The 72,089-nt window shown below is 34.1% G+C and overlaps 5 protein-coding genes and 1 long non-coding RNA gene across 7 annotated transcripts in view; all 6 read left to right on the top strand.

Moving 5' to 3' along the window:
- Window positions 1–2,015, top strand: part of LOC104089945 (uncharacterized) — a 2,066-nt gene extending 51 nt beyond the window's left edge. The window contains exon 1 of the mRNA XM_070188354.1: window positions 1–2,015. This exon is cut by the window's left edge and continues 51 nt beyond it. Within this exon, the coding sequence (XP_070044455.1) occupies window positions 287–1,540 (1,254 nt within the window). The 5' untranslated portion in view covers window positions 1–286 and the 3' untranslated portion in view covers window positions 1,541–2,015.
- Window positions 2,016–7,295: 5,280 nt separating this feature from the next.
- LOC138900799 (uncharacterized) lies at window positions 7,296–9,396 on the top strand. The gene has a single exon (XM_070188369.1). It carries the CDS (start codon window positions 7,666–7,668, stop codon window positions 8,917–8,919), a length of 1,254 nt encoding a protein of 417 aa, XP_070044470.1. The 5' UTR covers window positions 7,296–7,665; the 3' UTR covers window positions 8,920–9,396.
- A 5,283-nt stretch (window positions 9,397–14,679) lies between these two features.
- On the top strand, window positions 14,680–16,555 carry LOC138900793 (uncharacterized). The gene has a single exon (XM_070188363.1). It carries the CDS (start codon window positions 15,045–15,047, stop codon window positions 16,296–16,298), a length of 1,254 nt encoding a protein of 417 aa, XP_070044464.1. The 5' UTR covers window positions 14,680–15,044; the 3' UTR covers window positions 16,299–16,555.
- A 13,613-nt stretch (window positions 16,556–30,168) lies between these two features.
- Window positions 30,169–37,585, top strand: LOC104085045 (uncharacterized). Of its 2 annotated transcripts, none has more exons than XR_011412400.1 (2): window positions 30,169–36,775; window positions 37,303–37,585. It is a non-coding gene; the product is annotated as an uncharacterized lncRNA (long non-coding RNA). The 2 variants fall into 2 exon arrangements; XR_004503939.2 differs by having other exon boundaries at window positions 30,169–37,159.
- An 11,730-nt stretch (window positions 37,586–49,315) lies between these two features.
- Window positions 49,316–50,146, top strand: LOC138901042 (uncharacterized). Its single transcript, XM_070188769.1, has one exon. It carries the CDS (start codon window positions 49,316–49,318, stop codon window positions 50,144–50,146), a length of 831 nt encoding a protein of 276 aa, XP_070044870.1.
- A 2,751-nt stretch (window positions 50,147–52,897) lies between these two features.
- Window positions 52,898–53,356, top strand: LOC138901041 (uncharacterized). Its single transcript, XM_070188768.1, has one exon. It carries the CDS (start codon window positions 52,898–52,900, stop codon window positions 53,354–53,356), a length of 459 nt encoding a protein of 152 aa, XP_070044869.1.
- Window positions 53,357–72,089: the final 18,733 nt, after the last annotated feature.

Below are 72,089 nucleotides of genomic sequence, written 5' to 3'. Positions count from 1 at the left end.
AAAGAAAAAATAGAACATCATTGCAGATATTATTCAGGATCTTATACTGAACCACAAGAAAGATGGGAAATAAATAGAAAAGAATTATTTGCATTATATAAATGTTTATTAGCATTTGAACCATATATAGTTTATAACAGATTTATTGTAAGAACAGATAACACCCAAGTTAAATGGTGGATAACCAGAAAAGTACAAGATTCAGTTACAACAAAAGAAATACGCAGACTGGTATTAAATATATTAAATTTTACATTTACAATTGAAATAATCACTACTAACAAGAATGTTGTTGCAGATTACTTATCAAGACAAAGCTACCCAAACTGAACCAGATAATACAATGAAAAATCTACTCTTAGCTATGACTACACTTTGTAAAAAAGTGGAAAGCATAGAAGAAGAGATACAGATAATAAAGAAAACAGCTAGTGGTCAGCAGCATGACTTGAAAAATGCGGAGATAAGACGATCGGAAGTCTCTAAAATTCCAGAGCTAGAAGGTGACGTTGAGAAACACCTAAAAACTCATAACAGTTTGTTAAATGCAGTTGCAGGAAGCAGCACAGCTAGCAGTTTATCTGCAAAGAAAAAGGAAGAAATTAAACCTAGATATACAAATACAAATATGAACAATCTATTTTCAAAACCATTCATACAGAAAAATATCCAAAATACCCAGAAAGAAATATTCCTACCACCACAGATAAACACCTACAAAGAAAGCCTAAACCAAGCCAAAAAGACATACAACCATATAACCCGTACATATATAGACAACATATATAAAATACAAAACTTCCTAAACAAAAATCCAAGATCCCAAACTACCCAAAATCCAGATGAAGATTATATTACTCATTATCTAACAGGATATAATAAACTAATAGCATTACCAAATACAAATGCAAAACTAGTAGCCACTTGCTACAATTACGGATTACTAGATACAGTATATACACAGACAGGACAAGAAATAGCTACCATACCAGAAGTATACAGAGCATTTATGCAGTACAAAAGAATAACCAAAGGAACACTATTCTATATACGATTCTATTCAGCTACAGCAGAGATACTATATGAAGAAATAAAACCCATCATACAAGTTATCAAGATCGGACTTACAAGAGAAATGCTAGTACCGGAAAAAATAGAAGAACAAGAAGAAATAGAAAAAATAAATATTCCAGACTTTTATGCAAATAAAAGGATTATCGGAATATCCACTATACTAAATGAACTAGCAAACAACTACCTAAACCAGAATGCTATTTGGAGTTATTATTCAAGAGAACAGACAATGATATATTCAAACTGCAGAGAAATACGAGAACCAGATATGGAAGAATTAAGACAATGGGTCTTAAGTCTTTTGAAGCCAGAACAATCTACAACCACAAGAGCTATAAGGACAAATTTTATTTCTCCAGAATTATTAACAAGATATTGCAAGTTAATCAGTCACAAATATCCAGATCACATATGCTCAAAATGCAAAGGAGAAGATAATATTGTTCCAGACGTACAATTGGAATAAACAAGAAGAAGATTACTGAAGAAGAAGACGACAAGCTAGACGACAAAGAAATATGGCAGATAAAATAACATGAAAGATATATTAGAATCTTTTCTTTTCTTTATGTTATTTTGTTTTTTGTAAAAGTCGTAAAGTAAATAGTAAGAGTCAGTTTCATGAACAGTAAAGGTCGTTCATGAATAGTAAGAGTCAAGAGTCAGTTTCATGAACAGTAAAGGTCGTTCATGAATAGTAAGAGTCAAGAGTCAGATTCATGAACAGTAAAGGTCGTTCATGAATAGTAAAAGTCATTTTGTAATATTATAAATAAGCCTTTCGTTTATGAAATAAAACAGGCTACATCTTCAGGCCAAGGGCTTCTCTCTCCTCTCTCTTCTCTTCTCACAAGAAATACTTACAGATAAAATACTTAAAGATAAAATACAGGAAAGCTATGGAAGATAAGCAAGATATGAATCAGCAAGAAAATATGAAAGATCAACAAGAAGACACCAGGAATCTACAAAAACAGGTATGTAACACTATGAACATGACTAGCTAAACTAGTATATTCCTGATAATCTCTTACATGTAGATTATAATTATCCATCATATAATAGTACTGTTATAAAAATCATCTTAAGTAAGTTTGCCATGAAAATATGCTAAGAGTAGGTAAGCCCAGACTATGCATCCTAAGGTTGAAACCGGTAGGCAGAGAGGCCGTTTAGGGAGTAAACAAAAGTTGAAGCGCTGTTAGGGTAACTGATTGAAGCAGAAAATCATGGTAGTGACCGGAAAAGATGATTAAAATAATTTATTATAATATGATGAATAAGGATAATAGACATAGAGATTAAAAGGAATATGTTTTAGCAAATCATATGATAAGATGAACACTTATCTAATAGACGACGATATTACCTATAAAACACTTATACTTTATATACTAAAAGACATTAATAATGATGTAAGAAGAATAATCTATGAAAAAATATTAGCCTTTGAAATAACAGAAATAATAGACCAAAATTGGACAGAACTAATCATACCAGCAACAGATTTATATGAACTAGACCTATATTTTGATAGCATATAATGAATCATACATATCTACAATACTGGCAATAAACTACAGAAAATATAAATTTACTAAAAAATCTAATAGAAAATAATATAGAAGACTATCAAAGAACCCAAGATATAGAATATATAGAATATGTATTACCAACAAATGACAAATGACCAACAAATGGTATCAGAGCTATAGATTAAAAATGAACAAAGAAGAATTTGCAATAGATGAAAAAACCTATGAAAACCAAGACGGATTAAAAATAAAAATAATATTTTCAAACTTAGGCAGAAGATATAAAAAAATAGGAGACCAATTATACTTAATGATAGAAAAAGAAACAGCAAGATTAGAAGATAGCTTAACAGCTATGACAAGAATAAGTAGAGAAAATGAGAAAATTGATAAGAAAAAAGAAATTGAAATTATTAAAAAACAAGCAAGCAAAGAAATACAACAATTGGAAGAAACCAAAAATACAAAGATTATAGCATTAGAAAAAGAATTAAATATGTTAAAAGCACTATATGAAAACAAGTAAAGAGAAAAGAATAAAGAAATAGAACTAACAGATGAAATAAATAAATTTAAACAAATATTACAAACAGAAGAAACTCTCAGAATTGAAGAAATAGATAATAATATAGATGACCAAGAGTCAGAATCAAGCGAAATAAGTGAAACATATACAGAACTTTTAGATAGTATAGAAAAAACAAAAAATGTAGAAGTAAATACAGGAGATGTAAATATGGATGAAAAACCTAGTACATCAGGTGTAAAAAATTCAAAAGGATTATACCCAAATTATTATACAGCTAATTATGAACAACATGATAGATATAATACACTATGGGATAGCAGATTAAATAAAAAAATGGACACCAAAACCAATATCAGAACAATATAACTTTTTAGATTTAGATTGCGTAGCAGATATAAATAAAACAATCCAACTATGGATAGGATATGTATCTAAACAATTGGTAGATAATAAAATAGGAATGACAGAAACACCAGGATATATAGAAAGAACACTCATAGGAACGGTAAAATTATGGTTACAAAATTTAACTAGAGAAAGTGTAGATACCTTAAGAAGCAATAAAAAATTTAATGGTGAAATAGCAATAACAAATATAGAAATATTATACAAATATGAAATAGCTATAAGAAACGAATTTAGTAGCATGACTACAGAAATTGAAGAACAAAATAAGGAAAAACAAATAAATAGAAATCTAATAACAAAATTAGCAATATGTAATATGTGTTATATAGACGAATATACTTGTGCATTCAGAGAATATTATTATAAAGGAACATATAATGCAGAAGAAAGCAAAGAAATAAGAAAATTATATTTCACAAAACTACCAGAACCTTTTAATTCTAAAATAATAAAAGAATGGAATGAAGCAGGATTAGCAGATACTTTAGGAGCTAGAATAAAATTTCTACAACAATGGTTTGTACAATTATGTGAAAAATATAAAGAAGAAACAAAAATGGAAAAAATATTAATAAAAAACTTAAGATGTTGTAAAAATAAAACAGCACCACAATTTGGATGTACAGATAAATATTATAATAAAAAATGAAAAACAAAGAAATATAATAAATACAAGTCAAAATATAAAAATAAAAAACCAAGAAAAAGATATTATGTAAAAAATTATCAGAATAAAAGACCATTTAGACCAAAAAAGAAATTAACAGAATGTACTTGTTATAACTGTGAAAAATTAGGACATATAGCTAAAGACTGTAAAGCACCTAGAAACTTAAAGAAAAAACAAATAACTGAAATCATAATTGATGATGAAGAATATATGCAAATAGAATATATAGACTATGAACTAGATAGTGAAGATAGTGTATATGAAATATCAGATATAGAAGATGAAATAGGAGATGAAATAACTAAAGAAGATGATGAAACCTAATGACTGAAAAAGAAATAAAAATAATAACACGAGAAGAATATAAAGATGAAGAATCCTCAGAACAAAAGATTATATTTGATAATAGTATATTTGAACAAATAAAAGGAAAAGAATTAGACCTCAGTGTCGAAAAAATATTTGAAGTACCTACAATAAAAAATTGGTTCAAAAGACAAAGAGAAGAATACTACGTAGTTAGCCAAAAAGAACATATAATTGACTGTAAATATACAAAAGGAAAAGCCAAAATACCAATAATAAACAAAAGAATAATAAATAAAGAAATACAAGATATAAAGGAAAAAAAACCCAATTAAATATGTACACCTAGGAGGAACTGAAATATTAATAAAAGCATGTTTTAGAGAAGGAATAGATACCCCTATAGAAATATATTTAGCAGATGATAGAATAATCCAACCTATAGAAAAAAGCATAATAAGTGCAATAAAAGGAAATCTTATATACCAAAAATTTAAATTCATAATAAGTGCCAATTATTCAATAGCAATAAACGATAGGAATATAGATAAATCATTAGTATTATACTGGAAAATGTCAGGAATAGAATTAACACCTGGAAGTAAGATATTTACAGCTAGATGTAAAAACTTATACGTTTTAACAACAAAACATAAAATAGCAGCAAAAAATAAAATTAATAAAATAAAAATAGAAAATCCATTTGAAAGAATAGTTACAGTTATTGATAATAATGAATATAGTTATAAAGAAATTAACATGGAAGAACACTTAGAAATAGTAAAAGAAAGATTAAGCACATCAAGTATACCAAACCAATTAACTTATGAAACACCAACATCATCAAGGATAAGTACATCAAGAAGGGAATATATAATCCCAAAAAACTTAATAAGAAACACAAAAGAAAAAATAAATCCATACCATTACTATATAACTGGAATCATGGAACAAAGAAAATATCAAATATTAATAAATACGGGTCAAGAAGAAAATTATATCACAAGAGAATTAGTAACAGAAACTGAAATAATAACTACTGAACAACTATGCCCTGAATTACCCAAGGAATTAATAATAAATGAAGAAATAACAGAAAAAGAAATAATTATTGGAGGAATACCTTTGATAATACAATTTAAAATATATCAAGAAAACGAAAACGAAAATATTACATTAGGAATAAAATGGTTAGAAAAAGTAAAACCATACAATCTAGGAGATAAACAATTAACCATAACATACAAAGATAAGAAAATAATAATAAAAAGAACAGAAGAATGAAAATATATATACTCGCAAAAATCATAGTAGAAGGATATTATAATAGATACTATACACCAATGATAGATACAGGAGCAGAAGCTAATATATGTAAATATAATTATTTACCAACAGATAAATGGGAAAAATTAAAAACACCTATGGTAGTAACAGGATTTAATAATGAAGGTAGTATGATTAACTACAGAGCCAAGAATATAAAAATTCAAATATGGGATAAAATATTAACTATAGAAGAAATATATAACTTTGAATTCACTACAAAAGATATATTATTAGGAATGCCATTTTTAGATAAACTATACCCACATATAATAACAAGGACACACTGGTGGTTTACCACACCATGTAAAAACAAAGTAGGAGCAAAAAGAGTAAATAATAAACAAAGAAAAAATACAGAATGGATAAAAGGAAGTGAAAAAATCACACAAAAATTAGAAAATATAAGTAAAAATATAACTACTCAATTAGAAATTATTATATTTACAATAGACAAAGTAAAAATAATCCAGAATGAATTAGAAAAATTATATAATGATAACCCTCTAAAAGGTTGGAATAAACATAAAACAAAAATAAAAATAGAATTAATTGAAGAAAACAGCATAATAACACAAAAACCTTTAAAATATAACTTTGATGACTTAGCAGAATTCAAAATGCATATAAAAGAATTATTAGATAACAATTACATACAAGAAAGTAATAGTAAACATACAAGTCCAGCATTTATAGTAAATAAACATAGTGAACAAAAAAGAGGAAAAAGTAGAATGGTTATAGATTACCGAAACTTAAATGCAAAAACTAAAACATATAATTACCCAATACCTAATAAGATATTAAAAATAAGACAAATCCAAGGATATAATTACTTCAGTAAATTTGACTGTAAATCAGGATTTTACCATCTAAAACTAGAAGATGAATCTAAAAAACTAACAGCATTTACAGTACCACAAGGATTTTATGAATGGAATGTTTTACCATTTGGATATAAAAATGCACCAGGAAGATACCAACATTTTATGGATAATTATTTTAACCAACTAGAAAATTGCATAGTATATATAGATGATATATTACTATATTCAAGAACACAAGATGAACATATAAAATTATTAGAAAAATTTATACATATTATAGAAAACTCAGGTATAAGCTTAAGCAAAACCAAAGCAGAAATTATGAAGAATCAGATAGAATTTTTAGGTATACAAATAGATAAAAATGGAATAAAAATGCAAACACATATAGTACAAAAAATAATCAATCTTGATGAAAACATAGATACAAAAAAGAAATTACAATCATTTTTAGGATTAGTAAACCAAGTAAGAGAATATATACCAAAATTAGCAGAAAACCTAAAACCTCTACAGAAAAAACTAAAAAAGGATGTAGAATATGGGTTCGATGAAAAAGATAAGGAACAAATAAGGAAGATTAAAATATTGTGCAAGAAATTACCAAAATTATACTCCCAGATGAAAATAAGAAATTTACTTATATTGTAGAAACAGATTCGAGTAATCATAGTTATGGAGGAGTTCTTAAATATAAATATGATAAAGAAAAAATAGAACATCATTGCAGATATTATTCAGGATCTTATACTGAACCACAAGAAAGATGGGAAATAAATAGAAAAGAATTATTTGCATTATATAAATGTTTATTAGCATTTGAACCATATATAGTTTATAACAGATTTATTGTAAGAACAGATAACACCCAAGTTAAATGGTGGATAACCAGAAAAGTACAAGATTCAGTTACAACAAAAGAAATACGCAGACTGGTATTAAATATATTAAATTTTACATTTACAATTGAAATAATCACTACTAACAAGAATGTTGTTGCAGATTACTTATCAAGACAAAGCTACCCAAACTGAACCAGATAATACAATGGAAAATCTACTCTTAGCTATGACTACACTTTGTAAAAAAGTGGAAAGCATAGAAGAAGAGATACAGATAATAAAGAAAACAGCTAGTGGTCAGCAGCATGACTTGAAAAATGCGGAGATAAGACGATCGGAAGTCTCTAAAATTCCAGAGCTAGAAGGTGACGTTGAGAAACACCTAAAAACTCATAGCAGTTTGTTAAATGCAGTTGCAGGAAGCAGCACAGCTAGCAGTTTATCTGCAAAGAAAAAGGAAGAAATTAAACCTAGATATACAAATACAAATATGAACAATCTATTTTCAAAACCATTCATACAGAAAAATATCCAAAATACCCAGAAAGAAATATTCCTACCACCACAGATAAACACCTACAAAGAAAGCCTAAACCAAGCCAAAAAGACATACAACCATATAACCCGTACATATATAGACAACATATATAAAATACAAAACTTCCTAAACAAAAATCCAAGATCCCAAACTACCCAAAATCCAGATGAAGATTATATTACTCATTATCTAACAGGATATAATAAACTAATAGCATTACCAAATACAAATGCAAAACTAGTAGCCACTTGCTACAATTACGGATTACTAGATACAGTATATACACAGACAGGACAAGAAATAGCTACCATACCAGAAGTATACAGAGCATTTATGCAGTACAAAAGAATAACCAAAGGAACACTATTCTATATACGATTCTATTCAGCTACAGCAGAGATACTATATGAAGAAATAAAACCCATCATACAAGTTATCAAGATCGGACTTACAAGAGAAATGCTAGTACCGGAAAAAATAGAAGAACAAGAAGAAATAGAAAAAATAAATATTCCAGACTTTTATGCAAATAAAAGGATTATCGGAATATCCACTATACTAAATGAACTAGCAAACAACTACCTAAACCAGAATGCTATTTGGAGTTATTATTCAAGAGAACAGACAATGATATATTCAAACTGTAGAGAAATACGAGAACCAGATATGGAAGAATTAAGACAATGGGTCTTAAGTCTTTTGAAGCCAGAACAATCTACAACCACAAGAGCTATAAGGACAAATTTTATTTCTCCAGAATTATTAACAAGATATTGCAAGTTAATCAGTCACAAATATCCAGATCACATATGCTCAAAATGCAAAGGAGAAGATAATATTGTTCCAGACGTACAATTGGAATAAACAAGAAGAAGATTACTGAAGAAGAAGACGACAAGCTAGACGACAAAGAAATATGGCAGATAAAATAACATGAAAGATATATTAGAATCTTTTCTTTTCTTTATGTTATTTTGTTTTTTGTAAAAGTCGTAAAGTAAATAGTAAGAGTCAGTTTCATGAACAGTAAAGGTCGTTCATGAATAGTAAGAGTCAAGAGTCAGTTTCATGAACAGTAAAGGTCGTTCATGAATAGTAAGAGTCAAGAGTCAGATTCATGAACAGTAAAGGTCGTTCATGAATAGTAAAAGTCATTTTGTAATATTATAAATAAGCCTTTCGTTTATGAAATAAAACAGGCTACATCTTCAGGCCAAGGGCTTCTCTCTCCTCTCTCTTCTCTTCTCACAAGAAATACTTACAGATAAAATACTTAAAGATAAAATACAGGAAAGCTATGGAAGATAAGCAAGATATGAATCAGCAAGAAAATATGAAAGATCAACAAGAAGACACCAGGAATCTACAAAAACAGGTATGTAACACTATGAACATGACTAGCTAAACTAGTATATTCCTGATAATCTCTTACATGTAGATTATAATTATCCATCATATAATAGTACTGTTATAAAAATCATCTTAAGTAAGTTTGCCATGAAAATATGCTAAGAGTAGGTAAGCCCAGACTATGCATCCTAAGGTTGAAACCGGTAGGCAGAGAGGCCGTTTAGGGGAGTAAACAAAAGTTGAAGCGCTGTTAGGGTAACTGATTGAAGCAGAAAATCATGGTAGTGACCGGAAAAGATGATTAAAATAATTTATTATAATATGATGAATAAGGATAATAGACATAGAGATTAAAAGGAATATGTTTTAGCAAATCATATGATAAGATGAACACTTATCTAATAGACGACGATATTACCTATAAAACACTTATACTTTATATACTAAAAGACATTAATAATGATGTAAGAAGAATAATCTATGAAAAAATATTAGCCTTTGAAATAACAGAAATAATAGACCAAAATTGGACAGAACTAATCATACCAGAAACAGATTTATATGAACTAGACCTATATTTTGATAGCATATAATGAATCATACATATCTACAATACTGGCAATAAACTACAGAAAATATAAATTTACTAAAAAATCTAATAGAAAATAATATAGAAGACTATCAAAGAACCCAAGATATAGAATATATAGAATATGTATTACCAACAAATGACAAATGACCAACAAATGGTATCAGAGCTATAGATTAAAAATGAACAAAGAAGAATTTGCAATAGATGAAAAAACCTATGAAAACCAAGACGGATTAAAAATAAAAATAATATTTTCAAACTTAGGCAGAAGATATAAAAAAATAGGAGACCAATTATACTTAATGATAGAAAAAGAAACAGCAAGATTAGAAGATAGCTTAACAGCTATGACAAGAATAAGTAGAGAAAATGAGGAAATTGATAAGAAAAAAGAAATTGAAATTATTAAAAAACAAGCAAGCAAAGAAATACAACAATTGGAAGAAACCAAAAATACAAAGATTATAGCATTAGAAAAAGAATTAAATATGTTAAAAGCACTATATGAAAACAAGTAAAGAGAAAAGAATAAAGAAATAGAACTAACAGATGAAATAAATAAATTTAAACAAATATTACAAACAGAAGAAACTCTCAGAATTGAAGAAATAGATAATAATATAGATGACCAAGAGTCAGAATCAAGCGAAATAAGTGAAACATATACAGAACTTTTAGATAGTATAGAAAAAACAAAAAATGTAGAAGTAAATACAGGAGATGTAAATATGGATGAAAAACCTAGTACATCAGGTGTAAAAAATTCAAAAGGATTATACCCAAATTATTATACAGCTAATTATGAACAACATGATAGATATAATACACTATGGGATAGCAGATTAAATAAAAAATGGACACCAAAACCAATATCAGAACAATATAACTTTTTAGATTTAGATTGCGTAGCAGATATAAATAAAACAATCCAACTATGGATAGGATATGTATCTAAACAATTGGTAGATAATAAAATAGGAATGACAGAAATACCAGGATATATAGAAAGAACACTCATAGGAACGGTAAAATTATGGTTACAAAATTTAACTAGAGAAAGTGTAGATACCTTAAGAAGCAATAAAAAATTTAATGGTGAAATAGCAATAACAAATATAGAAATATTATACAAATATGAAATAGCTATAAGAAACGAATTTAGTAGCATGACTACAGAAATTGAAGAACAAAATAAGGAAAAACAAATAAATAGAAATCTAATAACAAAATTAGCAATATGTAATATGTGTTATATAGACGAATATACTTGTGCATTCAGAGAATATTATTATAAAGGAACATATAATGCAGAAGAAAGCAAAGAAATAAGAAAATTATATTTCACAAAACTACCAGAACCTTTTAATTCTAAAATAATAAAAGAATGGAATGAAGCAGGATTAGCATATACTTTAGGAGCTAGAATAAATTTTCTACAGCAATGGTTTGTACAATTATGTGAAAAATATAAAGAAGAAACAAAAATGGAAAAAATATTAATAAAAAACTTAAGATGTTGTAAAAATAAAACAGCACCACAATTTGGATGTACAGATAAATATTATAATAAAAAATGGAAAACAAAGAAATATAATAAATACAAGTCAAAATATAAAAATAAAAAACCAAGAAAAAGATATTATGTAAAAAATTATCAGAATAAAAGATCATTTAGACCAAAAAAGAAATTAACAGAATGTACTTGTTATAACTGTGGAAAATTAGGACATATAGCTAAAGACTGTAAAGCACCTAGAAACTTAAAGAAAAAACAAATAACTGAAATCATAATTGATGATGAAGAATATATGCAAATGGAATATATAGACTATGAACTAGATAGTGAAGATAGTGTATATGAAATATCAGATATAGAAGATGAAATAGGAGATGAAATAACTAAAGAAGATGATGAAACCTAATGACTGAAAAAGAAATAAAAATAATAACACGAGAAGAATATAAAGATGAAGAATCCTCAGAACAAAAGATTATATTTGATAATAGTATATTTGAACAAATAAAAGGAAAAGAATTAGACCTCAGTGTCGAAAAAATATTTGAAGTACCTACAATAAAAAATTGGTTCAAAAGACAAAGAGAAGAATACTACGTAGTTAGCCAAAAAGAACATATAATTGACTGTAAATATACAAAAGGAAAAGCCAAAATACCAATAATAAACAAAAGAATAATAAATAAAGAAATACAAGATATAAAGGAAAAAAAACCCAATTAAATATGTACACCTAGGAGGAACTGAAATATTAATAAAAGCATGTTTTAGAGAAGGAATAGATACCCCTATAGAAATATATTTAGCAGATGATAGAATAATCCAACCTATAGAAAAAAGCATAATAAGTGCAATAAAAGGAAATCTTATATACCAAAAATTTAAATTCATAATAAGTGCCAATTATTCAATAGCAATAAACGATAGAAATATAGATAAATCATTAATATTATACTGGAAAATGTCAGGAATAGAATTAACACCTGGAAGTAAGATATTTACAGCTAGATGTAAAAACTTATACGTTTTAACAACAAAACATAAAATAGCAGTAAAAAATAAAATTAATAAAATAAAAATAGAAAATCCATTTGAAAGAATAGTTACAGTTATTGATAATAATGAATATAGTTATAAAGAAATTGACATGGAAGAAGACTTAGAAATAGTAAAAGAAAGATTAAGCACATCAAGTATACCAAACCAATTAACTTATGAAACACCAACATCATCAAGGATAAGTACATCAAGAAGGGAATATATAATCCCAAAAAACTTAATAAGAAACACAAAAGAAAAAATAAATCCATACCATTACTATATAACTGGAATCATGGAACAAAGAAAATATCAAATATTAATAAATACGGGTCAAGAAGAAAATTATATCACAAGAGAATTAGTAACAGAAACTGAAATAATAACTACTGAACAACTATGCCCTGAATTACCCAAGGAATTAATAATAAATGAAGAAATAACAGAAAAAGAAATAATTATTGGAGGAATACCTTTGATAATACAATTTAAAATATATCAAGAAAACGAAAACGAAAATATTACATTAGGAATAAAATGGTTAGAAAAAGTAAAACCATACAATCTAGGAGATAAACAATTAACCATAACATACAAAGATAAGAAAATAATAATAAAAAGAACAGAAGAATGAAAATATATATACTCGCAAAAATCATAGTAGAAGGATATTATAATAGATACTATACACCAATGATAGATACAGGAGCAGAAGCTAATATATGTAAATATAATTGTTTACCAACAGATAAATGGGAAAAATTAAAAACACCTATGGTAGTAACAGGATTTAATAATGAAGGTAGTATGATTAACTACAGAGCCAAGAATATAAAAATCCAAATATGGGATAAAATATTAACTATAGAAGAAATATATAACTTTGAATTCACTACAAAAGATATATTATTAGGAATGCCATTTTTAGATAAACTATACCCACATATAATAACAAGGACACACTGGTGGTTTACCACACCATGTAAAAACAAAGTAGGAGCAAAAAGAGTAAATAATAAACAAAGAAAAAATACAGAATGGATAAAAGGAAGTGAAAAAATCACACAAAAATTAGAAAATATAAGTAAAAATATAACTACTCAATTAGAAATTATTATATTTACAATAGACAAAGTAAAAATAATCCAGAATGAATTAGAAAAATTATATAATGATAACCCTCTAAAAGGTTGGAATAAACATAAAACAAAAATAAAAATAGAATTAATTGAAGAAAACAGCATAATAACACAAAAACCTTTAAAATATAACTTTGATGACTTAGCAGAATTCAAAATGCATATAAAAGAATTATTAGATAACAATTACATACAAGAAAGTAATAGTAAACATACAAGTCCAGCATTTATAGTAAATAAACATAGTGAACAAAAAAGAGGAAAAAGTAGAATGGTTATAGATTACCGAAACTTAAATGCAAAAACTAAAACATATAATTACCCAATACCTAATAAGATATTAAAAATAAGACAAATCCAAGGATATAATTACTTCAGTAAATTTGACTGTAAATCAGGATTTTACCATCTAAAACTAGAAGATGAATCTAAAAAACTAACAGCATTTACAGTACCACAAGGATTTTATGAATTGAATGTTTTACCATTTGGATATAAAAATGCACCAGGAATATACCAACATTTTATGGATAATTATTTTAACCAACTAGAAAATTGCATAGTATATATAGATGATATATTACTATATTCAAGAACACAAGATGAACATATAAAATTATTAGAAAAATTTATACATATTATAGAAAACTCAGGTATAAGCTTAAGCAAAACCAAAGCAGAAATTATGAAGAATCAGATAGAATTTTTAGGTATACAAATAGATAAAAATGGAATAAAAATGCAAACACATATAGTACAAAAAATAATCAATCTTGATGAAAATATAGATACAAAAAAGAAATTACAATCATTTTTAGGATTAGTAAACCAAGTAAGAGAATATATACCAAAATTAGCAGAAAACCTAAAACCTCTACAGAAAAAACTAAAAAAGGATGTAGAATATGGGTTCGATGAAAAAGATAAGGAACAAATAAGGAAGATTAAAATATTGTGCAAGAAATTACCAAAATTATACTCCCAGATGAAAATAAGAAATTTACTTATATTGTAGAAACAGATTCGAGTAATCATAGTTATGGAGGAGTTCTTAAATATAAATATGATAAAGAAAAAATAGAACATCATTGCAGATATTATTCAGGATCTTATACTGAACCACAAGAAAGATGGGAAATAAATAGAAAAGAATTATTTGCATTATATAAATGTTTATTAGCATTTGAACCATATATAGTTTATAACAGATTTATTGTAAGAACAGATAACACCCAAGTTAAATGGTGGATAACCAGAAAAGTACAAGATTCAGTTACAACAAAAGAAATACGCAGACTGGTATTAAATATATTAAATTTTACATTTACAATTGAAATAATCACTACTAACAAGAATGTTGTTGCAGATTACTTATCAAGACAAAGCTACCCAAACTGAACCAGATAATACAATAGAAAATCTACTCTTAGCTATGACTACACTTTGTAAAAAAGTGGAAAGCATAGAAGAAGAGACACAGATAATAAAGAAAACAGCTAGTGGTCAGCAGCATGACTTGAAAAATGCGGAGATAAGACGATCGGAAGTCTCTAAAATTCCAGAGCTAGAAGGTGACGTTGAGAAACACCTAAAAACTCATAACAGTTTGTTAAATGCAGTTGCAGGAAGCAGCACAGCTAGCAGTTTATCTGCAAAGAAAAAGGAAGAAATTAAACCTAGATATACAAATACAAATATGAACAATCTATTTTCAAAACCATTCATACAGAAAAATATCCAAAATACCCAGAAAGAAATATTCCTACCACCACAGATAAACACCTACAAAGAAAGCCTAAACCAAGCCAAAAAGACATACAACCATATAACCCGTACATATATAGACAACATATATAAAATACAAAACTTCCTAAACAAAAATCCAAGATCCCAAACTACCCAAAATCCAGATGAAGATTATATTACTCATTATCTAACAGGATATAATAAACTAATAGCATTACCAAATACAAATGCAAAACTAGTAGCCACTTGCTACAATTACGGATTACTAGATACAGTATATACACAGACAGGACAAGAAATAGCTACCATACCAGAAGTATACAGAGCATTTATGCAGTACAAAAGAATAACCAAAGGAACACTATTCTATATACGATTCTATTCAGCTACAGCAGAGATACTATATGAAGAAATAAAACCCATCATACAAGTTATCAAGATCGGACTTACAAGAGAAATGCTAGTACCGGAAAAAATAGAAGAACAAGAAGAAATAGAAAAAATAAATATTCCAGACTTTTATGCAAATAAAAGGATTATCGGAATATCCACTATACTAAATGAACTAGCAAATAACTACCTAAACCAGAATGCTATTTGGAGTTATTATTCAAGAGAACAGACAATGATATATTCAAACTGCAGAGAAATACGAGAACCAGATATGGAAGAATTAAGACAATGGGTCTTAAGTCTTTTGAAGCCAGAACAATCTACAACCACAAGAGCTATAAGGACAAATTTTATTTCTCCAGAATTATTAACAAGATATTGCAAGTTAATCAGTCACAAATATCCAGATCACATATGCTCAAAATGCAAAGGAGAAGATAATATTGTTCCAGACGTACAATTGGAATAAACAAGAAGAAGATTACTGAAGAAGAAGACGACAAGCTAGACGACAAAGAAATATGGCAGATAAAATAACATGAAAGATATATTAGAATCTTTTCTTTTTTTTTTATGTTATTTTGTTTTTTGTAAAAGTCGTAAAGTAAATAGTAAGAGTCAGTTTCATGAACAGTAAAGGTCGTTCATGAATAGTAAGAGTCAAGAGTCAGTTTCATGAACAGTAAAGGTCATTCATGAATAGTAAGAGTCAAGAGTCAGATTCATGAACAGTAAAGGTCGTTCATGAATAGTAAAAGTTATTTTGTAATATTATAAATAAGCCTTTCGTTTATGAAATAAAACAGCCTACATCTTCAGGCCAAGGGCTTCTCTCTCCTCTCTCTTCTCTTCTCACAAGAAATACTTACAGATAAAATACTTAAAGATAAAATACAGGAAAGCTATGGAAGATAAGCAAGATATGAATCAGCAAGAAAATATGAAAGATCAACAAGAAGACACCAGAAATCTACAAAAACAGGTATGTAACACTATGAACATGACTAGCTAAACTAGTATATTCCTGATAATCTCTTACATGTAGATTATAATTATCCATCATATAATAGTACTGTTATAAAAATCATTTTAAGTAAGTTTGCCATGAAAATATGCTAAGAGTAGGTAAGCCCAGACTATGCATCCTAAGGTTGAAACCGGTAGGCAGAGAGGCCGTTTAAGGGAGTAAACAAAAGTTGAAGCGCTGTTAGGGTAACTGATTGAAGCAGAAAATCATGGTAGTGACCGGAAAAGATGATTAAAATAATTTATTATAATATGATGAATAAGGATAATAGACATAGAGATTAAAAGGAATATGTTTTAGCAAATCATATGATAAGATGAACACTTATCTAATAGACGACGATATTACCTATAAAACACTTATACTTTATATACTAAAAGACATTAATAATGATGTAAGAAGAATAATCTATGAAAAAATATTAGCCTTTGAAATAACAGAAATAATAGACCAAAATTGGACAGAACTAATCATACCAGAAACAGATTTATATGAACTAGACCTATATTTTGATAGCATATAATGAATCATACATATCTACAATACTGGCAACAAACTACAAAAAATATAAATTTACTAAAAAATCTAATAGAAAATAATATAGAAGACTATCAAAGAACCCAAGATATAGAATATATAGAATATGTATTAGAATGCATATCAGAAATAATTAGACTAATTCCACTACAAAGAGAATTTTATGAAAAAGCTTTTAGATCAGACTAACTAACAAATGAAACCAATTAACAACGAAAGGGACCCAACAAATGGTATCAGAGCTATAGATTAAAAATGAACAAAGAAGAATTTGCAATAGATGAAAAAACCTATGAAAACCAAGACGGATTAAAAATAAAAATAATATTTTCAAATTTAGGCAGAAGATATAAAAAAATAGGAGACCAATTATACTTAATGATAGAAAAAGAAACAGCAAGATTAGAAGATAGCTTAACAGCTATGACAAGAATAAGTAGAGAAAATGAGGAAATTGATAAGAAAAAAGAAATTGAAATTATTAAAAAACAAGCAAGCAAAGAAATACAACAATTGGAAGAAACTTCTTTCTGGGTATTTTGGATATTTTTCTGTATGAATGGTTTTGAAAATAGATTGTTCATATTTGTATTTGTATATCTAGGTTTAATTTCTTCCTTTTTCTTTGCAGATAAACTGCTAGCTGTGCTGCTTCCTGCAACTGCATTTAACAAACTGTTATGAGTTTTTAGGTGTTTCTCAACGTCACCTTCTAGCTCTGGAATTTTAGAGACTTCCGATCGTCTTATCTCCGCATTTTTCAAGTCATGCTGCTGACCACTAGCTGTTTTCTTTATTATCTGTATCTCTTCTTCTATGCTTTCCACTTTTTTACAAAGTGTAGTCATAGCTAAGAGTGGATTTTCCATTGTATTATCTGATTCAGTTTGGGTAGCTTTGTCTTGATAAGTAATCTGCAACAACATTCTTGTTAGTAGTGATTATTTCAATTGTAAATGTAAAATTTAATATATTTAATACTGACATTTTCCAGTATAATACTAATGATTTATCTATATTCCTATCGTTTATTGCTATTGAATAATTGGCACTTATTATGAATTTAAATTTTTGGTATATAAGATTTCCTTTTATTGCACTTATTATGCTTTTTTCTATAGGTTGGATTATTCTATCATCTGCTAAATATATTTCTATAGGGGTATCTATTCCTTCTCTAAAACATGCTTTTATTAATATTTCAGTTCCTCCTAGGTGTACATATTTAATTGGGTTTTTTGCCTTTATATCTTGTATTTCTTTATTTATTATTCTTTTGTTTATTTTGTTGGGTCCCTTTCGTTGTTAATTGGTTTCATTTGTTAGTTAGTCTGATCTAAAAGCTTTTTCATAAAATTCTCTTTGTAGTGGAATTAGTCTAATTATTTCTGATATGCATTCTAATACATATTCTATATATTCTATATCTTGGGTTCTTTGATAGTCTTCTATATTATTTTCTATTAGATTTTTTAGTAAATTTATATTTTCTGTAGTTTGTTGCCAGTATTGTAGATATGTATGATTCATTATATGCTATCAAAATATAGGTCTAGTTCATATAAATCTGTTTCTGGTATGATTAGTTCTGTCTAATTTTGGTCTATTATTTCTGTTATTTCAAAGGCTAATATTTTTTCATAGATTATTCTTCTTACATCATTATTAATGTCTTTTAGTATATAAAGTATAAGTGTTTTATAGGTAATATCGTCGTCTATTAGATAAGTGTTCATCTTATCATATGATTTGCTAAAACATATTCCTTTTAATCTCTATGTCTATTATCCTTATTCATCATATTATAATAAGTTATTTTAATCATCTTTTCCGGTCACTACCATGATTTTCTGCTTCAATCAGTTTCTTCTATAGTTAATATTTTATCCCATATTTGGATTTTTATATTCTTGGCTCTGTAGTTAATCATACTACCTTCATTATTAAATCCTGTTACTACCATAGGTGTTTTTAATTTTTCCCATTTATCTGTTGGTAAACAATTATATTTACATATATTAGCTTCTGCTCCTGTATCTATCATTGGTGTATAGTATCTATTATAATATCCTTCTACTATGATTTTTGCGAGTATATATATTTTCATTCTTCTGTTCTTTTTATTATTATTTTCTTATCTTTGTATGTTATGGTTAATTGTTTATCTCCTAGATTGTATGGTTTTACTTTTTCTAACCATTTTATTCCTAATGTAATATTTTCGTTTTCGTTTTCTTGATATATTTTAAATTGTATTATCAAAGGTATTCCTCCAATAATTATTTCTTTTTCTGTTATTTCTTCATTTATTATTAATTCCTTGGGTAATTCAGGGCATAGTTGTTCAGTAGTTATTATTTCAGTTTCTGTTACTAATTCTCTTGTGATATAATTTTCTTCTTGACCCGTATTTATTAATATTTGATATTTTCTTTGTTCCATGATTCCAGTTATATAGTAATGGTATGGATTTATTTTTTCTTTTGTGTTTCTTATTAAGTTTTTTGGGATTATATATTCCCTTCTTGATGTACTTATCCTTGATGATGTTGGTGTTTCATAAGTTAATTGGTTTGGTATACTTGATGTGCTTAATCTTTCTTTTACTATTTCTAAGTCTTCTTCCATGTCAATTTCTTTATAACTATATTCATTATTATCAATAACTGTAACTATTCTTTCAAATGGATTTTCTATTTTTATTTTATTAATTTTATTTTTTGCTGCTATTTTATGTTTTGTTGTTAAAACGTATAAGTTTTTACATCTAGCTGTAAATATCTTACTTCCAGGTGTTAATTCTATTCCTGACATTTTCCAGTATAATACTAATGATTTATCTATATTCCTATCGTTTATTGCTATTGAATAATTGGCACTTATTATGAATTTAAATTTTTGGTATATAAGATTTCCTTTTATTGCACTTATTATGCTTTTTTCTATAGGTTGGATTATTCTATCATCTGCTAAATATATTTCTATAGGGGTATCTATTCCTTCTCTAAAACATGCTTTTATTAATATTTCAGTTCCTCCTAGGTGTACATATTTAATTGGGTTTTTTTTCCTTTATATCTTGTATTTCTTTATTTATTATTCTTTTGTTTATTATTGGTATTTTGGCTTTTCCTTTTGTATATTTACAGTCAATTATATGTTCTTTTTGGCTAACTACGTAGTATTCTTCTCTTTGTCTTTTGAACCAATTTTTTATTGTAGGTACTTCAAATATTTTTTCGACACTGAGGTCTAATTCTTTTCCTTTTATTTGTTCAAATATACTATTATCAAATATAATCTTTTGTTCTGAGGATTCTTCATCTTTATATTCTTCTCGTGTTATTATTTTTATTTCTTTTTCAGTCATTAGGTTTCATCATCTTCTTTAGTTATTTCATCTCCTATTTCATCTTCTATATCTGATATTTCATATACACTATCTTCACTATCTAGTTCATAGTCTATATATTCCATTTGCATATATTCTTCATCATCAATTATGATTTCAGTTATTTGTTTTTTCTTTAAGTTTCTAGGTGCTTTACAGTCTTTAGCTATATGTCCTAATTTTCCACAGTTATAACAAGTACATTCTGTTAATTTCTTTTTTGGTCTAAATGGTCTTTTATTCTGATAATTTTTTACATAATATCTTTTTCTTGGTTTTTTATTTTTATATTTTGACTTGTATTTATTATATTTCTTTGTTTTCCATTTTTTATTATAATATTTATCTGTACATCCAAATTGTGGTGCTGTTTTATTTTTACAACATCTTAAGTTTTTTATTAATATTTTTTCCATTTTTGTTTCTTCTTTATATTTTTCACATAATTGTACAAACCATTGTTGTAGAAATTTTATTCTAGCTCCTAAAGTATCTGCTAATCCTGCTTCATTCCATTCTTTTATTATTTTAGAATTAAAAGGTTCTGGTAGTTTTGTGAAATATAATTTTCTTATTTCTTTGCTTTCTTCTGCATTATATGTTCCTTTATAATAATATTCTCTGAATGCACAAGTATATTCGTCTATATAACACATATTACATATTGCTAATTTTGTTATTAGATTTCTATTTATTTGTTTTTCCTTATTTTGTTCTTCAATTTCTGTAGTCATGCTACTAAATTCGTTTCTTATAGCTATTTCATATTTGTATAATATTTCTATATTTGTTGTTGCTATTTCACCATTAAATTTTTTATTGCTTCTTAAGGTATCTACACTTTCTCTAGTTAAATTTTGTAACCATAATTTTACTGTTCCTATGAGTGTTCTTTCTATATATCCTGGTGTTTCTGTCATTCCTATTTTATTATCTACCAATTGTTTAGATACATATCCTATCCATAGTTGGATTGTTTTATTTATATCTGCTACGCAATCTAAATCTAAAAAGTTATATTGTTCTGATATTGGTTTTGGTGTCCATTTTTTATTTAATCTACTATCCCATAGTGTATTATATCTATCATGTTGTTCATAGTTAGCTGTATAATAATTTGGGTATAATCCTTTTGGATTTTTTACGCCTGATGTACTAGGTTTTTCTTCCATATTTACATCTCCTGTATTTACTTCTATATTTTTTGTTTTTTCTATACTTTCTAAAAGTTCTGTATATGTTTCACTTATTTCGCTTGATGTGATAAAAGATTTTCAAAACTTAAAACTTTTTTATCACTGTTTATTGTTGTTACCCATTCCCTCCTCTTTTTGCTTTGATTTTTTTATAATATTTGTACTATTTCAAAAGTATATCTACACTACTACGTAACTGTGAGATCTCTTTATTTTATCAATTTCATTCATTTTTTTTTATCTTCTTCTTTTTTTCTTATTTTTTTATATTAGAAAGAGAAATTAGACAATGCTATAGTATAGGTTTATAAATACATATTATCTAAATACCATACACATACACACACACACATACATACATATATACATATTTACATATAATAAAATATATGTAAAATATATTTCTCTTAAATTATATAATAAAATATATTTATGTTTTTTTTATATAAATATTACCTTAAAAAAAATACAAAAGAGAGATAATAGTTCTGAGTTTAATGTCGTCAACTCGACTTATTATTATTTTCTAAGCAAGAAAGATTGTTGAAACTTGTTTGTCAAATATCCTAGTAACATAAGACTTCAATCGATGACCATTTACCTTGAATTTTTCTCCCCCGTTTATATGTTGTATTTCAATGGTACCATAAGGGGTAATTTCTATTACAGTGTATGGCCCTGGCCAGTGTGACTTAAACTTTCCTGGGATCATAACATAAGGAGATTCAAAATTAGTGTGTTGAGTAAAGGCTAAGTCTGCAACTTAAACTAGTAACTCGTTTATGTAAATCTGGGCAGCATCTCCCCTGTAAAAAGAGCCTACTCCAATACCATATACCAACAACAATGACCAGATCAATCCAGCAATATATAATTATCAATAACAAGACACTATATAACAACAACAAGTCACAACTACTTTGTGACGAGCGGCAAGCTCCTATTGAAACATGTATACCCCATATCACCCCTTATAGACTTCTTAATTTAACTTAGCAGTATCATTAACATGATAATTAAGTCATTCATCAATGATTCCATCCTTATACCATATATTTATAACAAAAAAAATAATTCACAACTCCAACTATCCTCAATTAACAACTTTATTCACTAGTTCATGTCTAGCCTATCAATTTAACTTAATCAACATCAAGATAACCTTAAGTACATGCAAGAACACAATATAATTATCTCATACAGTGGATTCAATTCAAAATCCATGTTATATTTAGCTTACAACAGCCCAACACATCCCAATCACTTCATTCCTAAAACGACAACTATAGTAGTGTCAAACATACCGAAAATATTACAAAGAACGACTAATCCACAATTTCGTCATTATGTGGTATTTATACATACCATTTCTCCTCCCAAAACTCCATTAAACAGTAGCAAAATAGATATCCCAAAAAGCAACACGAAACAACCCACAAAACAGTCTACTACAAGTCGAATAACTTGAACTCTCGACTTCTGATCACCGTCCCGTGAGTTCTAACTACTAGAAAACAAATTTATCAACCTTCCTTGATATTTAAAATCTTAAATACATAAACTAGATATTTTTGTAACTATTAAATACCTTCCAAAACTCAAACTACAAAGAAAAAGAGAGGCGATATAGCGATACTTATGTCGTAGGGATCGTTCTAATGTTATCGCTTCTTGATTTCATACCCGGGATGTTAATGTTATTTGAAACCCTTGTATAGAGCTTAAGGGTAAGTTTATGGGTCTTATTTGGTTGTAATTTCTATAAAAATGAATAAAGAGACGACATAAGGGATATAATATCATAACCTTTTCCCATACCCCATATACATATACTATGTGCGTATACAACGCCATCTGGTCATGGGTCAATATACATGTATAAATGAATGCAATGTATAATGAAGTAAGTCAATAAGATCTCTCAGAATGCCATTGACCCATGAACAGACGATATGATAGTAAGACGTATGGGAAATCAAGAACATAGGCAACCCTAGTACTTCTAGGAATAGGATCATTTGTGAAAGTTGCGTGCTTGCTCGCTTCGTTGCATCATATGGATCATGCCAAAAGGAAAGAAGGGATAGCCTTAACATACCTTATCTCCATTGATTCCTTGATAACTTCCAAGCAATTCTTCAAACAACTCAACTCAAACTACCATAGCATAAGGAGATTCAAAATCAGTGTGTTGAGTAAAGGCTAAGTCTGCAACTTAAACTAGTAACTCGTTTATGTAAATTTGGGCAGCATCTCCCCTGTAACAAGAGCCTACTCCAATAAGATATACCAACAACAATGACCAGATCAATCCAACAATACATAATTATCAATAACAAGACACCATATAATAACAAGTCACAACTACTTCACTTCGAGCGGCAAGCTCTTATTGAAACCTGTATACCCCATATCACCCTTTATAGACTTCTTAATTTAACTTAACAGTAGAATTAACATGATAATGAATTCATTCGTCAATGATTCCAACCTTATACTATATATTTATAACAAAGAAAATAATTCACAACTCTAACTATCCTCAATTAGCAACTTTATTCACTAGTTCATATCTAGCCCATCTATTTAACTTAATCAACATCAAGATAACCTTAAGCACATGCAAGAACACAATAAAATTATCTCATACAGTGGATTCAAGTCAAAATCCATGTTATATATAGCTTACAACAGCCCAACACACCCCAATCACTTCATTCCTAAAACGACAACTATAGTAGTGTCAAACACCCTGAAAATGTTATAAAGAACGACTAATCTATAATTTTTCCATTATGTGGTGTTTCTACATACCATTTCTCCTCCCAAAACTCCATTAAACAGTAGCAAAATAGACAGCCCAAAAAACAACACGAAACAACCTACAAAACAGTCCATTACAAGTCGAATAACTTGAAATCTCGGCTTCCGATCACCATCCCGTGAGTTCTAACTACTAGGAAATGAATTTATCAACCTTCCTTGATATTTAAAATCTTAAATACAGAAAGTAGATATTTCCGTAACTATTAAATACCTTCCAAAACTCAAAGTACAAAGAAAAAGAGAGGCGATATAGCAATACTTACGTCGTAGGGATCGTTCTAATATTATCGCTTCTTGATTTCGTACCCGGGATGTTAATGTTATTTGAAACCCTTGTATAGAGCTTAAGGGTAAGTTTATGGGTCTTATTTGGTCGTGGTTTCTAGAAAAATAAAGAAAGAGACGACATAAGGGATATAAAGTCATAACATTTTCCCATACCCCATATACATATACTATACGCGTATATAATGCCATCTGGTCATGGGTCAATATACATGTATAAATGAATGCAATGCATAATGAAGTAAGTCAATAATATCTCTCAGAATGTCATTGAACCATGAACAAATGATATGATAGTAGGATGTATGGGGAATCGAGAACATAGGCAACCCTAGTACTTCTAGGATTAGAATCATTTGTGAAAGTTGCGTGCTTGCTCGCTTCGTTGCATCATATGGATCATGCCAAGAGAAAAGAAGGAATATCCTTAACATACCTTAGCTCCATTGATTCCTTGATAACTTCCAAGCAATTCTTCAAACAACTTAACCCAATCTACCATAACATAATGAGATTCAAAATCAGTGTGCTGAGTAAAGGCTAAGTCTACAACTTAAACTAGTTCGTTTATGTAAATTTGGGTAGCATCTCCCCTATAACAAGAGCCTACTCCAATACCATATACCAACAACAATGACCAGATAAATCTAACAATACATAATTATCAATAACAAGACACCATATAACAACAAGTCACAACTACTTCACGACGAGCGGCAAGCTCCTATTGAAACCTGTATACCCCATATCACCCCTTATAGATTTCTCAATTTAACTTAACAGCAGAATTAACATGATGATGAAGTCATTCGTCAATAATTTCATCCTTATACCATATATTTATAATAAAGAAAATAATTCACAACTCCAACTATCCTCAATTAGCAACTTTATTCACTAATTCATGTCTAGCCCATCTATTTAACTTAATCAACATCGAGATAACCTTAAGCACATGCAAGAACACGATATAATTATCTCATACAGTGGATTCAAGTCAAAATCCATGTTATATTTAGCTTACAACAGCCCAACACACCCCAATCACTTCATTCCTAAAATGACAACTATAGTAGTGTCAAACATCCCGAAAATATTACAAAGAACGACTAATCCATAATTTTGTCATTATGTGGTGTTTATACATACCATTTCTCCTCCCAAAACTTCATTAAACAGTAGCAAAATAGACATCCCCAAAACAATATGAAACAACCCACAAAATAGTCCACCACAAGTCGAATAACTTGAACTCTCGGCTTCCGATCACCGTCTCGTGAGTTCTAGCTATTAGAAAACGAATTTATCAACCTTACTTGATATTTAAAATCTTAAATATAGAAAGTAGGTATTTTCGTAACTATTAAATACCTTCCAAAACTCAAACTATAAAGAAACAGAGAGGCGATATAGCGATACTTACGTCGTATAGATCGTTCTAATGTTATCGCTTCTTGATTTCGTACCCGGAATGTTAATGTTCTTTGAAACCCTTGTATAGAGCTTAAGGGTAAGTTTATGGGTCTTATTTGGTCGTGTTTTCTAGAAAAATAAAAAAAGAGACGACATAAGGGATATAAATGCCTATTTTGTTGAAAAGTCAAAAAGGTGCTACTTGGCACCCTAGCATTATCCCTTCTCCCAATGCTTATATCATTTTTTCAGTATGTCCTATGAACGAACGGTTAAAAGAGTTGGAAACTAAAATCCAAGAACTTCAATTTGGTATATAAAATGTCCCCAAAAGACCTCATATAACACAAGAAAGGTATTGCTCAAAAAGCTTTAGTGACTCACCTACTTGTCACCTATGCAGTATGCGCAGTATCGCAAAACTGCAAATATCTCTTTACTCTGATGTCATATCGACAGACGGTTTAATGCGTTAGAAACTAGACTCGTATATCTTCCATTTGATATGTAGATAATCATGTAGTTCGAAGTATATTAGGAGAAAAGCTCTGCTACATTTGACCTAATGTTCAACACATTATGAATGTAACTTGTTATGACCTTTACCAACTTTTGTTCCAAAACTCGCTTGGCTTCAAAATGTAACACACGACTATCATACGACTAAAATTACTCATAACATAACCTTTTTATCATGTTAATAACTCTAGTATCACCCCAAAAGTACATGTTATAACATTCCCAACTTGTCGACATTCGACGAAATTTATTTTCTTTAATTTGCTCAGCTCATAAGCCTTTCAACCCTCTTGGTAGTTGTTATCCATGATCTTAAAGATTTGTAACCTCCAAGGTAACACGGTTAACTTACTTTATGTACTTTCAAAGACGATCTCATTTGTGAGCTTACATCAATTAACTTATGATGTACTCCCACGTACGAAAATATGGGGTGTAACAATGTCTAACCTTTTTGCTTCTTCTTCTAGCCGGTAAATCAATACCTCTTTCAGCTTCAACATCTAACTCATCCTTAGAATCATCACTTTCAAGGTCTGAACTATCAAGATAGTCCTCATCCCCACCCAAGTCCCCTGCGTATTTGTCTCTCTTATTTATTCCAATGTCTTCAAACCCTTTATCTATCCCAGCTTCTCCTATTGGTACTTCATGTGTTGCAGTAAGTTTTTTTCTATTATTTTTCTGTCGCTTTTTACTACTTCTTTCATTTCTTAGTTCTCTTAGCTCTTCATCAACCTCACTATCATCTACATCAGGTATGGCATCCAATTCAGACTCACTACTATCCATATCTGATAGAAAATCAAGATCGGTTGTGTCTTCAATCCCATCTAAATCTTCAAAAACTACAACATCTTCTACTGTCAGGTCCTCTATTGTTTGTGCCCCTTCAACCACACTTAGGTTATCTTCAGCAGGTACTTTTGTATTTATATTGTTTGACCTAACATGTGCTGCCCTAGACCTAATAATTGAAAGGTTGTCTTCAACATCTGCCCCACTAGTAAGACCACATGGGACCACCCCTTCAACTACAACATGGTCATTAATAACATGCTCAATAAATAAGTCCAAATAATGTAAAGGTTTAAGACTAGAGACAATATTATAAAGCTGACTATCATTTTCCCACAAAACAAAGTCGTTTGTCTCTTGGTTAAAAACATAGAAAACAACAACATTATTGTACCCAATATCTTTAGAATAAAACTACAATTCGACCAAGGAAAAGTGATCTTTTTTAATACCGTAGATTTCCACGTCTCTTTCACCTATGTATTTGGGCTTGGCTTCATTGGTAAAAGTACCACCATAGTGAAATCGAACTTGAATAAATTCTCTAGACATGACAAAGATTTTACACTGCAAAACAAAATAAAAGACAAAAAGTCCACCTCAGATTCTCTCAATCGGACAAAAAAAAAACCCTAACTTTTTAGGGAAAGTTTCAAAATCACCACTATAACTATAATAATCATAAATATAAACAATATACAAGCTTACTTGTACTTAAAAACCTTGATTATTCCTCAAAAATAGTAGCTCATTAACATGGGCTTCTAGATTATATACATGCAACCGACCCCTCAACAAATATCTCGCTTAATAGTCAGTAAACAACGAAATACACTTGTAAGGATGGAAGAAAATTGAAATCGAACACTAATCGACCTAGAATTTTGGGATTTTACGGTGGGAGACGACGGGGAGATGGGTTGATAAACTGGTTTGATTTAGAGTAAAAATGAAGTGAGTAAATTTATTTTAAGACAAACAGAGCTTATGTGGACTACTTAGGCACGTGGGAGATTTATATTAGCTACATATTACACATCAGTCGCGTTTACATACACGCTCCTAAATTTTAAGACCGGATATAAGGTGGCACACATGGGAGGATGTTCACGTGGCTGATAGGAAAGAGCCAAACTTTACGTGTCCATGTGAAAATAGGTGTCAAGTTTCGGTGCCTGTCTATGTATTTGACCTTTTTTCAACGTACGACATAATTTTCAATATTTTTATTTATAGGGTAATTATATCATAAAAAATAGTATGAGTAACTGTGATTCGGTTGGAATTTAAATCGTCAAACTATTTTGTTCATTCTTCACCGCCCCTTTAATTAAATCTATTCTAAGGTGTCCGGAGGCAGGGGACGACAACTGAACCACGGTTAGTCACCCAAACAAATGGATCTATTCTTCTCTTTTGCGAGTGAGTAGGCGAGCACACTGACTTTTTTAAGGAATTATGAACATATATCATAATGCTATATATTTCATAACAGACTTGTCAAATTATAATAATCATTTCATCCTTAAAATCTACAAGATAAAAAATACATATCATAAAGTCCAAAAGTATATTTTATTACGGCACATTCCTTTTACAATTAAATAAAAACAATTTGATTTATTTTTCAAAGATATCTTGTACTATTATTTTTGTATCCCTAAGGGGTAGTTTGGCCGGATTCATTAGAGAAAATAATGTTTGCATTATCTTTTGATAATAATAATCTCTTATTTGGTATACTTTTTTATTCTATGTATTACTAATGTAAATATTAATTGTACAACCTATTTGGTATTATCCTATGTATAACTAATACATAACAAACTATGGTATTAGCACAAGGCTATTAATGCATGCATTAGTATGGCTATCCTTAAAGGCTTTAAGTTCCTTAAAACTAAAAATATGGAGGGCATTTTTGTAAACAACTATTTTCTTAAAAAATATGCAATGTAATTTTTATTTTTAGTACACCACACAAAATAGTAAATAAAAAATAATTTTTGCATAACTAATATTTATATCACTAACCCATACATTACTAATACACGTTATTTTGTATTATTCTTATACGAAACGATCCCTGGTTCCTTACTGACCCCTTGTAAAAAGATTAACTAAAATAATATTTACTGATGGATTTCAAAAGTAAGAGCGTGTTTGGATTGACCTTTAAGTTGGTCAAATCAGCTTTAAATTCTTTTTAATTTTTTTCAGTATTTGTCAAAAGTCAAAAAATACTTAAATTAAAATAAGTTAAATTTTTTTTAACAAGTCAAAATCGATCACATCAAACCTACTAGCGTATAGTACGAAGTTTTCACAGGCTTTTGGGTACTCTATATAGTAAAACAATAATTTCGGGAAATGTCAAATGAGGAAAGCAAAAGCTCAGAAGGGAAAGAACGAGGCTACAGACAGTTTGAGGATTTTCATTGAAAGGGCGGTTGCCTCTCTCTGCATCAGCCTATGATTTCTCCATTACTGTAAGAACTCCAATAACAGCCCTTTTTATCAATTTTAACGGAGGGAGTATATATATATATTAAGGGTTTCTTATACCCTTCCACTCTTTTTTTCTTTTTCTTTTTTTTTAATGCTTTCGCCGGAGCATTCTATGCTTGCCGGTGGAGCTGGTGGAAGCGGTGACGGTGAGTATAATCGACGGCTACAAAGAGGCGATGATGATTTTATCATTCCCTTCTGAGCTCATTAATTAATCGGGACATTTTGAGATAACCCGACCCGTATCTTGGCGGGGCAATGCCCTCAGGTTTACCCTGGTGGGTTTTGCAGCCATGGCGTCGTTGGACTCTCCTTTTGCCTCAGGTTAAACACTGATCTGAGCCTCAATATATGTGCCAATTTTAGAAATTTCGGCTAATTTTGGAATGTGATGTAGAGGATTCATACCGATTTGTTATGAGGCTTAGTAGTTGTTGATGTTGTTGTTTTAGATGATGGAATGATTTGACTGCATGAATTGCAAAATTCACAATTTAGTTTTCTCTGTTTTATCCAATAATGGAGCTCAAAAGGCCTAATCTCTTGTTTCACTGGTTGTCAAAATGGACTTTTTAGTTATGCTTTTCAAGATGCAAAGAACTCCAAAAACTGTGAAAGTCTCATTAGTTTTAAGTCTGAGGCTGTGGTGAATGCAGATAGCTGTAGGGAGTTTTAATGAGTGGTTTTGCCCCTCCCTGGCATTCTCTGCTGCCAATGATCACTTAAATGAGAAGTTTTCCAATTACAAAACACTCTTTTGGTGAAATTACATAATGACCTGGCTAGTTTCCTGTTCTTGTTATACTCTTCGTTTCAATGCAATTAGGCTGTGAAGATTTTAGTCTTCTGTGGGAGATGAATCGGGCATTTTCTCTTGAGCTGAAAACACTGTATCTTGGCATGGCAGCTCAGATGGGTCTGAGATTTGGGGAGCAAAGTTCCATTTTTGGTGTTTCTTCTGTCTCATAAGGCTAACTGTTGCTTGCAGCCATGCCAGGTTTTAAATTTCTTTTGATTTTGTCTGAAAAAGGTGGGATTTTGAGCCTCCCTTATGCCCTAATAGTGCTAAAAGAATGAGCCTTTTATGACTCGGAGAGTGCAGGAGTCTCTAAGGTTGGGGTTCTCTTTCTCTGTGAGTTCATAGTTGATGAATTCTCTTGGTTTAGGGACAAGTTATGCCAGCGCGATGAGTATGATTGACAGCATGAAAGTGGCGAAGATAATTTTGTAAATCTATCATATTAATCGGGCAATTGAGATTATCGACACGTATCTGGGCGGGCATGCTCCCAGGTCTCCCCTGGTGGGTTTTGCAGCCATGGCTTCACCGGATTCTCCTGGTGGGTTTTAAGGGGCTATCTATCTATTTGGCCTATCTAAACTAACAATACAATGGGTAACAACAACCCAAACAAGCTTTTATTGGTTCGTTTGGTTTAGAGACAAGTTATGCCGATGATGGTGACTATGGCTTGAAAGAGGCGATGATGATTGTGGATCTTCCATTCTTTCTAAGCTTATTAATCAGGCATTTGATATTATCTGGCCTGTATCTTGGCGGGGCATGCCTCCAGATTTCTGGTGGTCTTTGCAGCCATGGCGTCGTCAGATCTCCTTTTGCTTGAGTTATAACACAGATCTGAGCCTCGACCGAAGCAGGGGTGATTTGCTCAAATAGGATGCTTTGAGGCCATTGTTTATATTTTGTCGCGTAAGTATCTTTCCAAATCTCATTAGTTTAAGTCTGTGGTGAAGCAGAGAGTTGTGGGGAGTTCCAATGGGTGGTTTTTCCCGTCTCTGTCATTCTGGGTTGCCGCTGATAAATTTTTCTGATTGCAAAACCCCACCCTTTTTGTGAAATATCACAGGACCCTCCCTCTTTTCCTTTTTCTACTCTCTGTGCTTCTTTTTCGGAAATATACTCTCATGCCTTCTCAAGGTAGAGGTAAGGTCTACGTACACACTAACCTTCCCCATCCCACTTGTGAGATTCAACTGGGTTTGTTGTTGTTGTCGTTGTTGAGGCTATGAAGATTTTATCTTCTGCGGAAGATGAAACATATATTTCTATTGAGCTGAAGAAAACTGTAACTTGGCGTGGCAGCTCAGATGGGTCTGTGAGATATGGGGAGAGAAGTTTCATTTGTGGTGTTTGTTCTCTGTCTCATGACATACTGATGCTTGCAGCCATGGCGGTTTTCAAATTTTTTTGTTCTCTGGAAAACAGAGAACCCGAGCCTACCCAGAGGTTCTTACCAGTAAAGCAAAGAGTTACGCATAGCTTAGAGAATGAGGCATCAGAGACTGGGATTTTTTTGTACAGGATGGTTGCCCCTCTCTGCTATGCCCGTGATTTATCCATTGATAACCAGAAAAACCAACAGCCCTTTCAAATAAACAAGAAAAAAGAAAAAAAAATCTTTCATCCAAACACACCCCTGTACATTTCTTCGTTTTCCTCTTCTCTTTGTGCTGCTGCTACTTATGTTGTAAAGGGGCTGTGAGGCTGTGATGATTGCTTTCCGTTCTTGGCTATGTTTGGTCATGGCATTGAGAAAATACTGACTGTATCTTGGCGAGGCTACAGTATGGCTTTGTATAGCAAACTGGTGTCTGCAGCCATGGCGGCGTCGCTTTCTCTTTTGTTTAGTTCAAATACGGAAAATCTGAGCCCTCAATACCCATTTCATGTCCTTCAATGGTGAGCCAATTATTCTCTTTTGAGAGATTTTAACCAAAAGACACTTGTAAGTCTCATTTTAAGACTGTAACAGAGATTTTAAACCGAAAGGACTGTAATTCTTGATTTAAGAAACTAACTCGTACTTATCTCCTTTTTTCTCCTCTCTCACTACCCCACATGTAATTTATATACAGAGAAAAGAGGAGAAGAGAGCTGGGAAATTCTGATGTGAAAAACCAAAGAATTCCCCCATAAAAGGCAAAGGTTAGTCCAGAAAGGAAAGAAATGAGGCAAAACAGAGAGTATTGGGATTTTCTTTGGAAGAGTGGTTGTCCCTCTCTGTTCCGCCATTGATTTTTCTCCATTATCAAACAACCAACAGCCCTTTGTTTATGAGAACAGCAGAAACTGGAAAAGGACTTAACTTATATGCATTCCTAATACATGGTATTACTGCTTTATTGAGTATATTTCATTGGTTGTATTCATTGATTTTCTATTTGTATTAAGAGTATTTTACTGTATTTCACTGTATTGTTGTTTTAAATATAGATGGATACAGTTAGGTTGAAAATACAGATGAATACAGTTAGATTGAATGCATAACTAATTGATAATTAAAATCAAAATGATAGAACTAACAATGTATTTAAAAATATTGTTGTAATAACTAAAATACATATAAATACATTTAAATACAACAGTCAAAAATCACCGTACAAAATAAAAATCAGTGTATGCCTTATCGAATACATATAAATACATCTAAATACAAGAAGAGAAAACCACTGTAGAAACTAAAAATCAATGTATGCGGACTCGAATACATATAAATACATTACAATTAGGGTCATTACGTATTTTTGTTCTCCTTTTGGCTTTAATGGTTGTTGATGAACTTGCAAATACAGGTTCCTCTTGAGCGATTTGCAAATTGAAAGATGACTTTAGTAGGTATTCTGCAGAAAACCTAACAATTGTGAATATTTTAAAAAATACTGTTGAAGAGAAAAAGAAGAAGTTTTAACCAGCAAAAAATCCAAAAACTTTAGTGGTGAGGTGAAAACATGGCGGCGCTTATCGGATTTGAAAACGTGAATGATGAAAGTTTCATGACCGTCGGATTGGACGGAAATGGTCACCGAAGTGAGGCAGAAAGAGATAATAATGTAAAACAATGAAAGAGTGGAAATTGACACCATTATAGACCAACAATGAAAGAGTGGAAATTGACACCATTATAGACCGTCTGTAAACCAGTTTTCTAGTTCATATAGCAAAGAATGAGAGAGATCGTAGAGAGAGAAATAAGATACTATGCTTGATTGTGAGAGAATAAACTGAAATAATGAGTGAGAAAAATATTAGATAGCATATTTAATGGCTTAACGGTAACAAATAATCATAAATATATATTTTATTATAAAACCTAAAAGGTAGGTATAAAAAATAATATTTATTTATAATAAATATGTCGTAAAACTTACAACAGGAGGTAAAATTTCATATAATAATCTCTCACACAACTAATACAATATAATAGGTAGTATAAATAATACGCATATTTTAAATTATGGGAGAATTCAGATTACCAAAAAACGAACACAAAGCAAAAAGCTCGGAAGGGAGAGAATGAGGCTACAGAGAATTGTAGGATTTTTCATTGAAAGGGCGGTTGCCACTCTCTGCATATTAGCCTATGATTTCTCAAACTATCCCAACAGCCCTTTTATAGCCTATTTTAGAGCCGCTGTTTATACATAGGGAGATTTGCACAAATAGGATCATTTGAATTTTCACTACAGTATGCATTTTCCTTTTACGCTTCCGTCGGAGCATTTAATGCTGCCGGTGGCGGTGGCGGAAGTGCTGGTGGTGAAGTATAATCGACGTGCTTAAAAGAGGCGATGATGATTTTCACAAATTTTGTAATTCCCTTCTGAGCTTATTAATTATTCGGGGCGTTTTGAGATAATCCGACCCGTATCTTGGCAGGGCATGCCTCCGTTGGGTTTTTGCAGCCATGGCGTCGCCGGACTCTCTTTTTGCCTGAGCTTAAACACACCTCTGAGCCGGTCTCTTTTCCGGCGAAATCGAGTTGTATTTTTTTTGCTCAAAAGCCCTAATCCCCTTTTTGGCAACCGTGGAATCAGAATATTGGTTTCAGTTCGACCCGATTTAGATTTGGAATGGGCTTTTGAAATAAGGCCCAATTGATTAGGGCACAATATATAAGAAGTGGCGATAACACTAAAATAGCAAAAATCTCATTAGTTTAAGTCTGAGGCAGCGGTGAAAGCAGAGAGCTGTAGGGAGTTTTAATGGGTGGTTTTGCCCCTCTCTGTCATTCTCCGCCACCGATGATCACTCAAATGAAAATTTTCCGATTGCAAAGCCACCCTTAGTTGATTGATTTATTACTCCCTTTGTTCAAATTGATTAGAGGCTATGAAGATTGTTGTTTGTGAAAAAGACAGACTTATAAATCTATTGAGCTGGAAAAAACTGTATCTTGGCATGGCAGCGCAGATATGTCTATGAGATACAATAACAACAACATATACGCAGACCTTACCCTACCTTGTGGGTCTATGAGATATTGGAGAAAATCCATTTTTTGGGTGTTTTTTCCTGTCTCATAAGGCTAACTTATGCTTGCAGCCATGGCAGTTTCTTCCAAAGCTTTTTGGGTTTTGTCTGAGAAAAGGCGAATCTGAGCCTACCCCATTGCTTTTAATTTTGGTTTTTGCTTTTTTGCTTTTTTTCTGCTACTTGATTATATAGGCAAAATCTGAGCTCATACCTCATTTCAACTTTTGGTTCACTTTTAAGACTAACTCTTGAGAAGCATTGTGGAAATAATTCTTAGCTTGAAAGGTATTCATTTCAGTCTAAAACTAGTTTGATTTTCCAGAATGTTCTGGAATAATTTCTCCAATGTTTTCAGTATCTGAATTTTAGTAATTGAACGATAAATGGTGATGGTAGCAAAAATAATTGATGGCCAAAGATCAAATAAGAAAGCAAACAACAAATTCTCTGCTTTTGAAGTTCTAGGAATGTGAATGCTAAGTTCTATTTGAGAATTAACTTTATTGCGAAAGATGTACTTCTTGATACTTTAGCCTATTTTTCTCTGTTTATGAACTCTCTTTGTTGAATGATAATGCTGCTTCTTAGATATGTGTGTGCCTAAAAATGTTTTCTTTTCACTATAATTCTAAGAATCAAAATGCAAACAAGTAAAGTCTATTTTTGAGTTTCTTTGTTGGTAAATATGTTCTTTTTGATACTTAATCCTATTTCCCACTTGTTTTTAAAATGTAATGATTTGGTATGCTCTTGCCCTGAGATGGGTGTGCCTTAGTATTTTTCTTTGTCGAATCATAGGCATCATATGCTAAAGAGGTACTTTCCAATACTTTAGCCCTTATGTTCTCTGTTTTCGAACTCTGAAAAGAATCAGAATACCTGCTTCTTTGACATGGATGTGCCTAAATGTGTTTCCTTTTGTCTAGAAATCTAGGCATTTGAATACTAATGTCTATTTTTGGGTTACTTTGTTGCTGAGATATTTTTTTCCGACTAATCCTGATTGGTGAGTCCATGATCTCATCAAGCATTATCTAGTAATTCGATTACTGAACTTTTAAAAAAATTTATTGCCACTGCATCTATTTATGCAGGAGCTCTGCAGTTGGTGTTACAAGTTAAAAGCTAAAATCATAGACCTTAACAAGGAAGGCAATACATTTTTGGGGAAGTAAGATCGTTGTATAATTTAACCAAATTTTGCAGTTGTTGCTTGTTTTGTGAATACCCACTAATTGTGTATATTGAGTTCGTGCTGATTGGTTTTTCGTGAGATTTCTTGTTTTTATTGGTTTTTTGGCACACTTTGTGATTGACCTAAAGAAGTCATACTTCTTGCTCTTCTCCTTCAATTGTTTTGTTTATTCTGTGCATGAAGGAATTCATCCTAAATGATGAGTAATTCAAGTAAGCTATGGATTAACATCCAAATGAAGCTTTTTGTCATAATTAACCCTGATAGATGGATGAGATTCCTCTCTATTTTTTTGTTACATCCTTCATTAGGTCTGTACTTACACACGACCCTCCCTACCACGGTGTGAGATAATATTTGGTATGTTGTTGTATTCCTAATTAGGTCTATTTTTTTGTGGTGCATCCCTTATTAGCTCTATTATTTTGTTGTACATCCTTTATTAGCTCTATGTTATCATAACAACTGGTCTAAAAAATTGTTTTACATGGTGTATTTTAAAGGGCAATCCGGTGCACTAAGTTATCGCTATGTGCGGAGTCCATGGAAGGGCCGGACCACAAGGGTATATTGTACGCAAGTATTTTGCATATTCTTAGCGTAAATGTCAAGCTTTTTCGATTTTGGTTTTTTTAAACTTCTGCTCAGTCCGTCCAACACATTTATTTTGTGGTTACGTTTATAATTCTTGTTTTCAAAAGTACTATGTGATTTTCTTTTGTAATTACGTTTGTATTCCCTGTTGTCAAGAGCGCACAAGGATCTCGGCAGGAATATTGGTAGCTCCATCGAGTTCAAAAATACAGGATAATTACTTACCTCAGTTGTGACATTATACTATAATGCTAATATAACCGGTTGAACGATATTATTTAGGAAAAATTATGCGACACATCAAACATGTAAACTGTATTTATCATTTGTAGCTATACTTTCGAAAAATGGCCATCCGTAGCTATATTTGAATTTTATAGCAAATCCATGGAATAAGAGATCAAATGGTTTGTGAAACAAGAGAGCAACAAGCTTTCGTAGCTTAGTTGGTTAGAGCGTCTGTTTAGTAAGCGAAGGTCTTGAGTTGAGTTCAACTCAATTCTTAACAAGAGTATTTTATTTTTTTGTATTTCGCCTTAATTATATTCTTTGAAGAAACAAATGTAGTTGATTGTATCATTTGTATACACATGTATACACTTGATACTCATTTGTATACACCTCTGTATTTTTCATTGGTTGTATTCGTTGCGTGAACGAATACAATTGATACAAGTTGTATTCTTTGTGCGAATGAATACAGTTGACACAAGTTGTATTTGTTGCATGTTTAAATACAAGTGATATAAGTTGGTAACAATTGAACAGTCACTTAATTAGGCAAACTATAGTTACTAGGCTCTAAATTGTAGTGCTTTATAAAAATTGTACGTCTAAATACAAGTGATATAAGTTGTTAGTTACTTGGACTTTTCAAGCAAGAAACAAATAGATGGAAATATAATGGAACAACAATAACATACCCAGCAATTATCCACTCTATGTAGTTTGGGGAGGATAGTGTGTGCATAGACATTACCCCTACCATGTGAGGATAGAGAGGTTGTTTCTAATAGACTCTCGGTTCAAAAAAACATAAGCACCACATTGATGAAAATATAGACAAAAAGGGACAACACCAAAAGACAACAAGATAGTAAGGTGATTAACAATGAAAGAAAACAACGGTTAATCATAAAAATCTACCACCAACAAAAAACGAGATTGCGTGTGAATACTATTATTATGAACACTCTAAACTATCTATTTTACTGCCCTAATCTTGACCTCCAATATAATGGAACAACTAACTCTATTAAAGCGGGAGCTTGACAATAGATTTAGTTATTGATATAAGTATAATTTAATATCTTGCCTGTGAATATAAATTATATATCAACCTTATCGATGTACGTAAGTTTGCCTCTACTTGTTCCAAGATGTAATAGACAAAGTTAGATCACTTACAAACACAACATATGGGAAAGAGTGAGAGACACTTGAAGGCATTGTTTCGTATGTGGTGATTTTAAGTGCATAGTTGAGTTAAACTTGGATGGGTTAAAACAAGTTGCAGTATTATTAATTGAGTTGTAATTTGCTTAAAGTGTTTTAGGTCTAGAGGAGTTATATTATTTTAAACTTAATAACTTGGATGAGTTGGAACAAGTTGCAATATTATACACTGAGTTATAATTATATTTGGCTTGGAGACCTCACTTATCCGATCACATTGGTTAAGTTGTTGTTGAGTTGTAATTCGCTTAAAGCCCTTTCGATCCAGAGGAGTTATATATCATTTCTAACTAAATAATAAGTCATTGATCTAATCTGTCTAACTCAAAAATCATTTCTAGTTAGAACTAGTCTGTTTAATTACCAAATTAACTAAAAAACAAGCATTTTTCTCATCATAATTATATTTAGTAAACCTAATAGAAGAGATTTATTTTTCATGTTTCAACATTTTCATATGGGTCAAAATTCAGCTGGCATATATAAACTAAGTAGGCGTTTGGACATAAGAATTGTAAAATTCGAAAAAATGATGAAAAAAAAATTCAAGTGAAAATGGTATTTGAAATTTAGATTTGTGTTTGGACATAAATTTCAGTTTGGGTTGTTTTTGAAGTTTTGTGAGTGATTTGAGTGAAAAATTTGAAAAATAGCTTTTTGCAGTTTTTCAAATTTTCGAAAATTTTCAAAATGCATCTTCAAATGAAAATTAAAAATTTTATGAACAAACGCTGATTACGAAAAAAAATAAAAAAAAATTAAAAAAATCTTGCATCAAATTTTATGTCCAAACGGGCCCTAATTGCTCTAGACTTTCACATGGTCTAACTTGGATTGTGTTCAATTAACTATGCTTATTTCTTTGATTTTGTTAAGAAATTTAGCTCAAAATAACAGTATAAAATAAGAAAATAAACAAGAGATGTAGATAATAAACAAGAGATATAAAGAGAAAAAAAGAATTTTCTTATTTCTTTCAAGTGTGTATAACATGATTCTCGTTATTTCTATTTATAGGGTTAATTATATCAAGTAAAATAGTTGGAGTAACTTATTTAGGAGTTATAGACATCTACCATAATGTTATATATTTCATAAGAGATCTGTCAATTTACTATATTCATTTCATCCTAAAAATATCCACGGAAAAATAAAATACATATCATAAAGTCCAAAAGTATATTTTGTGACGCCCCATTCATTTAACAATTGAATAAAAACAATTTGATTTATTTTTCAAAGATATCTTATATTCCGATTGCAAAACCACCCTTAGTTGATTGATTTATTACTCCCTCTGTTCAAATTGATTAGAGGCTATGAAGATTGTTGTTTGTGAAAAAGACAGACTTATAAATCTATTGAGCTGGAAAAAACTGTATCTTGGCATGGCAGCGCAGATATGTCTATGAGAATGAGATACAACAACGACAGCAACATATTACCCTACCTTGTGGGTCTATGAGATATTGGAGAAAATCCATTTTTTTGGGTGTTTTTTTCCTGTCTCATAAGGCTAACTTATGCTTGCAGCCATGGCAGTTTTTTCCAAAGCTTTTTGGGTTTTGTCTGAGTAAAGGCGAATCTGAGCCTACCCCATTGCTATTGATTTTGGTTTTTGCTTTTTTCTTTGCTACTTGATTACATTGGCAAAAATTTGAGCTCATACTTCAATTTAAGTTTTGGTTCACTTTTGAGGCTGTAACTTTTGAGCAGCATTGTGGAAATAAGTCCTTGTTATAGGAAAACTAATCTTTAGTTTCTGGTGATAAGTCCTTCAAGGCAGTATTACAGACTTGGCATTATGCTAATGTTGAGCAATACTTATATGCCTCATAATTTTCAAATTGAAAAGGAAAACAGAGCTTCTATGCATTGTGAGTTAGTCTCTTGACTGCACTTTGGTAAGTCAACTTTAACAACACCATATTTTTACTTTACCTTATTGGAACATGCTGAGTCTGACTGTTCTCCAATGTGGCAGTGCAAAAAAGCAGTCTTGATGGTTAAAAATAATGTCAAGACCCATTGCTTTAAGGTACTCGGCATTTTGGCAGACAAGAAGTTACAGGTAATAGGTATTCCTTCCCATTAGGCTGAGTAATACTCTCTAGTAGGATAAATGGAGATCAAGTTCTTACATGGGACTTCACTGAGAGCATTTTGGTTCCAGCATAGCAAAGCTGCCATAAAGAGCTATGAACTAATGAGCTTGCAAGAATTGTTTGTAAAAACATCCATTTACTTTTTATTTTTAATTCTAGATAGTGAACAGGTAAATAAATCCCTGTATGTGTTCCTTATTCTCTTTAAAATGTGGCCCTTGCAGCGATTGTGCATTGTGGAATTTATGGATATCAGAAGATCTCCATCTTAAAAGTGCCATCAACCTTAAGAATTTGTAAGGTTGTAAATAACAGGAGATACAATGCTGGTCTTTTCTGAACTGTTGTTAATTATTTGGATTTTAAGGAAGCATTTTATCTCCCAAAATTTGTCAGTAAGTTTTCATGCACCTCCTACGAGAGCGGATTTTATAACGCCATTTAAGTGACACAAGCGTGGTTTTCAATTGTCTTGAAAGGGTCTTAAAATTTTAAATTTGAGAATAATTGTATGTTTAATGCAAAAAAGGAATTGCAAATAAGGCAACTTTGCCGAGGGTATCTGTTTTTGTTGATTCCCTCTTTTCCCTGTTGCCAATATTTTATAATTGGACAAGCTTGGAACAATTTTAGTTGATGAACTATACATGTTTCTGACCTCAGCTGATTCTAGCTTGGCTACATTCTCTATCTCTCTTTTGATCTGATAAATTTAGTACTTTGCATATTCTTAGTGTAAATGTCAAAGTTTTTTCTTTTTTGATTTCTTAAACTTCGTGCTCAGGTCAAACACGTTTCTTTTGTGATTCTGTTTTAAAAAAGTACTGGATAATTTTCTTTTGTAATTACGTTTATATTCATTCATTGAGCAGACGGTTTATCGAAAACATCTCCACCTTCTCTATGGTAGGGATAAGGTTGCATGCGTACTATCTTTTACCGTGCATACTACCTTTTAAAGATACCAATTGTGGGTTTATTGTTGTTGTAATACGTTTTTATTTCCTGTTGTCAAAAGTACTATGTGATTTTCTTTTGTGATTACCTTTGTAAAACCTTTATTCAAGAGTACTATGAAATTCCTTTTCCTTTTGCACCCCCCCTCCCCCCCTTAATTTTATCCTTGTTTTCAAGATTGGTTAGAGGTGCAATTTTCTTCACACTTTTTCCTTGTCCCGGGTGTAAGTATTTCCCATGTTATTATAGGGTAAATTGCATTAAGTACCCATGTAATATGGGGTCGGATACAGGTAGAGCTCATATATTTTTATATCAAGCACTTACACCCCCTTTATAGCTGAAATTCTACACAAATATATTCTTTTACAAATCTTTAGGTGTTGTGGTGGCCAGGATTTCAGCAGGAATATTGGTAGCTGCACCGAATTCAAAAATACAGAAATTACTTACCTGTCAGTTGGTGTAGATTATTTTTAGTCCCTCCGTTTTAATTTACGTGACATTAACTATAATGCTAATATAACAAGTTGTACGATGTTATTTACTATTTTTCTTTTCAAATTATCAATCTACGTTTAGTACTTGCAAGCAATTGTTTTGATTAAAAAAATATATATTCGGACTATAAAACTAAAGCTTTTGTACAAGGTGTTAGTTGAAGTAAACGACTTTTTGCATTCCCGAAGTCTTAACTCATAAGTTGGATTTTTTAAGCTTGAAATAAAAGGAGGATATTATATGGGAAACCTGACTGTATAATTTAACTTATAGTCTTGACTCATAACTCATAAGTATAATCTAGTATCTTGCCTATAAGCGTAAATTACTATAATTACATTATCGATATAAGTACAATTTTGCCTCTACTTGTTCCAAGATGTAATAGACAAAAGTTAGATCACTTACAAACACAAGATGTGGGAAAGAGAGATACAATGAAGGCACTGTTTCGCATGTGGTGATTTTATTTTGTAAGAGCACAAATTGAGTTAAACTTGGAGGGTTAAAACAAGTTGCAATATTATAAATTGAGTTGTAATTCGCATTAGGGCCTTTAAAGCCAAGAGGAGTTAAATCATTTTAAACTTATCCCCCGTTTGGTCATAGAATTTGTCAAAAAAAAAATTTAATTTTTTTGGACAAATACTTGTTTGTTTATAGGTGTTATCCATATTTCTGGCAAATTTCCAAATCTCAAAACTAGCTCAATAGTTATTTTTGACCCAAAATATTACCGTTAGATTTTTTAAAAAAATTTAAAAATTGCTCCAAACTTTTGTATTTTATAAAAAAACTCACTTTCTTAGGGGATTCGCGTAAAATCGAAAGAAATTCGTTGTCCGGTTCATTGAGAAAGAGATTAAAAAGTTGATCCTGAAGATTCGTTTTTAACTCTAAAACTTTGATATCGAACAACTCATTATTTATCGTTGATAAGAATTCAAACGGAGTTTAAGTTTCATATAAAAAGCTTCTCACTAACTCTTCGTATCCCATTAACGTTGGCTTATCTGTCAGTCGTGTCGGGTCTGCCGCTCAGTTGAAAACTATGAAACAAGTCTGCGGTAGTTCAAAATTAGAATTGGCATAATATCGCGAAGTGGCCGCCCTTGCTCAATTTGGCTCAAACTTTGATGTTGCGACTCAGGCATTACTCAATAGAGGTACAAGGCTGATAGAAGTAATAATCATCTTATTTTCCAGATCATTATGACTCAACTAATCCATATCTACCCACTTTTCCCTCATTAAACTTACGCGGCTTTGTCCTTCTCTATAAACAGGAGAAAACCTTCGCCAAAGTTGTTGTGCCAATATGTGGTAATCCACCGCAAAGACAAAATTTGAAGGTAATTTGCTAAAATGTACTAATGTTTGTATAAATTTTCTTCAGATTTGTTTTGCTTGTTTTGTATGAATTTTCTTCAGAGTTGTTGGGTATTTTTGAATTTTTTAAAACTTATGGGTGTAAGTCACATTTCATGTTTTTTTATTTTTTTAAAAAAGGTGAAGTTTGTTTTGAAAAATTATGTCCAAACAAACTTTCATCTTCAAACTAAATTTCACCCAAATCAGATTTTTTAAAACAAATTTGAAAATCTATGACTATTTAACTTTGACTGTGAAAAGCGAAAATTAGGCACACAGTAGAAGGAGTGAAAGCTACTTGAACGCTAGCTTAATAACTTGGATGAGTTGGAACATGTTGCAATATTATAAATTGAGTTATAATTCGCTTAAAGTCGTTTAAGTCAAGAGGAGATAGATAATTTCTGACTAAATAATAAGTCAGTGGATCTAATCATTCTAACTCAAATATCATTTTTAGTTAGAACTAATCTGTTTAATGACCAAATTAAATAAAAAAACAAGCATTTTTTCTCATCAAGATTTATTTAATTCAGCTGGCATAAATAAACTAATTGCTCTGGTCTTTCACGTGGTTTAACTTGGATTGTGTTCAATTAGACTCGCAAAGATACATACCCGATTAATAGCTTGTTTGGCAAAACCGGAGAAATCAGCTTATTTTGAAAAGTGCTTTTGAAAAAAGTACTTTTGCAGAGAAGCAGTTTGTGTGTGGCTAATCACTCTGAAAAATACTTATGAGCAATAATTTATGTTTGGCCAAGCTTTTGAGAAAGTGTTTTTAAGAATCAAATTACGAATAAGGACATGAATAGATTTGCTTCATAATTAATATTATAAGTAAATAAATAATCTTAAAAATTTATTATTACATGCAATAATTAAATTTTTTTATTTTATTTAAGTAAAATATGAAAATAAAATTTAAAAGTACCTAATTCTTTTAATATAAGTTAAATATATTAAAAATCATTCAACAAATATAAAAGCATTCACCTCTAAAGTCATTATATATATTAGAAAGTTATCCTAAAAATAATAAGAAATATTTATACATTAATATCCTAAATATTAGGTTTGACGGTTATTTTGGTATATACTATATTTTGTTAAGGGTATTTTTGGTAAAAAAAAAAGTCAAAACTGCTTCTGCTTATGCTTTTGGGAAGAAGCTATTTTTTATGCTTCTCAGAAACTGCTTCTGCTTCTTTCCAAAAGCACTTTTTTCCATAAAAAAAAACTTGGCCAAACACCTCAACTTAGGGAAAAAAAGTGCTTTTGTGAAAAAAAGTATTTTTTCCCTCTTGAGAAGTTTGGCCAAACAAGCTATAACTCGCTCAACTTGGCTAAATTGTAATAGTAAGTATCAAAATCAGATCAATTATAATTGTTTATTCGATTTTGTTAAAGAAATTTAGCTTAAATAATAATATAGAACAAGAAAATAGCCAAGAGATGTAGGAGAACTTTTTTTTCAAGGCCAAATACATAGAAATACATCACATTTTGCATGTCTGACATCAATGTTAAGCCAATTCCATCTCCCATATCCAAATCTGATTTCAGCAAGTTGATGAACCATGTCCAAGAATGCTTGGTCTCTTGGTCCACCATAGCCCATGCTATGGGAAACATCTATTGATTTCCACCTTTCCAATTGCCACCAATAATTCACCTTTGCATGCTCATTTTAAAAAGCAGTCATCAAATCCAATAATCTTCCTACATCCTTCTAACCAACCCTTCTTCAAAACATCAAAACAGATGTAAAAATATACAAATAATTTCTTTCCAGGTACAGTATTTGTATCTGTTCTAATACAGCAAGTACTCCCACGATTAGTCTCCTTGATAATATCAGCATAATCACACAAACTTGTAAATTCCATCTTTCAGTCCCCCATGAACTCTTGTATTACCCTACACTTATCCCCATAACAAACAGTTCTTCCAACATACAAACCAATTTTGTCTCTGATATGATCTTATAACTCCTACCGTTTTATACTAGGTGTAGATATTATTTTTTTCCTAAATTTATGAGCAATATATTTAGATGTGCACAACCTATTCTTAGTGTACTTATTGCATTTGTGCTATGGATGGTGCCTCTTCACAATGAAGTCATCATAATCTCTATCTTTGCTTGCATACAGTGTCCATTTGCATCTGCTAGCACTTTGCAAGTACTATGTGGCTCTTATTTGGTTTTAATTTCAGCTACACCTTGTACTCAATAGTATAGTTGGTCACCCATAAATTTTTAGCTTAAAATTTTTAATAATCTCAGAGTTCATAACATAATTAAACTGCTCGGAGAGTATAAGGACTTGCACGGTTTAAGCGAAATATTTGGGATAATATACGTATAGGATATGAACTGATATGGTAGGACGAATACTTAAGAATAAATAAAATCTTGTTTGTTTACTGTGTTGAAATGCAACACTGGATGCATTTGTCCTTATAATGGCAATACGATGATGTATGTAAAAGGAGTACATCTATTTTATATGTAAGGAATTAGCAAGAAATATACAAGGATCTTGGTCAGCAATGAAAGACAAATGGGCCAGGGGTAGAGATAATAAAAAGACTTTCTAAGTGGCAAAACTTTTGCTTTTATTTGGAGTAAAAAAGTAGCATGGGTGGAAGCACGTTCAACCAAATTTGCATATAATTAAATATATAGTGGGTCAGCCAATTGAACTTTAAATGATGATCATATTTGAGATTCATTTGGTCTTTTTAAAATAATAAGAGACATAAGGTATCAAGCCTTTCTTGGCTTCTGAACACCGACGAGGAATGCAAAGAAACATAGAAATAAAAATTGCTCGTCGTCGACATAGAGTAAGAGGACTCTACTTCTCCTTTCATCTTTTTCCTTTTATTTTGTTCTTTTACTTTAATTATCAGTTATATATGAAGATAGTTAATTATAATTCCAAACAAGAGTTAGGGTTTGAGCAGTAAAGTAAAAATTTGATAATGGAGTCTTGACTGAGTATGTAACGTTACAATTGATATGTTCTTAGTGATGATTATAACTCATTAGACTATAGAATTAAAGTGGGTATACATAGTTTCCTTGTATTGCTGAAAATTCACGAGTTAGAAGATTTGGCCAATCTTCTTAAATTGAAGAGAGTAATGTTATATTCTTTAGACTTGTATTGATGTGAATTGAACCCGATTATTACATGTAGATTGAAAATTTATGAATCGGGAGTGTTTGGAGGATACGTGAAGTCGAAGCTGAGCTAGCTTTAAGGTGAGTTGAGGCTTACTCTCCTAGTAGAGAATTTCATTAGAACCCCTGTGCTCCATGTGTTCAATAAATCCAAGCCATATCTTCTTGCGATCCAAACACTACGTTTACTTCATTCTTATTCAGTACGGCGATATATGTGACAGAAACACATGCTCATTTGTATTACCAGTTGTTAAGTGCGTTTGTTTGTGATATTTACATTCAGTTAAGTATTCAGTTTCAACAATAATTCATGCATCAATGTGATCATTTAGTAGGGAGAAGTGGCCAACTTCCCCCAGCGTGAGTGTCATGATACCGGGGTTAGTTACCCCACGCTCGCAGGTGCCAACTGTTTGTTGGGGAAATAGGCCGACACTCCCCCGTACGTGTTCCCAGATGCTCACGTACACAGGGCTACTACGTGTACTGATTTTCAGAAAAAACTTTAGTTTTGTCTTACAGTTCAGCTTATAGTTTCTGTTTCGAGCTCATTACTTGTTTATAAAATTTTATATGATTTATATGATTTTCCGTATGTCCGTTTTATTTCATATTGTTTTCCCAGAAGGTCTCGCTCCGCCTTTTTAGGAGGTAACCTATGAGACTTACTGGGTATCCTTTAGTGATACTTAGCCCGTTTCGGCATGCTACGTCGTGTGGCAGGTATTGAGGATGCATGTAACAAGACATGTAGCTAGAGAAGATATTTCAGATTTAGTTTACAGACTCCGTTGATTCATCAATCGGTAGCAGACTCTTTTCAGACTATTATTTATTTTTAGATATTTATTTTATTTTTGGGGAATGCCCTGTATGGTATGTATTTAAGTTTTTTTTTTCAAATTCTAGAGGCTCATGACTTGTTAGTGGGTTAGTATTAAGATATTTTGGGATTTATCATTTATTGATTATTTTATCAGTCCGTTTACGAATCGCAACTTGACTAGAATGTATATTTAAGTGCATTAGGTGTTCTCTATTGAACCTTAAGTTTTAATACAGCTATCACAGGGTTCACTCAACGAGTGGTAAGGGTTGAGTGTCAATCACGTCCCACCTTAGTTGGGGGCGTAACAAGTTGGAATCAGAGCAGCCAGGTTTGAGAAGTCCTAGGGAATCATGAGTTGTGTCTAGTAGAGTCTCATTATGAGTATGTTTTGCACCATACTTATATCTGGGAGGTCGCTTGACATGCTAGGAAAATTTCTTTTCTTTGACTCTTACATTGTGCATTAGAGCTAAATATTTCGGAATTCTAACAATCATTTTGTCTCTCGTTGTAGAACAAAATAGTTAGATCAAGATCAACCTCGTCATCTGCTACTAACAATGTTGAGATACCAGCTGGTAATCATCAAGAAGCACCAGCATAGGTGCAGACTGCACCAGTGGCACTAGCTGCAGTTAGAGGACGTGGCAAAAGTAGAGGTCGAGATCAGAATGTTAGGGGTAAAGGTAAAAATGCCATAGGAAATCAGGCTCGTGGTAGGGACACTGGACATGCATTGGCTCCACCTCAGCAGGCTGATAATGATCATGTGGAAGTCACACCCCCTCTTAACCCACTCAAGGTAAATCAACCACAGCATTACGATGATCAAATTGATAGAATTTTGGACTTTTTGGAGTCCCTAGCCCCTCCGGCTGGCGGTCGGGCTGCACCTGTTCATGCTCCTTCTCAAGACCCTCATGCTTCAGATGAAGAGATTATAGAAGACAATTTTCAAGCTCCACTCGAGGTACCACCACCAGTTGTCCCTACAAATATTTCCCAGCCAGTGCAGTTACTAACAGGAAAAATTAATCCACATGCCTTTCTGAGATTAAAACCTCCTACTTATAATGGTACAGATAAGCCAAATGAACCAATGTTATTTTTGGAAGAGATAGAGGAAATATTTGTTTTTTTGGGTTGTCTTGAAATGCAAGCCACATAGTTGATTAGGTTTTGGTTAAAGGTGCAGTAGGAAAATGGTGGAGAGGTTACAAGAAGGCAAGAGATTCTACATTACCTCCACTTACTTGGCCACAGTTTAAAGAAGCTTTCAGGGCCAAGTTTTTGCCTAGCAGTCAGATAGATGAGCTCCGATGTCAGAACGAACATATTAAACAGGGTACCATGTCAGTGACTGAATATGAGATAGAATTTACAAACTTGGCAAAGTATGCACCTAATTTAATACAGAGAGAGAGAGAGAGAGAGAGAGAGAGAGAGAGAGAGAGAGAGAGAGAGAGAGAGAGAAAGTGAGAAGGTTCATTGAAGGCTTGAATTCACATATGGCAAGAGATATGACTTTGTATCAGGATGACAAGACTTATCTTCAGGTTGTTAATATTGCTACGTGTAAGGAGGCTTTTGATAAAATTGTCAGGGAAGCTAGAGATAACAACAAGAAGGCTAGAACAACATGTACTTATAGTGAACTTTCAGTTGGGGGTAAGAACATGAATCATTCAGCTCACATTCAATCAATAGCTCACTCGTCTCCTTATCCAGCTCCACTCAGACATGGCCAACAGAGTAAGGTCCAGGCCCATCAAGGGTACATTTCAACTAGTCAAGGCCAACCTCGGTTCTCCTATCCTATATGTTCTTCGTGCATCAAAAGACATCCAGGGAAATGCCTTTTGGGTCAGAAAGGTTGTTTTCACTGCCATGATCCAGGTCATATTAAGAGAGACTGTTCACGACTTGGACAAGCTCCAGGGAAGGCTCCAACTACTCAAGTAACATCTATAGGTAATACTGTAATTGTACCTCCTCCAATTCGGGAACTTAATACTCAGACTGGACGTGGTGCCAGTCGAGGTGGAGCTCAAGGAGGAGGCAGACCATCCATATTCTATGCAGTTCTAGATAGGCAAAATGCGGAGGCGTCTAACAAAGTTATTACATGTATTCTCTCAGTTTGTGGTCGCCCTGCTTATGTATTAGTTGATCCTGGTTCAACTTTCTCCTATGTGTCTCCTTATTTTTGTGTCGAGATTGGAAAAGCACCAAAACAATTAGGGGTTCCATTTGAGGTTTCCACACCCATATGGGAGTCTGTTAAAGTTGAATATATATTCAAAATTTTCATGTCACAACCCAATTTCCCATCCTTATGACGTCGCGATGGCACCTAGTCTCTATGACTAGGTGAGCCTAACATTTTACGGAATAAATGAAATGAAAACATAATTTAACAACTAACTCCTCATTATACTACACAGCATTCCCAAAACCCGGAACATCGTGAATCACAAACTACAGAAGGAAAACCTAGTATCTTTATATATCAGAGTCTATAAAAAAATACAGAAGATAATGGACATGGGGGAGAATAGAAGGGGACTCCGAGGTCTGCGAACGCGGCAGATATACCTTGAAGTCTCCAATGATGTCACGGCTCACTGATAGTGCAGTTGATAAGCAATACTTGGATCTGCACACGAAAAACATGTGCAGAAGAGTATCATGAGTATACCACAATCGGTACCCGGTAAGTGCCAAGCCTAACCTCGTTCGAGTAGTGACGAGGTCAGGTCAGGACCCTACTGGTATAAATAATAATAAGGCAATAATGAAATATTGTAGAAAAATAAAGACTGAAATTTAACAAGAAAGAATTCATAGAAGATAACCGCTCAGTATACAGTAATACAACAGGGGATCTCCTGAGATACCGTCTCGTAGTCCCAAATGTAAATGTGCAGGGGGATCTCCCGGAATACCGTTCTGTAGTCCCAAAGTAAATATGCAAGATAGGGGAATCTCCCGGAATACCATTCTGTAGTCCCAAAATAAATATGCAGTACAGGTGGATCTCCCGGAATACCGTTCCGTAGTCCCAAAGTAAATATGCAAGATAGGGGGATCTCCCGGAATACCATTCTGTAGTCCCAAAGTAAATATGTGGTATAGGGGGATCTCCTGGAATATCGTTCTGTAGTCCTAAAGTAAATATGCAACCAAACAATAGAATTCTATAGTTACGGCATGAAATTCCATAGTTTAACCTAAGTAACAGTTAAGGAAAGATAGGTAAATTCACTAAACATGTTGCACGTAGTTCAAGTAAACAGTTAAGGCGAGTAGGCATGCTATTCTAGTCTAGCAGGATACTACACATGGTGATGAAACTCAAATAAGAAGGAAATCAGGTTATTACTTAGTAGAAAAATCAGGTTTTTACACAATTAGCCCGTGTACGTACTCGTCACCTCACGTACACGACGCTCATATATCAAAACCGGTACAAATCCTACGGGGAGTTCCCCCACACAAAGTTAGGCAAGCCACTTAATCAGTAAGAATGTGTTTTCCATAAATATTTGACTCTGAATGGCTCGAATCTAGCCAAAATAATTCGATACAGCCAACAAAAATTATAGGAATCAATTTCATAAGAAAATACTATATTTTTCAATAAAATCCGAAATTAACTCAAAAATACCTGTGGGGCCCACATCTCGGAATCCGGCAAAACTCATAAAATCCGACAACACATTCACTCACGAGTTCACTCGCACCAAAATTAACAAAATCCGATATCTAAATCCCAATCAAAACTCAGAAAATTCGGTTAGGGAACTTTTCCCCCATTTTCCCAACTTTTCAATCCAAATCCGAAATTAATTGAAGAAAACAACTATAGATTAATGAAGTATAACTAAAAACGAGTTAGATATGTTACCCCAAAGCTATCTCACAAAATCTCTCAAAGAATCGCCAATTTTCAAGCCCCCAAGTCCAAAAATAGAGAAATGAAATCAAGCCCTCGAAACTCTCTTTTCTGCCCAGCGAACCCGCTCCTGCGACCTCATCATCGCACCTGCGGTGCCGCTTCTGCGGCTCGGACTCTGCATTTGTGAGATTTCATTTAACTCCAGAGTCCGCACCTCCATGCCTAACTCCACATCTGCGGATGCGCTTCTGCGTCTACTCGTCCGCTTCTGCAAAATCTTGGGTCATTCTCATCTCCGCATCTGCGACTGCCATTCTGCATACGCGGCTCCGCTCCTGCGGCTCACTCATCCCATCTGCGACCACTGACTCCCAGGCCTAAAGGAGCACCTGCGATCCCAGCATCGCTTCTGCGGGGCCCCACCTGCGGACTCCCCGTCGCAGGTGCGAAAACACCAGAAACAAACATGTCATAAATTCTTCTAAGTCCAAGCTTTCATCCGTTAAGCACCCGAAACTCACCCGAGGCCCCTGGGACCTCGACCAAACATACCAACCAATCCCAAAATACCATACGAACTTATTAGATCCCTCAAACTACATCAAACAATGCTAAAATCACAAATCATCTTCCGATTCAAACCTAAAGAACTTGAAACTTCCAAATTCGGCAATCGATGCCGAAACCAACCAAACCACGTCCGATTGACCCCAATTTTTGCACACAAGTCATATTCAACATTACGGACCTAATCCAACTTCCAAAAATGGAAACCGACCCCGGTATCAAAATTCCCACTACCGATCCAAATCTCCAAAAATTCGACTTTCGCCATTTCAAGCCTAAATAAGTTACGGACCTCCAAAACACAATCCGGATATGTTCCCAAGTCCAATATCACCCAAACAGAGCTAAAGGAACCGACAAAACTCCATTCCGGAGTCTTCTTCACACAATGCCGACTACGGTCAAAATCCTAAGACTTAAGCTCCTATTTTAGGGACTAAGTGTCCCAAAATACTCCGAAACCAAAAACAAAACCTAACGGAAAGTCACATAAGCAGAAAAAGGTACGGGGGAAACATTAAATAGGGGATCGAGGCTGTTACTCTCAAAACAACCGGTCAGGTCATTACATTGCATCATCACAGTTCATGGCCGGGAAACATTAGCTGATTTGAACTTATTAGATATGGTTGACTTTGACGTCATAGCTGGCATGGACTGGTTATCTTCTTGTTATGCTATAGTTTATTGCCACGTGAAGACAATTAAATTCTTATTTATTGGGGAAAATCTAATTAGAGGTGAAGTGGGTACGCGTGTAGGTAAGTTTATTTCTTACCTTAAGGCTAGAAAACTAGTGAGCAACGAGTGTTTGGCATATCTAGCACATGTGCGGGATATGGAAGCTGACTCCCCAATGCTTGAATCAGTACACATTGTGAAAGAATTTCCAGAGGTGTTCCCGGATGATCTCCCAGGGATACCACCAGATAGGGAGATTGAGTTTGGCATAGACACATTGCCAGAAACTCAACCAATCTCGATTCCTCCTTACAGAATAGCTCTAGCTGAGCTAAATGAACTTAAGAAACAGTTACAAGACCTATTAGATAAGGGTTTTATTCGACCTATCGTTTCACCCTGAGGTGCTCCAGTGTTGTTCGTGAAGAAAAAAAAATGGTTCCCTACGGATGTGTATATATTACCGCCAGCTGAATAAGGTTACTATCAAAAATAAATATCCATTGCCCAGGATATATGACTTATTTGATCAGTTAAAAGGTGATAGGTATTTCTCAAAAATAGATTTGAGGTCGGGATACCATCAGTTGAAAATCAAAGAAGCAGATATCGCGAAAACAACTTTCAGGACTCGGTATGGTCATTATGAATATTTAGTAATGTCCTTTGGGTTGACTAATGCACCGACGACGTTTTTTGGACTTAATGAACAAAGTCTTTAAGCCTTTATTAGATGCCTTTGTTATTGTATTTATCGACGATATTCTGGTATATTCCCGTAGACAAAACGAGCATGAGAATCATTTGAGAACAGTTTTTCAAATACTCAAGGAGCGTCAGTTTTATGCCAAATTATCCAAATATGAATTTTGGCTCGATACAGTTATATTTTTGGGATACGTGGTTTTGAGAAAAGGCATTAGAGTAGACCCACAGAAAATAGAAGCAGTTAAAAGTTGGGATTAGCAAGTCACTACCCCTACAGAGATTCGAAGTTTTCTGGGATTAGCAAGTCAGTACCGTCATTTTGTATAAGGGTTATCTTCACTAGCTGCCCCATTGACAAAGCTAACTCAAAAAGATGTAAAGTTTTAATGGTCTAAAGCTTGTGAGAAAAGTTTTCAATAACTCAAGAACAAGTTGACTACAGCCTCAATCCCGACTCTACCTAGCCCTATAGGTAGATTTGTGATCTATTGTTATGCTTCCAGAGTGGGGTTAGGATGTGTTCTTATACATAATGACAAGGTTATTGCTTATACTTCTACGTATTTAAAAAATCATGAGATAAATTATCCTATACACGATCTTGAGCTAGCGGCAGTTATTTTTGCTCTAAAAATATGGCGTCACTACCTTTATGGAGAGCAATGTGACATTTATACATATCATAAAAGTTTGCAGCATATATTCAAGCAGAAAGAGTTGAACCTGAGACAACGCAGGTAGTTGGAATTACTTAAGGATTATGATTGCAATATCTTTTATCATCCAAGCAAAGCGAATGTGGTTGCGGATGCTCTGAGCAGAAGATCCATGGGGAGTTTGGCCAGGTTGTCTGTGGTCGAACGTCCAATAGTAACGGAATCCCAACGAATAGCTAGCCAAGGGGTTTGTCTTGATGAGAAGTGTGATGAAAGGTTGATAGCAAGTATGGGTGCTAATTCTACTTTAGTAGGGCAAGTTAAAGCCAAATAATTCGATGATGCTAGCTTGCTTAAGCTCTAGGAAGGTGTCCTTAGTGGCAAGATTAAGATTTTTTTCACTTGATGAGAATGGTGTGATGAGACTTAATGGTCGCTTATGCGTGCCTAATGTAGATGATCTTCGAAGAGCAATTATGGTAGAAGCTCATAGCTCCAGATACTCAATACACCCAGGTTCTACTAAAATGTATCATGATTTGAAGGATATTTATTGGTCGGATAATATGAAGCGAGATATTGCAGATTTTGTATCGCAGTGCCTAAACTGTCAGCAAGTAAAAGCTTAACATCAGAGACCATGCGGCTTAGCTCAAGTCATTGAAATACCGGAATGGAAATGGGAACGAATAAATATGGATTTTGTGGTTGGTTTGCCGTGAACTTTTAAGAAACACGACTCTATTTGGGTCACAGTAGACCGACTCACTAAGTCAGCTCACTTTTTGCCAGTCAAAACAACCTACACAGCACCCCAGTATGAAGCATTATACATAAAAGAAATTATTCGGTTGCATGGTTCTCCTGTGTCCATTATTTCTGACAGGGGTGCTCAGTTTACTATCCAGTTCTGGAAGAGTTTTCAGGAAGGTCTCGGTACCCGAATTAATCTAAGTACGGACTTTCACTCTCAAATAGATGGGCAGGCCGAGAGAACAATTCAAACCTTAGAAGATATGTTACTAGCATGTGTTCTCGATTTTAAAGGAAACTTAGATGATCATCTGTCTTTGATTGAGTTCACATATAATAACAGTTATCAAGCAAATATTCAGATGGCCCCATTCGAAGCCCTATACGGGATGAGGTGCCGTTCGCCTATAGGATGGTTTGAGATAGGTGAAACGAAGCTTATTGGGCAAAACGTACACTACAACATTATACATTTATAGCTATAAAATATATTGTAGCTAAATATACAAATTTTCGTGCCAAAATACTCTAGCCACAAAAAACAAAATCCGTAGCATTCGTAGCAAGTAGTAGCGCAACTAAAAGTTAGCTACAAACTTTACATGGTTCGTGGCTAAGGACTAATACTTTGTTACGAAAAATTTCTATGTTGTAGCCGTAATGATAAAATATCTTGCCACGAAAAATATACTTATAGCAAGTGATTTTATTTTTTTGCCACGACGATAAAATTTGCAGCTATCTTTGTAGCAAAGATTTGATTTGTTTGCCATGAGAATTCAAATTTTGTAGCTATTTTTATAGCTTTGTCTCGAGGCAATAGTACTAGTATTTAGCTATGAGTTCCACAATTCATTGCTACGAATTAAAGTATTTGCCACAAACATTTTCGTATGAAGCTAAAAGTCTATTCTTTTTTTACATGAAATATATAGAATTATAGCTAAATATATTCGTTTGCTACGAAAGTAAAAATATATAATCATATTTCCGTGGCAATTATAGATACATTTAGCTGCTAATTCAATAATTTTATTGCTATAAATTGAAAATTTTGTCACGTGAATTGTTAACAAGAATTTTTGTAATGTAGCTAAGAATATACATTTTTTAGATTCCAAAGTAAGTTACAACTGATACATAATTGTATTTTTACATTTCAAAACATTTAGAGTACATAATTGATCTATGACACCAACTATAGTACTAATATCTTGCTTGAGACCCATTGTTGCACAATCTTCTCCCTTCTTTCCTGCCATTGTCTTCATCTGCACCTTAGTTTGACCAACATCTATTAGCTTTTCAATTGAGCTCTACTAATTTCATATATTTTTCTGTCAATTTTGATAAAGAAAATCAACACCAGCTGGATACAAACTGATCAAACATATATTTTTAACATGTACAAATAATTATATATTTTATAGAAAAGTATTACAGATTAACTTCTCATGAAAAATCTTTATATATTTCTCTAATACTTTAATTAGTATTATCTTTATGAATATCTCCTTAACATGCTTAATATGACCAATTTTATGAGATAATAAAACTTTTAATAGGCTTAAAAGGAATAACAAAATTCCAAATATTTCAAAAGACAATTTAATCTTTTGCCCTAAAATTTTCTTTCAACAGAATCACAATGAAGAAACAAATATGTAAACCTACATTATTATTTCATGGAAGAATTATAGATCCACACCAAAAAAAAATACACACACATTAACATGAACAATAACATACCTAAGTAAAAAATATTAACATGAACAACAACATACCTAAGCAATAGTCAGAGCGTTCATTCAAGTCAATCGAATATTTAGTATGTGTTCTTTGAAATAGGCTGCATAAGCACAATTGCCAGTAAATCAACCACAACTAGCAAAAATACATTTATTAATGTATACGGTCAAAATCGAGTTGGCCCTTCATGTGATTAATCAAGATTGGAGTATGATGGACCGAGGTTCGTCATCATAATATCGAGCTCGAGACCCAAAGGCCGATCAATATCGAGCTCGAGACCCAGAGACCGATCAATATCGAGCTCGAGACCCAAAGACCGACCCATACCGAGACCGGCCAAGATCGAGATCGAGCCAAGGGACAAAAGAGCCGTTATAGCCGCATTTGGAGAGAGAATCTCGGCGAAAATCAAGAAAAATTTAATAAATTAGTCTATCATGAGATCATCACTATGTATTTTTAATTATACCCAAAATGGAATTCCCCCACTATATTAAGAGTGGTTATCATTTGTAAGAGCAGATTTGATTCATACACACATTCATTCTAATATATACAGAAAATAGTGCCAATAATATCCTTTGGTGGCTTTTGGTATTTTAAGTCAAATTGTTTCTTCTATTCAATCGTTCGTCACCTAATTTGGAGGTGATTAAACTTGAAGGCTTAGGCTAACTAGTTCATCTGGTTTGCATTTATTTCTTTTATAACCTATTTCAATACACATTTATTTATCTTTCCCGATTTGTACTAATTTATATTATGTATCTTTAAAACTGCGTATAAATTCAACTCTATCCGTTTTTCGGGTAAATAGTTTGGCGCCCACCGTGGGACTAAGGATAATAGTGGTTATTTGGCACGAATCTTTATGAAACACACTATTTTACACTTGCTCTTGGAAGTGTCTTTGATTTCGGGTTAAAAACGACAAACTCTCAATTAATGGCCGTACCTATCGATAACTAAGCTGGCTTGTAAGATGAGAATAATAACCTAACGCCCGAGGATGAAAGACCACTCGTTGACCCCGCTGGAACTCGGGTTGTAGATCTAATTGACGTTAATTCACATGTGGCTTTTGAGGAGAATCAACGTTCCGGCCCCGAAAACAGCATTCATGGTGGAACTCGATCTGCAGTTTGAAATACCCAAAATGCAGGAGAAGACGGGATCATCCTGCGTATGATTTTCAAAATGTTGCAAACTCAACATGTAGCGATAGCTCAGTTGTATAGCCAAACCCAGGCACCAAGCAGGCGCGAGCCCGGTCCACCCCAAGAAGTCACCTACAAAACGGGACCAGTTATAGTAAGGATAAATGAACAAGAATCAGGGACTAATCCCGAAATTATTAAGAAGCTCGAAGAACTGACAAAACGAATAGAGTTAGGAGAAAGGAGAATTAAAGCAAACGACAAAAAAATGGAAACTTATAACTCTAGGGTTGATCAGATCCCGGGAGCACCGCCAATATTGATGGTCTTGGATTCCAAAAAATTCATACAAAAGCCCTTCCCCCCGAGCGCGGCTCCAAAACTGATCCCCAAGAAGTTTCGCATGCCCGAAATTTCTAAATATAATGGAACAACTGAACCCAACGAACATGTCGTCTCTTACACATGTGCCATTAAAGGCAATGATTTAGAAGACGACGAGATCGAATCCGTGTTATTAAAGAAGTTCGGGGAAACCTTGTCAAAGGGAGCAATGATATGGTATCATAATTTACCATTTAACTCTATCGATTATTTTGCTATGGTTGCAGATATTTTCGTAAAAGCACATGTCAGAGCCATAAAGGTCGAAACCAGGAAATCAGACATTTTCAAGGTAAGGCAAAAAGATAACGAGATGCTAAGAGAGTTCGTATCTCGTTTCCAAATGGAACGAATGGATCTACCACCGGTCACGGACGATTCGGCCGTTCAAGCTTTCACCCAAGGACTGAATGAATGAAGCTCGATGGCTTCACGACAGTTGAAACAGAACTTGATCGAGTACCCGGCTGTTACCTGGGCCGATGTACACAATCGATATCAATCAAAGATTAGAGTCGAATACGACTAGTTGGGTTCTGGGTCCGTTATTAAAAGGGACACCAACTGAGAACCAAGGTCGAACAGGGACCGATACCGGCCATATAACGGAGATCGTAGGGGTAGCGAACCGGGACGCAACCTCGTACGAGGCAAAAGGAGAAGTGATCGAAGTCAAGGGTCTCAAGGGCTGATGAAAAAGAATGGGTTCGACAGACATACCGGACCTAAGGAACCACCGCAATTATCAAAATATAACTTCAACATTGATGTATACGCCATCATGTCAGATATCGGACGCATCAAAGATACTAAATGGCCTCAGACTGTAGAGTCTGATCCAAAACAGAGAAATCCCAATCAAATATGCAAGTATCATGGCACCCATGGCCATAGAACGAAATATTGAAGGCAATTGAGAGAGCAAGTTGCCCGATTATTCAATGATGGGCACCTTCGAGAGTTTTTAAGTGACCGGGCCAAAAACCATTTAAAAACAGAGATTTCAATAGACAAAATGAACAATAAGAGACACAACACATCATCCACATGATCATCAGCGAGCAAGCTTGATTAACCCTCCTCGATAATGTCAGGGATTATAAAAGCACATAAGGTGGTCGAGGGTGAAAGGACATCCATCGATTTTGCTCGAGTAAAATCGGAAAAGAATCACTATTCTCCAAAAGTAAGGATGGATCTGGCCAAAGGTCGCATCGTATCTCTTGCAAAAGGCGATGATGACAGGATCTAAAGGACCCAATATGAAAGGATAAGTATAAACACTTAGGAACCCTTCTACGTGGGTAGTAATTGATTCACCAGGCGATGGGACTACCACGTGCTTATTGTCCCAGTTGCATTCTTGTTTGACTTTCTCGGGAATTTTCTCGGTGATTGTACACTGGTACCTCGACATCGGCTCACATTGACCCGGTACCGAAGAAGGTTTTTCAACTTTAAAATCACTGACAATTGAACACCCTACAGGAACGAATTCTTCAAGGTGAGGCTTCGCCGCATCCTCACCGTCGGCGGGTCATGATAAAGAAGCAACCTCTTTTTGCAGAACGGTTTTAAATGTTTTGGCCATCTCAATTTATGTGAACAAAGAAGAAGGGAGATTGAAGTATTTGGTGTTTTGAGAAGAACAAACAAAGAAATTCCAAAACTTGGAAATAGGAAACTTTGGAGAAGGCGAAGGACTGTAAAGATTGGAATGAAAAAGGTTTAAAGGTAAAAGTTTGAAATAATGAATAAAGGGGCTATTTATAGATTTCACAGCGACGGTTCAAAATTGGCAGTGGTCGACCATCGACTGACACGCATTTAATGCTTTGGTAACCGGACCGATGGGACGTTTGTCATATACATCACAATCGAGCCCGTCGCAGACGTCTGTATTCGTCAAGTCGGAGGTTGAAAAATCATATCGTTTCTCGCCACCTTCTTTCCGAGAAACGAGAGGACTATCTGTATATGGTCAAAACCGAGTTTTCCCTTCGTGTGATTAATCAAGATTGGAACATGATATACTGAGGGTCATCATCATAATATCGAGCTCGAGACCTAAAGGCTAATCAGTATCGAGATCGAGTCAATATCGAGCTCGAGATCCAAAGACCAACCCATACCGAGACCGGCCAAGATCGAGAACTAGCCAAGGGACAAAAGAGCTGTTATAGCCGCATTTGGAGAGAGAATCTCGGCGAAAATCAAGAAAAAGTTAATTAATTAGTCTATCATGAGATCCCTACTATGTATTTTTAATTATACCCAAAATAGGATTCCCCCACTATATTAAGAGTGGTTATCATTTGTAAGAGCAAATTTAATTCATACACACATTCATTCTAATATATACAGAAAAGATAGCCAATACTATCCTCTGGTGGCTTTTGGTATTTTAAGTCAAATTGTTTCTTCTATTCAATTGTTCTTCACCCGATTTGGAGGTGATTAAACTTGAAGTCTTAGGCTAACTAGTTCATCTGGTTTGCATTCATTTCTTTTATAACCTATTTCAATACATATTTATTTATCTTTCTCGATTTGTACTAATTTATATCACATATCCTTAGAACTGTGTATAAATTCAACTCTATCCATTTTACGGGTAAACAATTAGCTTCACCAATTTTTGACAACCATAAACGAGAAAAGGCACAAATCATGTGATGACCCAAAAGGTCATCTTATGTTTTAGAACTCGAATTTGTGTCTTTAAGTCTTAAAATTTTCATTTTTATCCTCTTCGATTTGCGTGCACAGTCCGGGCAGGTTTTCGGAAAGCTTTTATGTTAAAAATTGATGAAAATAAGAATTCATGCCTTAAAAGTTAATTTAGTTGACTTCGGTCAACATTTTTGGTAAACGGGCTCGGATCTGTATTTTGATGATCCCAGTGGGTCCGTATCGAATAATGGGACCTGGACGTATGCTCGTAATCGTATTCGGAGGTCCCTAGCTCAAGTTATGAATTTTTGATAAAAGATAAAAGTCTGAAAATTAATTATTTTTAAGAATTAATTGATGTTTGGCATTGTTAGTGTCGGGTCCGTATTCTGGTTCTGGAGCCCAGTGCAGGTTCATTATGATATTTAATACTTGTTTGTGAAATTTGGTGAGAAACAGAGTTAATTTGATGTGATTCGGACGTCCAGTTGAGAAAATAGAAAATTTTAAAGTGTTCTTGAGAATTTTATTTGATTTGGTGCTAAATTCGTAGTTCTAGGTGTTATTTTGGCGATTTGATCGCGCGAGCAAGTTCGTATGATATTTTTAAACTTGTGTGCATGTATGGTTTGAAGCACCCAGGGCTCGGGTGAGTTTCGGATAGGCCATGTGATATTTTGAACTTTGGAAATGTGGTATTTTACCGCAGCAGGTATTCTGACATGTCCTTCTCCACGTTCGCGAAGGTACTCTCGCGAACGCGAAGAGTAAACTGGGCAGCTAAAGATTTCTTCTTCGCAAACGCGAAGGCTTGGTCGCGAACGCGAAGCGATGGGGGCGTTACCCTTCGCGAACGCGACAAGACCATCGCGAACGCGTAGTGTTAGGCGTTGGGGAGGGGGAGTCAGCCGTTCCTTTATCGCAAATGCGAGCAATGCCTCACGAACGCGAAGGCTAGGGGTGGGAGTAACCATCACGAATGCGAGCTAGGTCTCGCGAACGCGTAGGCTTGGCAGCCAGTACCCTTCGTGAACGCGGTAGTACTCTTGCGAACGCGATGAACATTGTCGCCCAGCACTTAACAGAATCCAAAAACGGGATTTTAGCCAAAAATTCATTTTCTTGAAAACCAAACGGTGAGAGGCGATTTTTCAAGAGCCATTTCTTCCCCAAATTGTTGGTAAGTGATTCTAAACCATTTTTTTCAATTACCCATTATATTTCTTCAATTTTCAACCTAAAATCTAGAGTTTTCATGGTAGAATTAGGAGTTAGGGTAGAAACTAGGGATTTCGGGAATTTGGAAATTTAGACCTCAATTTGAGGTCATATTCCAAAACTAATTACATATTCGGGCTCGGGGGTGAATGGGTAAAAGGATTTTGGTTCGAACCTTGGGTTTTGACCAAGCGGGCCCGGGGTCGATTTTTTAACTTTTTGGAGGAAAATTTGGGAAATTTAATTTTTGAAAAATAATTGATTCCTGTAGAAATATTAGATATTATTGAGTCATTTTTGATTAGATACGAGTGGTTTGGAGGTGAATTCCAAAGGAAAAGTTGTGATTGAGAATTAAGTGGCCTTCGAAGCGAGGTAAGCGTCATGTCTAACTTTGGCTTGAGGGAATAGGTATTATGTGTTTATTTGCTACGTGTTTGGTTGTTAAATACGATGTATAGGTGAGGTGACGAGCATCTATGCATCGTTGTCGAGTCATAGCATGCGAGTGAAATTCTATTCTTGTCTATTTTGTAGACTTAAATTCTACTATCCATGCTTATCGTGTTATTTAAAATGATGGGTGACTCATATCTGGTTTCACTGAGATTTGGTAAATTTCAAATATTGATTCAAGGTTGAGATTACATTGTGCTATGGATTATGGGTAAAATACTGGTTTTCTTGTGATACTCTTATCTATCCATTGTTATTGATTTTGTGATCAGTGAGGTGGAGTGTAAAGCACGAAGGGTGATATCGTGCATGCATTATTTATATTGTGAGAAAGAGTGTAAGGCATAAAGGGTGATGTCGTGCATGCATTATTTATATTGTGAGGAAGAGTGTAAAGCATGAAGGGTGATGCCGTGCATGCATTATTTATATTGTGAGGAAGAGTGAAAAGCACAAAGGTTGATGCCGTGCCGTTCTATTTATTTATTTGGTGAGGTTGAGAGTAAAAGCATGAAGGGTGATGCCGTGCTGTTCTATTTATTTATTTGGTGAGGTTGAGAGTAAAAGCATGAAGGGTGATGTCGTGCAGTTTTTCTTTGTTGTTTTAATTGCTCAATTCGTTTAAGGATTTTTCTGTTTAATTCTGTCTTTTCATTATTTTCACTCTTTATGTTGTATTCCCTCACTGTATGTCCCCTTCCCATTATTTCTGCGTTATTGCTTTATTTACTGTTGTTGCCACTAACATGATTATAGTGTTTAGGTTATATGTGAGTGTTTTGTCCTAGCCTCGTCACTACTTTGCCGAGGTTAGGCTCGACACTTACCAGTTCATGGGGTCAGTTGTACTGATGCTGCACTCTGTACTTTCTATGCAGATTTTGATACCGGCTTAGGTTGATCGAGATTTGCTACTGGTTTGCTGTCCGGAGATTTAAGGTAGATCTGTCGGCGTTCACAGACCTTGAAGTCCCCGTCTATCTTATATGTCCTACTATTTTCTTTCATACAGACGTATTTCTTTCAGACTATTACTTGTAGTAAATTCTAGAATGCTCTTGAATTGTGACTCCATATCCGAGTGGTAGTAATTAATACAGTTTTATGATATTCCGCACTTATTATATTTCATCTTAGTTAATTATTGTTATTTACTGAATGGAAATAAGGAATTGGTTTAACGATTTTTCTAATGTTGGCTTGCCTAGAAAGTGAAATGTTAGGCGCCATCACGGTCCCGTCGGTGGGAAATTTCGGGTCCTGACAGTTGGTATCAGAGCCCTAGGTTGCTTAGGTCTCACGATTCATGAGCAAGCTTAGTAGAGTCTGGAGGATCGGCACAGAGATGTCTGTGCTTATCTTCCAGAGGCTATGAAGTTTAGGAACAAGTTTCACTTATATTCTTCTCTGTCGTGTGATTTTGCTTCCTCAATACTGATTAAACTCTTCTACTCTTATTCTCCCGCAGATGGCAAGAACACATACCGCTTCCTCCAGTGGCAGCTTCAACGCGGGGCAGAGGTCGAGGCCGAGGCCGTGCTAGCGGCCGAGGCAGGGGCAGGGCTCAACCTAGAGCCCGAGCAGCAGCCCAAGCAATGGAGCCTCAGATAGAGCTTGACGAGGAAGTTCCAATCCAGACTGTTCTTGCCGGACCAGCTCAGGTTTCGGAGGGGTTCATTGCTACCCCAGTACTTCAGGACACTTTGGTCCGTTTGGTGGGCCTTATGGAGAGTGTGGCCCAGACTGGCGCATTTCCCGTGGCACCAGCAGTTTCTCAGGCTGGAGGAGGAGCCCTGACTCCCACCACTCCCGCTCTGGAGCAGATAGCTCCCCAGTATCAGGCTCCAGCAGCTCATCCAGGATTATTCAACCGGTTATTGCGGCACAGGTCGGAGATGGGCCAATTATGTCTTCCGAGGCTTTGTGGAGATTGGACAGGTTTATCAAGCTCTTTCCTGTTCACTTTAGTAGTGCCCTCGGACAGCTGTCACGAGGTTCTACGGAACATGGGTATAGTGGAGACCAATGGGGTTGATTTTGCTGCATTTCATATGACTGGTTCTGCCAAGAAATAGTAGAGAGATTACTTGTTGACCAGACCAGCTGGGTCGCCTGCTCTTACTTGGGACCGGTTCTCTCAACTCTTCATAGAGAAGTTTCTGCCTATCATATTGAGAGAGGAGTGTCACCGTCAGTTTGAGCATCTCCAGCAGGGTAGTATGACTGTTACTCAGTATGAGACCCATTTTGTGGATTTGGCATGTCATGTTATTCTTCTGCTTCCCACCGAGAGAGAGAGAGAGAGAGAGAGAGAGAGGGTGAGGAGGTTTATTGATGGACTTGCTCAGACTATCAGATTGCAGATGGCTAAGGAGACTAGGAGTGAGATTTATTTTTAGGTGGCTGCTAATGTCGCTAGACGAGTCGAACTAGTTCTTATTCGGGGAGGTCAGGGGTTTGACAAGAGACCTCGTCATTCCGGTGAGTTCAGCGGTGCCTCAACTAGAGGCAGGAGTACTTTTGGTAGAGGCCATCCTCCCAGGCCATTTCATTCAGTGCTCTAGGCATCCCACGGTGCCTCAGGTGGTCAGGGCCCTCATATGCACTATTCCGACTAGCTAGCCTACAGTGCACCACCAGCTTCTATTAGTGCACCTCCTCTCTAGATTCATCAGGGTGGTTATTCAGGTCGACAGGGTCAGTTTCAGGGTCAACAGTCACAACAACCGAAATCATATTATACTTGTGGTGATCCAAGGCACATTGCTAGATTTTGCCCTCGGGCAACGGGCAACTCACAGCATCAGAGTTCTCATGCCATGGTTCTGGCACCAGTTGCTGCACCACCTGCTCAGCTAACCAGAGGTAGGGGTCAGACAGCCAGAGGTATAGGCTAGACTGTTAGAGGTGGAGGTCAGGCCGTTAGAGGTGGAGACCAGCCAGTTAGAGGTCGTCCCAGGGACTTAGTTCAGGGTTGTAGGGTCCATCCCCAGTGTTATACTTTCCCAGCTAGGCCTGAGGCTGAGTCATCTGACGTTGTTATCACAGGTACTATTTCAGTTTGCAATAGAGATGCTTCAGTTCTATTTGATATGGGATCTACTTACTCCTATGTGTCATCCTATTTTGCTTCCTATTTGGTTGTGCCCTGTGATTCTTTGAGTGCTACGGTGTATGTGTCCACACCAGTAGGATATGCTATTATTGTTGATCGTGTTTATTGTTTGTGTGTGGTCACCCTTGGGAGTCTTGAGACTCATGTAGATCTTCTACTTCTCGACATGGTTGATTTTGATATCATACTCGGTATAAATTGGTTATCACCTTATCATGCTATACTAGATTGTCACGCCAAGATGATGACCTTAGCCTTACGGGGGTTGTCTCGATTAGAGCGGAGAGGGAATCTTAGCCATTCTGCTACCAGGGTTATCTTTTATGTGAAGGCTCGGCATACGGTCGAGAAGGGGTGTCTAGTTTATTTGGCTTATGTCCGCGATTCTAGTGCGGAGGTTCCTTGCATAGATTCGGTGTTGGTTGTTCGTGAGTTTCCAGAGGTGTTTCCTGCAGATATGCCGGGGATGCCACCCGAAAGGGATATTGATTTCTGTATTGATTTGGCTCTGGGCACTCAGCCTATTTCCATTCTGCCATATCACATGGCCCCGCCAGAGTTGAAAGAATTGAAGGAGCAGTTGCAAGATTTGCTTGATAAGGGCTTCATTAGACCTAGTGTCTCGCCCTAGGGTGCACCTGTGTTGTTTGTGAAGAATAAAGATGGATCGATGAGGATGTGTATAGATTATCGGCAGTTGAACAAAGTCACCATCAAGAACAAGTATCCATTGTCGAGGATTGATTATTTATTTGATTAGCTTCAGGGTGCCAAGGTGTTTTCAAAGATTGATTTGAGATGTGGAAACCATGAGTTGAGGATTAGGGCATCCAATGTTCCTAAGACAGCTTTTCGGACTCGGTATGGGCATTATGAGTTTCTAGTGATATCATTTGGGCTGACAAATGCCCCAACAACATTCATGGATTTGATTAACCGGGTGTTCAAACCCTACTTGGATTCCTTTATGGTTGTGTTTATTGATGATATCTTGATCTACTCCCACAGTCGAGAGGAGCATGAGCAGCACCTTCGAATCGTTCTTCAGACTCTGAAAGACAGCTAGTTATATGCTAAGTTCTCAAAATGCGAGTTTTGGTTGAGTTTAGTTGCTTTCTTGGGTCACGTTATATCAGCACATGGTATTCAGGTGGATCCTAAGAAGATTGAGGCAGTCCAGAACTGGCCTATACCCACATCAGCTACAGAGATCCGTAGTTTCCTAGGTTTTGCGGGCTATTACCGTCGATTTGTGGAGGGGTTTTCATCCATAGCAGCCCCGTTGACCAGATTGACCCAGAAGGGTGTCCCGTTCAGTTGGTCAGACGAGTGTGAAGCGGGCTTTCAAAAGTTCAAGACTACTTTGACTACAGCACCGGCATTGGTGTTACCCACAGGTTCAGGATCTTATACAATATACTGTGACGCATCCTGTATTGGTCTGGGTACCGTATTGATGCAGGGTGGCAAGGTTATTGCATATGCTTAACGGCAGCTGAAGGTTCACGAGAAGAATTATATTGTTCATGATCTAGAATTGGCAGCCGTTGTTCACGCGCTGAAGATTTGGAGGCACTATCTTTACGGCATGCCATGTGAGGTATTCACTGATCATCGGAGCTTGCAGTATTTGTTCAAGCAGAAGGAACTCAATTTGAGGCAGAAGAGGTGGCTGGAGTTATTGAAAGACTATGATATCACCATATTGTATCATCTCGGGAAGGCCAACGTGGTGGCCGACGCTTTGAGTAGAAAGTCAGTCAGTATGGGTAGCCTTGCATATATTCCAGTTGGTGAGAGACCGCTTGCATTGGATGTTCAGGCCTTGGCCAACCAGTTCATGAGGTTAAATGTTTCTGAGCCAAGCCGTGTTCTAGCTTGTACAATCGCTCGGTCTTCTTTGTTTGAGCGCATCAGAGATCGGTAGGATGACGATCCACATTTACTTGTCCTTAGAGACATAGTGCGGCACGGTGGTGCCAAGAAGGTTACTGTTGGAGATGACAGAGTTTTGAGGATGCAGGGTCGTATTTGTGTGCCTAATGTGGATGGACTTCATGAGTTGATACTTGAAAAGTCCCAGAGTTCCCGGTATTCTATTCATCCGGGCACCGCCAAGATTTATCAGGACTTGAGGCAGTATTATTGGTGGAGGCGAATGAAGAAGGACATAATTGCCTATGTAGCTCGGTGCCTAAATTTCCAGCAGGTAAAGTGTGAGCATTAGAGACCTGGTGGTTTACTTCAGAGGTTAGAAATTCCTGAGTGGAAGTGGGAGCGTATCACTATGGATTTTGTTGTTGGATTCTCACAGACTCAGAGGAAGTTTGATGCAGTTTGGGTCATTGTGGACAGGCTGACTAAGTCAGCGCATTTCATTCCTGTGGAAGTTACCTATTCCTCAGAGTGGTTGGCAGAGATTTACATTCGTGAGATCGCCTGTCTTCACGGTGTGTCCGTGTCTATCATTTCTGATCGAGGTGCGCAGTTTACCTCGCACTTTTGGAGGGCAGTTCAGCGTGAGTTGGGTACGCGGGTTGAGTTGAGCACAACATTTCATCCTCAGATGGACGGACAGTCCAAGCGTACCATTCAGATCTTGGAGGATATGCTCCGCGCGTGTGTTATAGACTTTGGAGGATCGTGGGATCAGTTCTTGCCCCTTGCAGAGTTCGCCTACAACAACAGCTACCAGTCGAGCATTCAGATGGCTCCCTATGAGGCATTATATGGTAGGCGGTGTCGGTTTCCAGTTGGGTGGTTTGAGCTGGGAGAGGCTCGGTTGTTGGGCACAGACTTAGTACAGGTCTACAGGATGCCTTGGATAAGGTCAAGATTATTCAGGATCGACTTCGCACAGCTCAGTCCAGGTAGAAGAGTTATGCCGACCGTAGAGTTCGTGATGTTGCATTCATGGTCGGATAGAGAGTATTACTTTGGGTATCACCCATGAAGGGTGTAATGAGGTTCGGAAAGAAGGGCAAGTTGAACCCTAGGTATATCGGACCTTATGAGATTCTGGAGAGAGTGGGAGAGGTGGCTTACAGGCTTGCGTTGCCACCTAATTTAGCAGCTGTTTAACTGGTATTCCATGTGTCCATACTTTGAAAGTATCACGGCGATCCGTCTTATGTGTTAGATTTCAGCTTTGTCCAGTTGGACAAGGATTTGACTTACGAGGAGGAGCCGGTGGCAATTCTAGCACAGCAAGTTCGCCAGTTGAGATCAAAGAGTTACCCTTCAGTTCGAGTGCAGTGGAGAGGTCAGCCAATTGGGGCAGCTACTTGGGAGTCCGAGTTCGATATGCGGAGTACATATCCCCACCTTTTCACCAGCCCAGGTACTTTTCTATGTCCGTTCGAGGACGAACGGTTGTTTTAGAGGTGGAGAATGTGATGATCCAAAAGGTCATCTTATGTTTTAGAACTCGAATATGCGCTCTTAAGCCTTAAAAATCTCATTTTTACCCTCCTCAATTTACGTGCGCAGTCCGGGCAGGTTTCCAGAAAGCTTTTATATTGAAAATTGATGAAAATAAGAATTTATGCCTTAAAAGTTGATTTTAGTTGACTTCGGTCAACATTTTTGGTAAACCTTCTTGGATCCGTGTTTTGAAGGTCCCGGTGGGTCCGTATTGAATTATGGGACATGGGCGTATGACCGGAATCGAATTCGGAGGTCCCTAGCTCAAGTTATGAATTTTTGATAAAAATTAAAAGTCTAAAAATTAATTATTTTTAAGAATTGATTGATGTTTTGCATTGTTAGTGTCGGGTCTGTATTCTGGTTCCGGAGCCCGGTACAGGTTCATTATGATATTTAAGACTTGTCTATGAAATTTGGTGAGAAACGAAGTTGATTTGACGTGATTCGGACGTCTAGTTGAGAAAAATAGAAATTTTAAAGTGTTCTTGAGAATTTTATTTGATTTGGTGCTAAATTCGTAGTTCTAGGTGTTATTTTGGCGATTTGATCGCTCGAGCAAGTTCATATGATGTTTTTAGACTTGTGTGCATGTTTGGTTTGGAGCCCCGAGGGTTCGGGTGAGTTTCGGATAGGCCACAGGATGTTTTGGACTTTGGAAATCTAGTATTTCGCTACAGCAGGTGTTCTGGCATGTCCTTGCTCGCGTTCGCAAAGGTACTCTCGCGAACACGAAGAGTAAACTGGGCAGCTGAAGATTTCTTCTTTGCGAATGCGAAGAGTAAACTGGGCAACTGAAGATTTCTTCTTCGCGAACGCGAAGGCTTGGTCGCGAACACGAAGCGAAAGGGGGCGTTACCCTTCGCGAACGCGACAATCCCATCGTGAACACGTAGTGTTAGGCATTGAGGAGGGGGAGACAGTCGTTCCTTCATCGCGAACGCGAAGGCCGGGAGGGAGTAACCATCGCGAACGCTAGCTGGGTCTCGCGAACGCGTAGGCTTGGCAGCCAGTACCCTTTGCGAACGCGACAGTGCTCTCGCGAACGCGATGAACACTGTCGCCCAGCACTTAACAGAATTCAAAACCGGAATTTTAGCCAAAAATTCATTTTCTCAAAAACCAAATGGTGAGAGACGATTTTTCAAGAGCCATTTTTTCCCCAAATTGTTGGTAAGTGATTCTAAACCATTTTCTTTCAATTATGTCACGACCCAATTTCACCTGTAGGTCGTGATGGCGCCCAACACTACAGCTAGGCAAGCCAACTAATAAATTAAGCATACATTGATTAAACTTTTATTCCAAGAAAATAATAAAATATCAACTTCTACCAATGTGTGTGCCAAGACCCGGTGTCACAAGTGAATGAGCATCTAGTAGATTATACAAAACTCCAAATACTGTCTGAAATAAAATAGACAGAATATAAATATCAGAAGAGATACTGGTAGCTGCAGAACGGCTCAGAAAGGCAGCTCACCACTATGCCTCTGGATGACGTGGGTATGTGATGATAGGTCCTCTACTAGTACGTGTCTCAGATCCTGCACAAAAAGTGCAGCAAGTGTAGTATGAGTACGTAAACAACGTGTACCCAGTAAGTATCAAGCCTAATCTCAAAGTGGTAGAGACGAGATGGCCGACTTTGACACTCACTATAGGTCAATAACAATTGAAATAAAACTAGGATATTTAAATCAATGTGATTTACAGAATTTATTTAATCAGCGAAAATAATCAAATTCTTTCAAATGTATCAATTTTCAATATATTAATTAAATTCCTTTAATTCAGATAAATTCCAATTTATTAATTAAATCTCATTTACAGGAGTAACAATTAATTCCTTAACAAGCAAGAATAATAATTCATTAAATCCCAAAGATTTTCCAATTTACTAATTAGCTTTACAAGCTGAAATAAATTATTAAAGCATCGTGTAATTATTATTATTATTAAGCACGATTTCTGCCGAGGACATACGGCCCGATCCAGAGTGTCGTGTACACTGCCGAGGGACGTGCGGCGCGATCCATAGATGCATCTATCCTGCCGAGGCATTCGGCCCGCTCCACAAGAAAGGAGGACATTTTCTTATGTACCTCCGGAAGGAGAGTATATTCATTATAAGATGAATTTGGGAGGAGAACAATTTCTTTTAACAATTAATTGATTTAAATAGAAATCAATCCTATGAGATTTCCATCCTTTAATATCTTTATCAAACAATTCACAATATATATATATATATATATTCATATATATCAATTAATATTAATTAATTAAAGAATATAATTTACACAAGTAATACATGCTTTGAGTCCTAAACTACCCGGACTTTAGCATTAATAGTAGCTACGCACGGACTCTCGTCACCTCGTGCGTACGTAGCCCCCACAATTAGCAATAATTATTTAATCTTAATCACCTATGAGGTAATTTCCCCCTCACAAGATTAGACAAGAGACTTACCTCGTCTTGCTCCAATTTAATCCTCTATAAGGCCTTTTCCACGATTATTCAACTCCGTCTGGCTCGAATCTAGCCAAAATAATTCGATACAATCACTAAATATTATAGGAATCAATTCTATAAGAAAATACTACATTTTAAAGAAAAGATCCGAAATTAATTAAAAATTCGCTCGCGGGGCCCACATCTCGGAATCCGGCGAAAGTTATAAAATCCGATAACCCATTCAATTACGAGTCCAATCATACCAATTTCACTCAAATCCGACTCCGAATCGATACCGAAATCTAAAAATTTCGTTTCTATGATATTTCTAAATTTTTTTCCAAATTTAAATCTCAAAACACTAATTAGATTGTGAAAATA

Source organism: Nicotiana tomentosiformis, chromosome 11 (genome assembly GCF_000390325.3).
Source record: "Nicotiana tomentosiformis chromosome 11, ASM39032v3, whole genome shotgun sequence".
In the NCBI taxonomy this organism is placed as follows: Eukaryota; Viridiplantae; Streptophyta; class Magnoliopsida; order Solanales; family Solanaceae; genus Nicotiana; species Nicotiana tomentosiformis.
The sequence above is the reverse complement of the archived record's forward strand: the minus strand, read 5'-3'. Positions and strand labels throughout refer to the sequence as shown.

Coding starts and splice junctions, on each gene's coding strand:
- LOC138901041 (XM_070188768.1), top strand. CDS start 52,898: ATGGTTGACTTTGACGTCATAGCTGGCATGGACTGGTTATCTTCTTGT.
- LOC138901042 (XM_070188769.1), top strand. CDS start 49,316: ATGGCAAGAGATATGACTTTGTATCAGGATGACAAGACTTATCTTCAG.
- LOC138900793 (XM_070188363.1), top strand. CDS start 15,045: ATGTTGTTGCAGATTACTTATCAAGACAAAGCTACCCAAACTGAACCA.
- LOC138900799 (XM_070188369.1), top strand. CDS start 7,666: ATGTTGTTGCAGATTACTTATCAAGACAAAGCTACCCAAACTGAACCA.